This window comes from Temnothorax longispinosus, chromosome 3 (assembly GCF_030848805.1).
Source record: "Temnothorax longispinosus isolate EJ_2023e chromosome 3, Tlon_JGU_v1, whole genome shotgun sequence".
Taxonomy (NCBI): Eukaryota; Metazoa; Arthropoda; class Insecta; order Hymenoptera; family Formicidae; genus Temnothorax; species Temnothorax longispinosus.
Genome location: NC_092360.1, coordinates 19487871 through 19559959, shown reverse-complemented (window position 1 = coordinate 19559959; position 72089 = coordinate 19487871). Strand labels below are relative to the sequence as shown.

The window sequence follows — 72089 nt, the reverse complement described above, 5'->3', positions numbered from 1 at the left end:
ACTTGATAGATTCAATCGGATGAATCGGCTAATTGCATTCGATAAAATTCCTTTCCTTTCATTGTTCGTTTTGCCTTTATAGAAAGCTTCAAATTATTCATATACAAATTTCAATATTAAATAAAAAACGACAAATATGTTAAAAGATTCGGTCAATCCCGTGTCCATCCTACGCAAAATTGTTACTACTCTTAGACAAAAGAATAAAACATTCCGATGCCTGCAAAGCGATTCGACGTGTCGCGAAAGTTGATTATATATATACCAATGGAAACCGCAATGTCGTGGATGTCCGATCGATTTCGCGATCTTGCGTCGAAATTACGTGTTCTTTTTCTCCACTCGCGCCCACGCAATACACCCGACAACATTTCGCCAGGCGGCGACAATCTTTTTTGAAAGTGCACCCGCAGTTACGCGCAATCGGTCGATCGAACGAGCGAGCGAGCGCGCGAACGAGCGCGACGCGTTGCGAATCCGATCGAGCAGCTGACGTTGACGATTCCGCGTGGATTTCTCCACCGTACCGTTCTTGCACGCGGTTACCACGATTTCGTAAAAATTGTTGTTATTTTGTTTGGATCTATAAGCCTCATCGAGATGGTATGCCGAACGCGATTCTGACGTAAACAAAGGCCGAGAGCCGGACACTTTCATCCCGCATTTTCGCTAAACGATGACTCACGAGCTTGAAATTCGATTGAGCCGGCGACTATTTTGCGCTCGTATCCAAGGTGAATAAAATCGCGACACGGGTCTGCGATATCTCGCCGTTTAACGCGAAACGCGCTAAACTTCGCGGCGTCCGTTCAATTCTTATCTTCCATCTGTATCCATCTGAATACCGTCCTCGAGAAATGGGGGGGGGGGGGAAGAAATTCAGGATCTCTATTTCTCTTTCTTTTTCTCTCGATAAATTCTCGACGATAAATATACCTGGCGATAAATGTCTAGCAAAAACGCACGTCCTAGAAGCGGACGGTCGTTAGGCGAGAGTCAAACGGGCGAAATGCGAATCGAGATCTCACGGAATTAGAGAATCGCTATCGCCGAACGGGAATCACGTGTCGTCCTCGCACGTGTCTCTACTGATCAAGTCCGGTAACTTGCGCGCTACGCGGCTCGCTTTCCTCCCGGGTGATATCACCGTGCTAAAAATCTGCTCGCTAGCCCGGATCCATCCATCACGCGTGCCGCATAATCCGCATTCTCAGTGTCCGTCCCATCATTTCCTCCCTCTCTTCCTTTTTCGTGTCCTCGTCGCAAAGATCGCGCTTTAATTATCCCTATATGTCGCGCTAGAACCCCGCGAGAGGATCCTTCGAGCGTCACACGGTTGATTTATAGAAGAAAATTTCCTCGAATATATACTGAGACTCAGCTCTGAATTTTAAATGTCAACTCTTTAATTTCTTATTAAATGTCAACGGAGAAAGTCAACTTAATATTAAAATAGAGTTGATCAAGATGATCGTGACACATTTTATAATGACAGCTATAAGAATCGTCATTTTTCAACGAATTCGCCAGCATTTTCAATGACTTGTAATTATTATTTGCTAACGTTACACGAGTGGCTTATCGAGTACATTACGAAATTCTTTGTATCGCTAGAAATTCTATTCCTTCTTTCATTCTTTTAGTCTATATTTTTCATTTTATCTTCCATTGCAAAAAGCTAAATGTACCAAGAGTGTTTTATCATATTTTGCCATAGACTTTGATCTCTTCTAACAATCAGTTTGACCAAGATGATCGTGGCACATTTTATAATGACAGCTAAGAATCATCATTTTTCAACGAATTTACTAACATTTCCAATGACTAGTAATTGTTATTTGCCAACGTTACATGAGTGACTTATCGAGCACATTACGAAATTCTTTGTATCGCTAGGAACTGTATTCCTTCTTTTCTCTTTTATTCTATTTTCGTTTTATCTTCCACCGCAAAAGCTAAATGTATCAAGTGTGTTTCATCATATTTTGCCATAAACTCTGATCTCTTCTAACAATAAGTGATTTTTCTTGGAATACAATCAGTTTGACCAAGATGATCGTGACATATTTTATAATGACAGCTAAGAATCGTCACTTTTCAACGAATTCACCAACATTTCCAATGACTAGTAATTGTTATTTGCTAACATTACACGAGTGACTTATCGGATACATTACAAAATTCTTTGTATCGCCAAGAACTATATTCCTTCTTTTATTCTATTTTTGTTTCATCTTCCACTGCAAAAGCTAAATGTGCTAAGTGTGTTTTATCATATTTTGCCATAGACTTTGATCTCTTCTAAGTGATTTTTCTTGGGGTACAATCAGTTTCTTTCCGTCGGCCCGTCCATCAGCCCGTACATCGTGCCTCGAGAGGTATCCTCGAAGATCTCGTTCTCGGCGAGACGCGCGGATACCCCCCGGCGAACGCGACAAGCGATCTCTTACACTCACCTGCGAGAGTATTCCCTCGACGTCGGCGCGCTCGCGAGCGCGCGTACACTTGTCGCCGCGCGTTCGAACGTGCTCTTTCCTCTTTCTCACAGGCTCCTTCTCAACTGCCGTCTCGGCCGCGAGTCGCCGTCGTGACCGCGGAGCACAGCCGGCGACGTATCTCGCTGCGGAGTCGCGTAACGACGACGATGATGATGATGATGATGACGATGACGACAACACACCGCAACACTGTTCGCGACTGAGATGTAGGATGTAGCCGCGACAACCGGCAGCAGGAGCGTTTCCCTCGCGCGCGCACTCGCGGCGCGAGCTCATTTGCAGCGGCGGGTACGAGGACACGCGCGAATCTCTCGGCTGTCCCGCTCACGGAGGCTGCGGTCCAGAACCGTGCGTGTGCGTGTACGTACCGTGTGTGTCCACCGCGCGCACCGTCCAACCTGTAGTGTCGCGTACGCGGCGCGAGCTCTACTACAGATCTGAATGATTCCGCGTCAGCTGCTCGTCGCAGCTGCACTGAAGTTCCGTTGCGACTTCCACCACCGTGTGTCCGCGCGGAGTAACAAAGATCGCGCGCGGTCGCCGTGAGAGAAAGAGAGAGAGAGAGGAAACGAGTAAAGAGAAGGGAGGGAAGACGTAAAGTTGGCGGTGGTAGTAGCGGTGGTGGCAGGGGCCGCGGAGGAGGAGAAGGAGGACGTCGCGGCGCGGCGCGGCGGCGGAGAGTGGTCTTCCTCGCGAGAGAGGACGGCGGCGCGGAGGAATTGGGCGCGCTGAGGGAGGAGAGAACGCGGGAGAGCGCGTGCACGTGCGACGCGACGCGACGCGACGCGAGATCCGCGGAATATGAATAGAGACGATTGTCGCAGGTGGAATCCGGGGAGAGGGGGGAAAAATAGAGAGAAGATATTCGTTAAACGTTAGACGTGTATCTATACTATCTATTTGCTTTTCAGCCTCGTTGCGCGAAGCAGCGGAGTTCCGCAAAATTTCTCGTATAACTCCAGTCATCTTAATTTCTCAAAAAGATGTTTTCTTCGTATTCCAGAATTAATAAGTAATTAGAAATATGATGCATAAAAGATTAGTTTTTATCGGATGTTAATATACGTATATTATGTATCTATACTTTAATGATGAATTAACATAATTAAATATTTATTTAATATGAACAATATAAAAACGGAAATATTCGCATTAATTTAAGAACACGACATTAAGCTAGAAATTGCAAGTCTAATGCAAGCAAAACAGGCATACATCTTGTATGATGTATTGCCAAGTTTAGATTGACGCGATCAGAATGGCACGTGCGGGGCTGTACGCGTGGCTATGCAACTCGTAGTCGAATCCGTCCCGCGTGTGTGCCGGCACGGCGATGGAACGCAGCTACGCAGATGAAGAAGTCGGATGGGCTTTCACGGCCTCCGTGACGCGGAGGACAACGGAGATTGTTAGTGGATTATCCAGAAGGAGCTTGTAAACTTTTATCCGCTGAGAGTTTGGGTCGTGAGGGATGCTGGGCCGCCCTGGAGATAGAATGAAGACGAAAAAGGTAGCTATATGGAGTTAAATGAGCAGCGGGGGGAAGGCGGCGAGGAGAAAAGCTTTAGTTTTCATCCTTCGCGAGAGTGGAAGGAGGAAGATCTGGAAGATGGAGAGGACCTCTCGTGCATGTATATGTACGTCGAGAGCGGAGACACCGATGTGCACGTACACATCCGCATATTGACCGAGCGAATCGCTGGTAAATACCAGAGGCCCACAGCCGAGAGTGTATATAACTTGGTATGTGTGTGTGTGTGTTTATGTTTGTGTATGCTTAACGACACGCCGCGAGGAACAGACCTCCTCGAGACGCCGAGTGCTCGCTCGCTCGTTCCCCGAACTGAACGAGCCGCGTTCGGAATGCCCGCTTTCACGAGGAGCACCGACAGATAGCCCACCACCTGGACCGCAGCTCCCGCGGTGCCTCCGGACTCGACCCGCCGCGCCGCCGCGATTAGGTAAAAGCCGGTGACTCTTAGCTTTCTACACTTTCAGCTCTTGACACCACGTCGTGAAGCGAATTGACGGCTACAGCAAGAGATACAACGTTTTGTATGTGCATTTTTCTGAACATTGATGGAGTTAATTATATAAAAACATTTGATGCGTATGTGAAATATTTCCTCACGTTTTTAAACGCTTTACGAGTCCCATAAATAAAAGCCAAAAAGACTCTTTAAGCTTGAACCAAGTTAGAATTTTATCCCATAAAATTATTTCCTCATTGTGATCAAAAAATTTTTCAATTTATTCAACTCTTCCAAATCCGGTTTGCAAGCTTTTTTATCACGGCTAATATTTACCAATCTTGATTAGTCTTAATTTAAATTCTTACGTGAATTGAAACGAGAGGGGGAGATAAAGAATAGGATTAAATAGAATTTACCGTTGTTGATAGAATCGTCATTGCTCAAACTTTTTTATATTAATTAATACAACGCTACGATGAATTACAATTACACGAATAGATATTTCTAGTATCTTCCTTTATCTAATTAACATGAATATTTGAAAGATCTCCCCGGGCAAATCTCCACAGTCGGTCCTTGAGCGACGAGATGTGCAAATAAATCGTTTAATGATTGGGAGGTTGCAACAGACGTCTGACCATGCAAGGTCAAGTGGTTTCTTCACCGCGGCGATGTTTGAACCTTCTTGCGGTTCATTGATCTGAAGTATGACTGATGATCGATGAGATATTCCAGCAAGTGTACTGTCTCTCATCTAGGAAATTTGGCGGATGACAAACTCAATTGATCGCTACAAGATAGACCTAAGGCTGTTACTAGCGGGCATCTGCGCTCTCTCCATTACGCCTGTTAAGCCTAAACGTAAAAGCTTGTGAGCATATGAAAAAAATATTTATGTTTGTCATTTCGAGTTTATGATTGTCGATTTCGCAACGACGACAATCGTTTTCCGCAATTCTTAAGTCTTTCACGAGCACAGAAAAAACCACAGAAAAAAGAAGTGTCAAATCAACACTGACATATTTGTGTATGTATACGCAAGAATATATAATCTTATAAGAATTTCAACTTTTTTTCTTGGTTGAGCTATAAAACTTCATTTAACTATATAAATGACTTCGTTCAAGCAAGTTTTCTTCATTTAACGTAATATAATCTCATTTCAAGATTATAATTTCTTGCGTATATACAAGCATATCAGTGTTGACTTAACACTTCTTTTTTTTTTCGAGACATTGAAAGATGTAAATGCGAATACGTTATTTCTCTCTCTCTCTCCCTCTCTCTCTCTCTCTCTCTCTCTCTCTCTCTCTCTCTTTTTCTCTCTCTACGAATGTCAAAGTTATGAGACATTGGGCATTTGGTAGAGTATCTATAGAATTCTCTGTCCCCTCATAGATCACCATGTCAAGTCACATAGCCCGCGAAGGCTATTAAGTAACACGCAGCTCGAGCGGCGAAGCGTGGTCTCGCGCGATGAAAGATCGGGCTGCGGGGCAACTCGCTCGGTTATTGTACAACATATCGAAGACGCTTATCGAGGGACGGAATCCACCGTCTCCGCTATCTGTCTCTCCCGCCGAGTTTTACTCCCCGCGCGGCTGTTAGCGACCCGAGTATCTACCTGACCGGCCTCGTTAGCTCTCTTCGTGGAAGCGCGCCCTTGCTCTTTCGTAGTTTCGTAGTAAGAAATCGAGAAGAAGAGAGGACTCGCTCCTCGAGAGCTCTCGTCCTCTGTTGCGTCTCTTCCTTGTGGGGCCTATTAAGTGCGATCATTACTCATCAAATGCTAACGTTACGTCTTGTTACGTCTCGTCGCCTTTCTTTATCACTTTACTATTATATCATAATTGTATTATATCCTTCCGCGTCCGCCAAAACCAAACACTATTAAGACTCGAGTGACACTAATTGAATCACTTTGCTTGTTTAGGAAAATGTCATGCGAAAAGCGAATACAACGTCAATCTCTAACCATCTTCCAATCACCCGTCACGTACCATTTTACGTATGCTAATTTGTCCCCCTCGTCCCAAAAAAAACCTGTTTACTTTTCACTCACGACGCTGGCCGTTAGAGAGACAGATAAAAAAGGACTTTTATGTCATATTTTTTTTTAATTAATCACGCTTGACGTGTCAAGATTTCATTATTGCTCACGTTATATCAGCGATTTGTCCAGCAGCTCGAACGTCAAATTCTTCAGATCAGACTCGCGCGGACTCCTCATATACGGTCAGATGCGACGGCCGCGGAGCCGCGGTTGCGTTCGCCGGCTGCGGAAAATGTGTACAAGAGATCGGTGCCCATTGTTTGCTTTTGCTTTCTTTTCGCGTAACGGGCGCAAGGTTGCTCGGATTCCGCGCGTGTCCTCCGGGCTCTTTCGCGCGCGGCCGAAACGAGGAGAGGAATTTCACGAGCGTGTCTGTGCCACATTTGAAAGGCCCGCCTTTCTTTTTCTCGTCCCAGCACGAGATCACGGTTCCCTCTTTTTGTCTGCCTCTCCTCCCTCATCGATCTCTACTATCGATCTATCTTTTTCTCTTTTCGCCGCCCTTTCTCCATTTCTCTCGCTCCTTTTGACCGGAACAACGTTCACCCGCGCGCGCGCGTGTGGCCCGGATAATTAATCGCGATTTATTTGTCCCGCGACATTGTTAATTTTAACGAGCGGCGAAATATTTTTATTGGGTGCTTGAGCCACGCCGCTCGGCGATAATTTGTACGCAAATGCGCCTTTAATTTAATTTATTTACGATGCGGAACGCCGGGTGCCGGTATATCTGGCGCGCTTTTTTTTTCCCCGATCGAAAGAGCGGCGCGGCGCGTCGTAAACCGCGATTTGCCGCTTATCGTCGCCGCAGCTCGCGAGTTGCGCGTAAATGTGGCGACGAGTATCTTTCCTGTACAGTTTTACTGCGATCGTTCATCGCGAAGGAGCGATGAAGGCTGCCACTTTCTGTCTTAAAATTTAGTGTTTTATTAACGTTCTTTTTTATTTACGAACTGAGAAACAGCCTTGACTGAGAGACAGCTAATTTTGGGAAAAAAAATGAAAATAATTATATTTGTTTCTTTTACAGAGTGATACAATACTTTGATGAGAGTTCTTCTTCAATTGACCTGTGCGCATCATCGGTAGAGCGGTGAGTGATGATTGAGATTTCCTACTGCTTCTAGTTGAATCGATTTTTTTCGAAAGAGCGATTTAATATCACTGGAATGAACTTCGTCGATTGTGATGACAAATAATGTACTTAAAAATAAATTTTGAAGGAAGCAAAAGAAATTCGTTTGCCCCGAAAAAAATTTCAAAATCTTGATTACATAATTTTAATACATGCAATGTATTTTGGAAAACTTTGCGTTATTCCGCATGGAGGACAATTTTATCTTTATTTACTGCATCCGTCGTACCTCTTTTTCGAAATAACCAGTTTAATTTTTGCCACACTGTATCTTTCACGCTTTCACATTTTTCGCACGCATGATCTCATACACATGCAAATGATTCAGAACATATTCCACGAACGACTATCAGAATATATGTATATGCCCACGAAAGCGTAATCGTCTTACATCGTGGATGCGCTTTCCATTTGCGTTAACCACGCAATCTCCTAGAATGTGCGCGTGTCACGCGAATCGTTAGATTATTAAAAAGGAGTGATACGCACGACCGGAAGTGATTCACGGTGGTGTCGTCGTGTGAGTCGGCTTAAAAGGAAATCGCTAGTTCTAAACTTGTTGACAGCCTCGTAACGTCGCAATACATTTGCGACACGTTGATATGGTAACGACCACTGACAACAAATAATAGTGCGCGGTAGCATCTTAATAATGAATCATAAACTTATATTTTTTATTCTCTAATAATAATTACAGATAATTGAATCTATATTAATAAACTTTCTAACTAAATTACACTCTCGTCTCTCTTTTTATTTGTATATTTACTTTATAATTTATCAATTGATTACAAATCGTAAAACAAACGACAGAGTACAAAGTAGTGTAAAGTGGTGTTGAGATAAAATTATGTAATAATAGATAGCGCGCGCTATAGACAAGGAATTACGTACAAGGAAAATCACACATCACACTTGATTAGAGTCCTTTTCGAGCGCATTGTTAGATCGATCTATCTTTGAGAGATCCGCAATCTCAAAGTACATATACTGAACGAAGCGAACGCACACGGTTATGCATTCAATATCAATCTTCCAGCAAATCTGCTTCCCATATGCACACGCAAGCAATATACGTATATATACATATATATGTATATACATCGCGTACCTTGCTTATATGGCAAGGTCGTTTCGGGATATTTCGCACGCGCCAAACACCTTTCGCAGCCTCAAAAGGAGACCTCGTACTCGCGACGGTCGTTGGATCAATTTGCTTTCGATTCCTCGAACGCCTCTGCGCCATTAACCCTAAACTTGGCAGTCAAAGTACTTTAATAATTCGATGTGTATACTATTATCTCTGCTCTTTATGAAGCCAAATAATGAAGAAGAGAATGACATAATCTTTTAACTTGTCCAATAAATCCGGCTAGGTTTTTCTAATATTTTAATTTGATTTGATTCGATTTGATTTTTTGATTTGTTGAAATCATAATTCTTAATTTGTCAAGATCTAACAATTTCACTCTTCTTTAGGATAAAAAGATTTGGAAGTAATAATAATAACTTTATTTATACAAATAGTTTTTTTATTAAAAAATAAATATTATTTAAATAATAGATTTAATAATTTTTTGTAATTAATGGTAATCAATAAATCACTGAAATTATTAAAAGAATGAACTAAATAATTTGTATGTAATAGTTAAAGTTTGTTATATAATATACATGTGTATACATATAATACATATTAGGCGGCAATGTGATCTAGTGGTAGAGCGCCAGACTCGTAATCTGAGGAGAACCAGGTTAGAGCCATGGAAAGTTTTTTCCGAAAGCTGCGCCCTCCGTGCAAGATTGGGGCCCTTGTGCAGAGCAAACTGGGCTCCGTCTTTCGGAAAGAGATGTTAAGCCGTTGGTCCAAAGGGTTAAGTGAGAGGTGAAGGGTAGTAGTGGATGAGAATTGTAACCCTAATGGCCAGTCTACAATGAGTCGTTAGTCAGATGTCGGAAGAAATAGTTATAAGCGTATTGTAACCAATCGAAGGCCTGTAATCGGTGATCGTAAGAGATGGCATTTGGCCAATCGCTTATGATTGCCGATTACAGACTTCCGATCGCCTTATGACACGTTTATGACTTTTTTTGACTCTCTTCCGACATCTGACTAACGACTAACGACTCATTGTAGACTGGCCATAAGGGGATCAATTAAAACTACGCCTTAAAACTTCTTAACTATGTTAAGAAGAGGAATCTGAAAGAATCATATTACATTGGTTTAAAAATTGACCTTAGACGATTCTTCTTGCCGAATATTTTGATTTGGCTTACAGTGCAGTGCGTTTAAAGTTATATTACTTAAGTGATCCTTTAATTTGTATTACTTTATTGCATGTAATTTACTTCAATTTACAGTGAAATTTATTTCAAATCACTTAATACGTAAAACAGATGTTACATTTTTACGTTTCACATATGTTTTTACTCACTTTCATGACTTAAATTCTGAAATTTTATAGTATTTATTACCTGGTTGCATGATGTTGTCCGAATACCGTATCCGTACCGTGCAAGGATGGAGACAATAAGAATCCTTGTCTAATGTTTCTGTTCGTGAACAGTACGGATACGGTACGGGTACAGCACGGCTGTGTCTGAATCGACCTTTAATCTGCGTCAGTGCTGATTTTACTGTCGCGTACGAAAGTCGAAGATTTCCCTCTTTATTTATTTATTTTTTTTATAATACATATTATTTCAAAGAAAGGGAAAAGTAAATTCTCTTTTATCGAGATTAGAATAAAAAAATAATATATCCATTTCAAAACATTCCTCCATCGAACGGAATTAATCCATTGTCTTAAACGACGCTAAGTCCACAAAACGAAACGTAAAACGTGCAATAACTATGATTTAAAATAATGATTAAAATAATAATTTAAGTTATAAGGAATAGAATATTTGGCGTACACTTATGTCATAATAGTACATTAAACATTTCACAATCCATTCACATACAGAACTCCGCATTCGTGTTTGTTTTGAGTGTATGCCGTAAAGTTGTGTATATGCAAAGTCGTTGCGCTATCATTTGTACGATGGGACTCGAGTCGGCAGGCAGTCGTCGCGTTATCCTTCGAGAGACGATTGCGACAGGGATATAACGCGATCGTTTCTTGCGAATAAATGATTCTTATCAAGTCGCGCGGTTAATAAATTCCTACCGTCTGTAACGAGAAATGATTCGTAATTATTCATGATTATCGCGATTATTTTATGCGATTCATTCCTACAAATTTAAATTACGATACTTTGTTTTAATAAAGTATACGTTGGTAAAAAAAGGCGATGGAAATTATAAATCATTCCCTCTTAATTTTTACAGTCGATATAATTGTTTTTGTAATTAGCTTAGATTCTCGAATGTCTCCCGCGTCGCGCATTCTTCGTAGAGGGCCTCTAGATACGAGGGGCGCAATAGTTGATCTAAGTGCTGATTGGCTCGCGTGAATTGCATGCTTTATTATTCTTTTCATAAGCACATACTTGCATAACGTCAGCCCATAAAAAGATGACAGTATGACAGAATTACATATATACATATCTTATTTTTTTCAGCAAGCGACACAAATCGATACAAACATATTCTGTCTTCGTTATTCATTGGAGTTTAAAAACTTTTTAAAAAGTATATATCTATCCTATATCTCTATCCTCTAATCTTACATTCCGTAATCTAAATTTATTTTCTAATTTTAACATTTCCGTAATCTATTTCTATTCTCCTTGCCTATTAGTAATTCCTACTATTCCTGATCATGGCATTGTGTTGTGCATTAAACTGCTCAAATAGATCAGACAGTTATGTTATAAAAAGGTTTCCTTCTAACACTGAAACTCAAAAATTATGGATTTCGAACATCAATAGGTCAAACTACAAATTTTCTATTAATTCCTATCTCTGTTATCTATTAATTTTCTATTAATTCCTATCTCTGTATTTACATACATAAATATTGTATATAAATATTGAAATAAATATAATATTGTGTGTAAAATAATAAGTAATTAAATATAAATATATAATCTATATTTATATATAAATATATAATATATAGTATATATAATTAATATATTTAATGAATTTGCTATAATTTAAGTTAAGCAATAATTAAAGTAAGTAAAAAAAAGTTAACAAGGTAAGTGCAAATATATGGTATGTATAAGTAAATAAATATATGTATAAATAAATAAATATTATTATTATATATATTATATATATTTTATTTATTAAAATAAATTATATTATAAAATATATTGTATTATAAAATAATATAATTTTAATATAACTATTGATCGCCATGTTGCATGCTTTATTCTTTTCTTTTGTGCAGCAATTTCAAGTCAATCAGTTTGCGCCTCTCGTATCTAGAGGCCCTCTAATTCTTCGATGCGAGAGATTAAATGTAATTTGTTTATCGTTTTTTCATTGACTAACCGAATCAAACAGTATAACATCAGAAAGTCTATTTTTTGTCAATAATTCGAAATACAAGGAATACGCGTATGGTACGTGTCCTTGGGATTTGTTTTTGTGAAGTATAGCGCGTTATTGTTCACATTAAGTGAAGTGATTGCCATTCGCGCGGCGATACTCGAGCCGGCAGGTAGGCCCCTCGAGTGTATCGTCGCGTTATCTCTCGAAACACAATTATTTTCTATGAAAAATTAGAAGTTATCACTCGACGTAATCAGTTAACACTTACGATTAATAACAATTAAACATCAAAACATATTTCGCACGTATTATTAATTTGACGTAAGAATCGAAGCACTAAGCGATTACATTTGGTTGCGACATTTACGAGTGATAATTGTATCTTCAATGACATTTGGATTCGAATGTACTTATCTCGCGTTGTACTTAACACTTTTCGGTAGCTTAAACGTAATTTTTTCATCGTCATTTTTCCATTGCAATTGTTTGTTTATTTATTAATACATCGTTTGCTTATTAATAATTATATCATGTGTTGCGCGTAATGCACGGGACAGCCGTGCAAAGTGTCACGCGACTATCGTATTCTGATAATTAGTCGCGCGCGATTGTAATTAATTATATCTTCGGAATACATGTGAAAGAAGAAATTCTAGGAAGGAGGATTCAATATCGGAGCAACACAGCGGAGCAACCACAAGGCAAGTGTATAATCTATTTCTCATGTGATATATACTTTTCAAGAATTGTAATTATTTTATTATAAATATTTGCTCTCGCCCGATACGCTTTCTGATACGAGATTCATGTAACAACTGCAAATATGGTGTAACCACTGTAAACGCCTGCTTCACAGTATTTAATATTTCACAATGTTTGAACGTCAGAGAGTAAACTCCGTTTTATCCAAATACTGGAAGTTATCGATCACGATATCTATTTTTTAAAGAGCACAAAGGGTATCTAAACTCGAGTGTGCTATTCCAATAAGTTTATCTGTTAGGAATGAAATGTGTGACTCATGGCGATTTTATCACGCGGCGTGCTCACGCAACTTTGTCTCGTGAGGTGAAACAAAAGAGAAATATCGCGGCGTGATTTCGACGAAAAAGAGGCACGTGCACCGCGCGAGGAAGACGTGTTCCAGCTTCGCGCGCACGAGTCTGTGTAACCGCTAATTTGTTTGAACTGAGGGCAAATAAACGGCATCGCGGGTAACGTTGCGCAGATGCGCAGCACCGCGGCACGGGCATAATCGCTGCTGCCGTTGGTTTCTTTGAAAACTCCGTGTCGTCGGTTACGCGTTTCCTAATAGATATAAGCCGCTCGATGTTTCATACATCATGTAGCGCTCATCATTAACGATCTTCCGCGATGACTGGCACGACAGGATCGACGACGACGCGTTCTTCAGCTCTTCTTTATCGAATAAAAGTCTGTTATCGCTCAATCTCAGTCGGGAGACAGAATTTGCCGTGTAATTAATCGATACTAATAATTCTCCGCGCGCGCCTTCATCTATGAAATTAATTTTCCTCTTAAGCGTAGAGGAATATTCATATTGCGTGTAAAGTTTAATTTATTTAAATTTAATGAAGTAATTGAATAAAGAGAATTAAATTAATATGAGCTGATAACCAGTTGCCAGGACATAAAAGTAATTATAAATCCACAATAAATTATATTCCTTTCGTAAGAACTGATTGAATTTTTGTCTTACGGAAATAGAACGCTCTAAAATATCCTAAATTTTCAGAAAGAAGCAAATACGTATACCTATTTAACTTATGGAAGTGGAATTATTTGCTGTTATGATTGCGATTACGGTAATTTAGACTCCGACGAAGATATTAGCAGCAATTGTAAATTCTATTTTCGTGTATGTTGCTTAACGAAACAAAAAAAAATTTAAGGACGCCGTAACCCGTCTACGATTCTGGCAATTTGCCTTACGCGGAATCGCTAATTTCTCTACCGATTAACAGATACCCCTGGTGTACACGTGCCGGTGCCCTCGCCACTACGACCGACTTCCCCGAATAAGTTACTGCCGTCGGGATTTGTTTTCCCGGCCGAATCTCTCCGTTCGTCGGTGCGCAGCGAGCGGTCCACCGCGCCGTGCGTCGTAAGCGAAAACACATAATGCATCGCGCGCGCCGAGGTAACGTCTATTTTCGGTTTAATTGGTTACATTAAGCCCCCGGCAGGCCGGTTAATTTAACGCAACGGCGACGTTGGTCCGCCGCTCATTATCGCGCCGGTGATCGAGCGCGTAATTTCCCTCTCGCGTCCTCTCTAGCGTGCGTTGCACTCTCGCGCAATTTTTCTCCGATCGACGAAGGAGAGCAGAGCGTCCCCGTCGTGTCGCGTCGTCGCTCTTGTCGTCGCGTCTTTACGAGCGCTATCGGACGCTACGCGCCGCCGAGCTGGTGAATTTCACGAGGATCACATAAATGAGTCATTAGCACGTCTCTGTCTCCGGATCGGGTATCCTCGATCCCCCATCGTTCGTTCTTGGAGAATTTTCGTCAAGTCGCGTTTGGTACGAGCACACTGAACGAGACGCGGCACTCACGACGCCAGATTTACAGGCCATTAAAGCGAAAATAATCCTTTCCTTGGAATCAGTCGGCCAATAAATACGGATTTCCTTGCCGAATCGGCCTTGATAAGACGTGAATCTCTCGCGACACTTCGCGGATATATACTCGATTTAAATGCGAATTGGCGTGCTCGTACTCAGTTTAAAACTGCTTACTGACAGTAATAGGTAGCTAAGAGATAAATATATGTGACAGGGTAACGATCTGGAAGATCGAGAAAAATTTAAAAAATATGAAATAAAAAGTTCTCCCAGTTAATAAACTCATTACTTTTTTTATTGCGATTTAAGCGGTACGATTGAAAATTAGAGCAGAAAATTTAACAAAGCGAACAGAGATTTTATTTAGAAACCTTGAAACGTGCGTAGTTATATATCGGCAGGCGAAACTACCTGACTAACTCGTCATAATCCTGTGGAGCGGAAAAAAAGAATGATTATCGGAAAACCGATCTCCGCTGTAGTTTCCGCGATAAGTAAATAATTCGACGAACGCATTCTTAAGTCGTTTCTATTCATCGTCGTTCGGCTTTTTGCGTTCGACTGCACACGGCAAAGAGCGCAATACGATCGAGTTTTTTTCCCAGGTGATTCAGCAGATTCGGGCGATTAAGTAGGCGAACCTTTCAGAATCAATTTTGCGGTCGGCGCGCGATTGGCCGGCGGTGTCCGGCCGCGCTTCCAATTACGATTCCTAATCGAACATTATCTATGCGCATCGATGTTCCGCGTCCGTTCTTCATTATGCTCTTATTAATTATGCCGCTTCGTCTGTCGTCGCTTTGAAAGTGATTGCAAAAAACGCACGTTATATACTTATTTGTGGCTAAAAGCTTTCATATATTACACTATAAATTTTTATTTTCTATTTTTTTAAATTATTATATATAGAGAGCATTACTATAAATTTTATAAATATATATAAATATTTTTTTTTAAATAAGCAAATATGGAATTAATGATAGACATAGTTTTGTAATATTAATTAAGAAACTGCATCGCCTTTGAAAATTTCGAATTTTATTTATTCAAAGTACATATTGCCAAAGCAATACATTCTATTTTCGATACTTAAGATATTTATTTCAGTATCGTAAATAAATCTCAAATGTTTGACAAGATAGGAGATCTAACTAATAAGCGTGATAGACAAAAGGCAAAGGCTACGTGAAAATTTCCACCACCACGAAAAATGTCCTTTCTCGCTAAACAAACAGCTTGCCGAAAAGAAATTTCGGGCCAAGGTATCAATCTTAAGAACATCTCTTTCGGCTTCGTTTGACAGGGCAAGAGATGCTTATCGAAGAATCGAGGCGGGCTCGATTCCGGGTCATCTGTAGGTATAAGCCAACCGCGATAGGTATACGTTTAGAGTAGGAGCGAAAGAGCGCGGTAATTGGACGGAAGCCATCAATTATCGAAGGACGAGAGAGGAGTCCTGGGAGAGAGAGGAGCCCTCAGCCCCGGCGCGGCGCGGTTTTTGGTCACTCTCCCGTCCTCTTTCCCTGCCTCGTTATCCACTGATTACCGATCTCTCTCTTACTCTCACGGTGGCTTAACCCTCAAACATCGCTATTGGTGGTCCCGGAGTTGCGAGTTTAGCAAGGTGGTCCCAGTATTAAATCATAAAATGCCAGCAGGAGAATGGAGCGAGAGAGAGAGAGAGAGAGAGAGAGGGCGGGAGAAGAGAGCGCATCCTTCCGTCGAAATTTTATTGCGGCGGTAACTGACGTGCGCCGCTGAGGGTCTCTTGTGATTCGCCGCCCTGCGCTCGCCCGAACAATCGACACGATTATTCACGCGGAATGATATTTGATTAAAGTAGCATCTTAATTTCCAGCCGCTCGTAAATCATTGCCGCCTGCGGTATAATTTCCGCTGTCGAGGATACATTTCATCGTGTTTGCAAATAGACAGACGCGTCATTTAAATTGTACGTTACTTGAAGATGATCTCGCAGAAGGTACACGAATAAGAATCTATTTCTGCAATATATCAAATATTAAACCTTCGGGCTTAAATAAAACTTGAAATTAGAGGTTTTTAAATTTTTATTTTTAATAATAGATTTTGGGCATCAAATATTTTCTCATAACTTTATAAAATTCTAACTTCTATTAACTGTTTTTGGTTTCACTTTTAATAATATCGGCTTTTATTGATGCCAAATTATGAAGTGCAGTGTTTTTTTGGCGCATTTATAAAGGAATATGTAGCTCTCTTAACGCGTTAATAAATATCAAGTGCGATCGCGCTATAAAAGATGCTTGGAATTGGAGTCACATCTCCCAAGTTGCTGGGCAACGTTGGTTTTTTTCCATGTTTCTGGTTTTATCGCGCGACCTCTCGTTTGCGTAACAACACTGTCTTTGATACGATCTCGATTACAAAGAGGAAGAACATTGCGGCTTGTACGGCCTGCGTTCCTGTACAATCTTAATTCCGTTTCCGGTAATGGCGTATCTCCTGCGGTAGACGCAGTTACCGATTTAGAACGACACGAGAAATTCCTGTCGGCTCTCGCACATTCAATTAATTCGTACTGCGTAATCTGTTAATAATCACTGTAGTAATCGCGAGCATGCACAATGTGATTTATGTTCGTCGATTATAAATTGATACAGGGTGTCCCAGAACTGGTGGTCAGGTGCGCATGATTCTAAACATGCATTACCTACAAATATCAAAAGGATATTTCAGGGATATAGATAATAAGACAAGATGTGTTTACTTTTTCAAGAACTTTATTTTATTATCTTAAAAATTTTGTTGGATTTTACGCTTATCTGACGATTATTCCAAATTGTTTTTCTGGCAAACGGAGTTCCGTATAAAAAAGTATCATTCTACAATCATTTTCGACTTATTTTTTCATATAGAATTATTCATTCTCCCCGCTTATATCACCAGTTCTGGAGCACCTCGTATAACGTGTCAAATTTATCTATCATGACTGTACATTGATTCCTAGTTGTTATGTGTTGAGGAAATTGTTCATTCTTCAGGAATGTGTTGTAGTCAGGAATCTCTACAAAGTATGTAACGATTAAAGAAACAATTGTTGGTAGAAGTACAGTGTAGAAGTCAAAGATAACATTATCTCTTTTACCTGTGATAATATAAGAATATATTGCATAACTTAAATTTTTCCAAAGGTATGAGGACAAATCTTTCGTCTTTCATGGAAAGTACACAATTATTTACAGTTATAAATGTTATCTCTGACATCTGATAAGCAACGTTTTTTGTCCGGAAATGCTTTGTTTATCCTTTTCATGCTTCGCTAATGACTCATCATTAGCTGTAGAGATGAGCTGTAAAGAGCTGCGCTAAAGAGAGCCTCAACTTGAATATTTAAAAATTTGAAGTGATTTTATTAAAAAGATGCTCAATAATGAACTGACTTGTGAGACAGGTATGCTCCTTCAAGAATTTCGGGAAAAAACTGAATTCGTCAGCGAATGATTGGTAAATGTTTTTAGGGTATTAAGATTCAGTATATTTTAATATACTAAATATTTCAGATAATGATGGGCTTTATGAATAAACAAATACACGAAGAATGGATGATCTACTTAGACTATTTGTGTAACGAACTAAAAGTTAAGAAGATAATTAATTTCATAATTTGTTTCATCATATGTTTTATAGTACTTTCTTCGGACTCTGAAAGTCGATTTGAGGCTTCGCGTTTCCAAGTACCTCGGTGCAGCACTGTTTTTTTTCCGCCCGGTGTACCAATTAACTTCCCTATAGACTGTTCACGGGCGATCGCGTGTATTCGATTCCGCTTCTACGCCCCATACAATATGCATCTTCATTCGGGACCAGTTTTTCTGCGTGCGCGCATACGAGAAACGCGCGCATTTAAAAAGCCACCTATCTGGATCTGCGGCCGACGCGGTGGAGCGCATATCGCAGACGCATGTCGGGGCACAAAAGAATCCTATACATAATCGCGCGGCTCTCCTCGCTCGGGCCGCCGCGTTCTCATGCGGAGATCGTAGGAAGCCGTCCTGTCTGTCGGATCTCCTGCTAGAGGTTCTTCCGGGAAGGTCGATCGCGCAAAGCCGCAGGCGAGTTTCCACGTAATCCGGTGGGGTGACCGAAGGAAGACGAAAGGCCGTTCGCTCGCTCGCACGCTCTCGTTCGGAATTTAATAGCGTTTAAAGACCCCGATAGGCGAACAGACTCCCGTCCCGTCGTCGCGCGAGATGCGCCTTTTTGCGTCTGCAAAAATCGTTTATTTACGAGACCCCTCTTAAATTGCGCCACTTATCTCGCGAGAGAGCGTTGAATCGTAGTAATGCCTTATTGCGCGTCGGAAATTTAAAAGTTTCACTTAAACGATGACGACGTTATGAGAAACCGCGTGCGGCAGAAAATTACCAGAAAAATTGCTTCCTGCCACGACCATTCTCCTCGAAGGATTATTAATTCTCTATAATTTAAGCAGAATCAGCGACATATAAAATGTACCAGAAGAGAGTTAATCGTATGTTATCATACCACCTTTTTTCTTTTCGTTCGGGTACTGCTTCGAGTATGTTTTTCCGCCCCAGTTGCGACTGTAATTATTACGTGTCAATTGATGAATATGTAATATGCTCGTACTTGCGTGCCGTTCGGATTTTGGACACAGTGTTCATATACACACATTCGAAAGACGCGTGCGAATAATTAGGCTTTGCGAATTAAGATTCGATAAAACTTTATAATCTAAAATGTAGGACTGAATAATTACAATATATCATAATGAGTGTCAATATACAGTTGAGCTAAATCTTTTTGTGCTTTAATAATTTTTTGCAACTATTCTTTACAGTGGTTTTAAAGATACATATTAGTATCGGTATTATTAAATTAATTATCAATTTAAATATGATCGTGCTATTCTAGCTTTAGCTTGAGACTGCGTTTTAAGACTGACAGTAATCGGCGCGTAGTTTGCTAAGCGAAAAATGTATATAAATTTACGTAAAAATAGTATATTGTACAACTAGTGGGAAAAGTGGTCGATTCTGAATGAGTGTGAAAACTATTCCCACGAGTTGTTCATACTATTTTTCCTAACAAGAGTGTGAAACAGGCCGCTTTTCGCGCTTGTTTTACAATTTCATTTCTCCACTAGTTGAGAAATGGTTCCATTTCTCAGCTAGTGGAGAAATGGATCGTTTTGCTCACTCAAAACAAGCGCGAAAAGCGGCCCATTTCACGCTCGCGTTAGGGAAATATTATTATATAAACACAAAAAGATCTAGACCGTATATTGAACCATTTTCTATTTACTTAAATAAAATATGTAACAAATAAAAATGATGACTAATAAAAAATTATTTTTTTAGCAGGTTTTTAAAAATAAACTCAGCAAAGGGCAAAGGATGTTATTATGTGATTTTTTGTTAGTGAGTCATCTGTACTTTTTAGGTAAGATTTATCTTTTCTTTTGTCTTTCCATAATATATGTCTTAGCTTTTCGGTCTTCTTGCTGTCAGAGTAACACATTCTTGACTTGTCTTTTCAAGTCTTGTTCGAACAGAGGACATCTCACATCCCGTTGAGCAGGAATTCACTGAGGCAAGATTCCAGATAGTTCAGATGACTCTGCAGATTAGGCTTTTAATATTATTTTATAATAATTAATCTACTTAAGTTGAAAATGTCTTAGTCGAAAGTCTTAGTCTGAAATATGCTATCTTACAGGTTTTGCAGTTTTCCCAATATCCTACACTATGATTCGGATTTGCCTTTCAAAAATATCTCTATAATAATAATAATAATAAAAAATCGAGTAATAAATTATTTTTTAATTCTTGCATAATTGCTGATATTTTCTGGCAAAGAGGGATGAATGATAAGCGTTTTTCTTTTGTATCCAGCGGAGTCTTATTTTTCCCGAAGTCATTCATTGTGAGTATAATAATCTTTGTCGAAGTTAATTCGAGGAACGAATGGCGATTGTCGGAAGCGACGAGTTAGAGGAAAGGTCGCATCTCTCTCGTGGCGTCGAGTGACAAACACGTAACACGCGAAACCTTCTTCAGCACTTCCTCTCAGGTACGTTCCTCGGACTCTCTCACCCCCATTTGTCTCGTTTATCGTCCTTCTAACTCGTCCGCAGCATTCTTTTACGTGTCTACCGCAGTTTGTGCGAGCCATGCCGCCGCGCGTTTACACAAGCCAGCGGGAAGTCAAGTGGCTTTTTCAACGGATGGCAATAGAAAGATGTAAGCGAGTCGGTCACTCCAGGCCTCTCGGCCTATTAGCTTCGTATATTCGCGGCATAATGCAAAGGGCGATCGTGCTCGCGGCACGGCATCGAGTTCTGTTTTCAATAACAATTCGCACTTAAATCTTTTTTAAAAGCCAAGTACATATCAAGTAGTTATCGGTTGGAGTGTTTGAGATTTTTTAGGTACTTGTGAGAGTTTTAGGTTTTACGTTGAATTCTTCGAATAATTTTTAACTGTTTCTTCATAGCAAGGATGTCGGCTTTAGCTACCGAAATTGTATTCTTTGCCCAATTTTATGACAACTTTTAATAGAAATTTTATTTTAGATTTAAGCTAGATTTATTTATAGATAATCTAATATTAAATCAAGCAAATCAAAAGTGAAAAAGACGGTATTTTACTTTTTGCAGAAAAGTTGGTATCAAATTAATCGAGAAGGAAAGGAAATTGTATACAAAGTTTATAAAAACATTTGTACGCATTTTATGCGTAAAAGTTTCGGATCGCTTTCATAAATTCCAAAGCATTTCTGTCCAAACATCGTCTATCTTTGTACTTACGATCGATTGCATCGGTACGTAATCTATTATATTCACGAGAACATTAGATTCATGACGTTAGATTGGATAATAATAAGGAACGGACCGCGCGATTCATCATTTGTCCCATCACTTGGAAAACTGGAAACGCGGCAATACGATGTGTCGGACCCTGACCTTCTCGATGAACTCTCCGCCCTTTTCCCGAAGTGGCGATGACGGCGATGGTAAGATACGAGACAGCCGTCAGGGTTTTTTCTCAATTTCTTCCGGCAAAGCAGCGATAAAATGATATAGTAGTATACAGCCCGTAATTTTCTTTCCACACCTTCGGAGATGTCGCCGATTTATTCCGCATGTTTATCGATTTGCCATATTTTTTTTCCTCCGAGCCTGTAACGTGCCTCGGGCGATCGATTGATCAATCGTTTCGCCTGAGACACGGGAATATTCTGTTGAAAGCAGCATCTTTCTTCATCTACATATGTGTATCTTTTTGCGTTGCTGTGCCAAATAACACGGTGCGAGCTAAATTCGTGCGATCGCTTTCTTTGGATTTCCCAAGGAAATTACGAAGGCGATGCGTGTATTAGAGATCGTTCCGGTTGTATTTCTCTCGGAAAATCAACTCTTCGCCGTCAAGAATATCCTATGAATAGTAAAATATTCTAGAATGACTTTTATTCTTATAACAGATTTTTTAATTATACTTAACTGTGAACTTATGCGTTCTTAACTAATTTAGGTAATTATTTACCGTAATTACCGTAAATAATTACCCTGATTTATATTGGAGTATCAATAGTTTTCAGGTTTTTAATAGTATTATTTAAATTCAAATTTTTATTTTTACAAAGTCTAATTCAGACTGTATAAGTTATCGAGATTTAATGTTGAATATCGAAAAGCTGTAGTAAATAATAACTTCTCTCAATTCTCGAGATAAAAATTCCATTAATATTGAAAAATCCATTATTGAAAAGCTAAAAGCAGGATAAAGTCAGTTCTGGGAAACCTTGCGCTCGATTTGTATTGACAGTATGCCAATATAATTAAACATCACGTCTATGTAAAGGTTTACATCATTGCAACATTGTTGCATTGTTTACGCGTCGATACCCGGCGGTGTATATCCGCCAATGTTATCCGCGAGACGTTTATCCGAAGCCGCAAAGCTGCGGCCACAAATATTTCAATCTGTTACATCAGTGGCCGCAACGGAAAAGTGCTGCCGTCTAAATATTTGCCGAGCACTTCGGCAAAGGTTACTCGGGCCTCGTGATTATTTGTTTCTTCACGCTCGTGGGAAGCCGCGTACGGCGAGCGGAGCACGCATCTGCATGCGGCGCGGCGCGCGAGAGAGGTCTTTTACGTCGCGTATGAATCAGCGCGATGCACGCGTGCCTGACTCGAGTATCGAAAACCATTAAACTTTATTAATTTTTATTCAAACTTATAAACAATAAAAATTGATATTAATCGTCTTTATTAATCTTTAAATGGAAATAGCATTCGCACGCACGGCTCGGCGGCGTTTATAGCAAAAATTAATAAGAAACACATAATCTATCTTATATGTACATTTTTTAATAAAAAGATGGGAGATTATAAATTTTAATTCAACGTTCTATTACAGTGGAATCTGCTACAATTACGGTGATATATTTCAGACAGGATTTATTGATTTAATATTCTGGGAATTTATTGATTTTATTACAATCCTCGATAACGGAAGAATCAACAGAAGCGCAGCTGTTCTGCTAGTAACAACGCTAGTAATCGTTCGATAAGTTGCGCGTCTCTTTATTGTCGCGGCGGGATATCGAATAGCGTGTGCGCGCGCGCGCGCGCAGCTCGGGATGAAAAATTCTTACGATCCTTTCCATTCTACGCGGGGCAAGCACTTTGCATAACATTACACAGAGAACACTCTCGTAGGAAAATTATCGCGAACAAAGCGCGTGGCTGTTATTGGTCCCGTCGAGTTAAACACATATACCCTCCCGTCTCCGTACATTCTTCCCATTAATTAGCCTCGAAAAAGCGGAATTGTGGCGCCAGCTAGTGAATCACTCAAACTATACGTTACGCTGTTCGACTTCGCCTATTTCAATAATATGCCGCAGGCGGTGGAATAAAATTATCGCCGCAGCGCGCCGCGCGCCGGCGCGTGCGTATGGACTTACGTAAAACCGCGCCTGTCCGACTTGGCATATCCATGCATAAATACGCGTGTATTGCACCTGCGTAGCGTATCGATATATATATATATATATATATATATATATATATATGCACACGCAACGGCGCCAAGCTATGCCCAGTACGCACGGTAATATTCCTCGAGATCTTATTAAGGATGCTGAAACGATCGATCATCTGTCGACGAATCTTGGGAGCTCGCCTGACAGAATTCAGATTCTATTTTTTTTGCTCTCTTTCTTCCTTTGTCACGTTAAGAAATTTGCGCGACAAAAGAGTTAAGGGAACCTGTCACATTTTTACGATAAGTTTTTTAATTATCTCGATCGTAAATTCCGATAAAAAATTTAATTTTACATTTTAAATGACTTGTTCGCTGCTTTTGAAAGAATACGTTCGAAGATTTGCAAAAGATAGATTGTGACGATTTTTAAGAAGAAGCACCAGCTTCCAATTGTTCGTTCTCGACCATGTCGGCTTCTCGGCAGCTGTCGAGGCGTTCAATCGCGTGTACCAGACGTTTCTTCAACTTCGCGAATTCTTTAGCGGACGTCATTTTGCTTAACGTGGACGCGGGCTTTGCGTCCAGATAACTCGTGCCCTTTCTCGACGTGGACCGTAGAAAGGCGCTCAGGCTGACATCGGCGATCTCTTCCCAGTCCTGAGGAACCGATTGATTGAATGCTTATCGAAGAATGAAGTATAGAAGATAGTAGCAATTTGCGGCATTTGCGATAATTTACAAACGATGCAGCAACGAGATTTCTCTATGAATGACGGCGCAAATGATCAAGCTAATTCTTTCAGATGGTTAAATTTATATTTTCTATGAAAGGAATATCCTATTATAAAGCGTATATAACAATGAAGAAACCAATGTATCTAGAAGTTAATCATGAAGTTAATTATTAACCAGCTGAATATATATTAATGTGGATTTTGATTAAATCGAGACCACTACTTCTCTAGTAGTCGGATGTGAATATTTTAGCCACTTGGAGCGAAGAGATCGACCATTGCGCGTCGCGATAGTACTTACGAGCTCGTCGCGCAGCTGCGGCTCGAATCCGATCGCGGCTTCGAGCATCGCGTACTTATCGTCGTTTACATTGAGCCGCAACAGCAGGAGCAGTAACCTCACGACGCACCGCAGACCGTGGCCGGCGCGTTCCCGTTCCTGTAACAGCCCAATTACCGCGTTACATCACGCATCACGCCGCACTGGACGGGACTGCACGTCGCCAATCTGTCCGGATGATGCGAACCGAGATTTGGGTCAGGAATCGAAACCGGTATAATTTTCACGAGGTCAGACGCGCTTCTCCGTATATATAGTTCACTTCCCTTACATATTAATTACACGTTTGTGTTTTCCACTGAAGATTAAGTGCATTGAAACTGCAACGATTTTAATTGATTGTATAGTCGTCCTTAAAATAATCTCCGAAGAAAAATTAATCCCTAGAACGAAAATATGAATTAACTTACATTCATTTACTTCAATATACTCCCGCAATGTGGGAATGAGTGAAGATTACTCTCTCGCGTTCGTTACTTTCTATGAAATAGGTAACAAATTATTAATTTTAAATTAATTCTTTGATTACTCTCTGCAGCGCAGCGTGTCGGTTGTCACGGATTAGTTCTTGATGGCTTCTCGTAAGAATCCGCATATAGGCATAATAGAGAGAATAGAAAGAAGTTCAGCAATGATTTCGGAGATTATGAAATTGCTTCACAAAATTTCACAAAGCAAATTCGTATTGATTATTTTTTATTCGTCTGTTTTCTTGTGTTTTAAATTCAGCCGTTTAAGCGAAACGATCCTTCTCGCGTCCCGTTGTCTTTCCCTTTATTACCTAACTAAACATGGCTCTTTCGTATATCGCGCGGATCGGCGCTTACATCGAATTCCCTTCCCCGGAGTGCCATAAATCTCGCAAATAATAAGCCACTCGAGCGCGACGAGTGGGATCGAGTAACGATCACGGACACGGTTGATACGGTTTCGCGAAACCGCCATCGCTGCATCGGTGCGATTGCCATCTCCGCTTCCAGATTGGCGCGCGATAAAACGTGGCGTATCGGCCGCGATCGGCCGGCCAAGTGGCTCTCGCGTGTTTTATATACGGCTGAGATTATGGTCGCCGCTCGCCGTCGCTGTCAGCGTCGGGTGAATAAGCGAGGGCAACTACAGCGGGCAATTACAGCGTGCGCGACTCGCGAGCATTATCCCAGACAAGCAGATTCTGAGACTACGGTTGAGTTGCATGTAGCGCCGGTTCAGAGGGTGATCGTTGCAGTTTTCTCACGAGAATGCATAAAAATTATAAATTGAAATTCTTTGAATTAATTACGAATAACAGAAATGAGAATTTTTATATCTCAATTTCCATTTAACAAATAATTTAAATTAATTAAAGATCAAATTTCGTACCATCTTTGGCAGCAAGATTTCTTGCTGTTTTAATATTAAAAATAGTGCTAAGATAGCGCACAACTTTAATTTTTTTAAGGTAACAAATAGAGACTAGGCGCTACTAACTGCGCATAGGCATAAATGAAATAAATAAAAGTTTGTTTACGAAAATCAAGGAATTGTTTCGAACTATCTCAACAATTTTATGATAAGACTTGTGAAACCAGATTTGCGTTGGATTGCGCTTCAGTTCAACACAAGCCTGATTAAAGGCTAAGATCGATCTTGCAGCGAACGAGTACGTTGTAAAGAGAAGAGGACCAGTTGTTAGGAGGATGGGACATTGGTCAATTACCGTTCGTGCGATCGCGAGATCATCCAGAAGCGCGAAGATCGCGCAATAGGTCGACTCCAACAGGAACGGCAGTCCAGTCGCGGCCAGAGACCGGGTGTTCCGCTCCCTCACAACGCGCAGCATCCTCCTCTCGATGTTTCTCAACTGGGTCGACAACAGCCCGATCTCACTCTGTACTTGAGCAAAAAAAAAAAACATGCTGAGGAAGAGAGAAACGGGGGTAATTAATCGACGGCAACGGCGATGTTAATGAATCGGACGCCGCCAACGCTATCATCATCGTCGTTGTGCGACTGCGAGAAAAACTGATCTTAAATCTTACGAGGGCGACGAAAGCACGTGCTTGAGAGAGAAAGAGAGAAAGAGAGAACTAGAGTAGACATAAGAAAAATAAATTTTGAAAATTCTCATATATCTCTGTGCGAAATCTTTATGAAGGAATTTTTAGTTTATTAAAGCTCTATTTTTTTTTAAGATAAAAGGTAAAACTTGAAATTAAAGTCGAAAGATTAAAAAGTGAGGGAATGACAAGTATTTAGCATTTGGAAATAGAATTTTGAATTAGAGATAAAATAGTATTAGATATCTTGTCTAAAAGCAAATAAATAAATAATTACATTTAGTGACATAATACATTTATGTATATTAATATAAGCATGAATATTTCTTTAAGCTAGTAGTCGATTACATCAAAATTAGGTGTGGTTAATGTTTCATTTAAACAAATTACCGCGATTTTGTCCGCCTTCTGTCGACTATGATAGTGCGCCTCCATCTGAGACTGGACCAGCTGTATGTGGTTTTGCGCAATGGCGGTCGTAAAATTTCCGGTGGCCTTGTCTTTGAGCCTGTTCACCAGCTGCTGAACCACCAAGGCCATTGAAAGCCCATCGTTTGACTGCACTCGGTATCGATTGCTGGTTGCGCCGGAAACGATTGTCACCACGCTGCCAGTTTGCACGTGCTGCAAGCCAAGCACGTTCCAATTTTGCCTCTGTATGTCTCCTGTAAACTCTAGAATTAAGAAGAGAATTATCGTTAATTAAATCTTATCGTAAATTAAAATCTTCGCGCGAACTTCTGAACTTCTGGGGAGAAAACAAATAAGAAAATTCAACTATTCAGTTAAATTTAAACGATCTTTACTTTTCTATTATCTTTATTTAGCGATTTTGATGACCGAAATAATTAACATTTAACTTTATAAATATGCAACAAAAAATGTCTTTCGATATTTTTCTTAAAAAAGTTTAGATTTGTTAAAACATTTGTGACGAAAATTACGGTTGATAGTTTTGGGGCATTCTCTGTATTTCGTGTCAGACATATATTGAGACACAAGACATTGATATTTTTGATGAGCGCGGTCTCATGGGAGGGAAGGAATTCACTTAACGAGAATTTTACCGACTTTAAATTACGAATCTACCAGGTGTGCGAGGCTTAAAGTCGAAAGGCCGATAAAAGGAAGAAAATGCGCCGTGATTGAAGAGGTCCGGGTAAGGTTCCTGAGGCCCCGCGATGCCTGATTATCGTATTAGGTGGGCCGAGATCCCGCGCGTTTAAAACCACGAACGAAAGAGAGTGAGAAAGAGAGAGAGAGAGACTGGATTCCTTAATATCGCCGTTCGCAAACGAGACATCCTAATTCTCTATCCACAATTTCCTAGCCCGTAATTTCCGACGGGGAACAGCGGGGCAGTGGGAGTAAAAAAGATGTCCGTGAGTTTTTAGGGAATCCTTTACGGCGATGGGACCAACAGGGCGGCAACACAAAACTGCGGCCTATAATATCGCATCTGTAAACAAGCAATTTCTCCACGATTCATAAATCTATGACATTCATGAAAATTGATTTTTATGTTATACGCTAAACTTTAGATATTGCTTACATTTTTCTATCGCATTGAAGATATAATGGCGACTATATCAAACGACTTATGCATATATTATTTATAATTTTATTAAGAATGATACGCGTTATTTCCTTTGCGACAAAAAAGAGAAAAATTTACATAACTTTATTACGTCGCGATATTTTTTTAATGATAAATACGGAAACGAAATAAAATCCTGTTTCAATCCTATTTCAATCTTGATGCAATGCCATGTCCGTAATATACAATTTTTTAAATTTTGATTAAGTGAATCTTATTAAAGGAACTCTTGCGGAGTTTGCTGTAATTTAATCGTGCGAAACCGCAGAAAAATTTGTCGACGGTAGATTCGAGGGAATAGTTTTATCGCGGTTGCAGCCCTGGTCGCGCGAGTGGCGAGAGGGACGAGGGGCAGTTATAAACGACGGTGCCGATGGATTTACCGGGAAACAGCTGGCTAAAAGCCACGAGGGGCTCGCTGCACTTGATGGTCGCTGTGAAGGTGGACGTGTTCTCGGGTGGGCAGGCCCTCAGCATCATCTTCAGGGGCAGTTGGGCCGTCTTCTGAAGTACGCGCATCAGGCTCCCACGATCTGCCGTCTCGTAGCTCGCCGTGATTCTCACGTCCGACGACATCGCCGGCAGATCCGTCGTCGGGTAGATCATCGTGCGCAGAACGTGCCGGTCACCTTCGCATTTGCACGATTAAGTAATTGGCCAAGTGACATATCAACAAATTAGCCAATATCGATATTCTAACAATTCTGCCGTTTCTATTACGAGGAATAAAAAATGATACGCGGAGGGTATGCATTTTTTTGCAACAGTGTCGTCCTATTTCTCATCCGTCGCGTTTTAATTTTGTCCCGGATTGTTCCGGAGCCGCTATTCTCTTGTTCGAGACTTCGCGCCGTAAATATGTAACTTTACGTGACTCGCTTACAAAGATTGGTAATAATGTGGCAATCCTTCTCGGCGACGAACGGCTTGGAGACGTCCACGCACACTTGAACGTTGCGTAGCGTCGTGTACGTGGACAATTCTATGGTGATCCTGCACATTAAATTACGACCCTCCGAGTCGTCCTTCGAGTCGTCCTGGTTTCCGCGTGGACAGGGCTCGAGATCCGCGGACACAGTCACGGATATTATCAGCTCGGCGTCCATGGTAACGTCACTGAGTTGATTGCCTTATAATTTCAATCGTAAAATAATTAATTCTGTAATAAAAGCTTTGTAAAATTTAACTATGAAATGGATGATTTGCTCTTTGGAGAAATTCTCGATAGCTGATTCGTCGCTTGTGTCGCTAATGAGTGTTAAAAGTATATTGATTCATACCGGAAGCCTTATTTCTCTTCGCCAACTTGCGGAGCTCCATGAGCTCATCTTCGGCGGCTACGTAATCGTAACCGCGCCGATGCAGAGGAGGCGCGATGAATAACGACGGCTCCGAGCCCAAGTAGCAAACCTCTAGCTGGCCCTCTTCGGAGAGAGCGACGATCGCTCCGTCTAAGTGCTAAAAAAAGAAATATCAAACTCTAAATTACAGTCGCAACGCCGTAAAAGGAAAAATCAGCCCTAAATTGGTCAAAGAAACCGTAGATAAAAAGGAAGCAGAACCGCGGGAAACCTGGAATGGCCTGTAACATCATAGTTATTATCTCGCGGATGCACAAGAGCAATATGAGAGCTAAATTAAAGACTTGCCCGTAAAAGTGATCTGACCTTTAAAATTAAAAATTAAAGTGGTGTGAGTACGGCCATGTACTTTTGACCGTGGCAATATGCAATATATGCATACACCAACTTTCGTTTCTCTCCATTTCAAAGAAGAATGTGTCAGATCGGTTTTTTTTTTACGTGTAGGACTTCGGTTCGAACGGTTATAGCGGATTCTTTCTATAGCGGCAAACTGAAAGGCTGTTTCTGCTTTTGTCATTGTGCGAGATAAGATAAAAATAATCATATTCGTCGCTATTTTCATGGCATACTGACGTCCGGCTGATTTAGGCGATTTTCTAAGCGTTTTCTCGTATGTGGCGGCGCGTATGTATACGCGGAACAACTCCAGTTTGCCGCGACGATAGTTCGCTGATTAACGGAGCGGAGTTCTCGGTATTAAGCTAATTAGCCAGCAATTCGCGCGCTTTGTGTCCTCCGGAAAGACAACAATGGCAAACTTGCTGGCCGCGCGCGCTAGCTGCGGCAGGACGATAAGATAAAACCAGGGTGATAATTGCCGGACTCCTCGTCCTTCCCTGCACTCTCTTGCGGTTTTTTCCTTTCCCGGTCGGTCTTTCATTGCCGACGCCGATGCTAAAAGCCTTGAGAGCGTTTCTTTCGATCGTCATCGCCACGCGAGCTCTTCACCTTTATCTCCGCTTCTTTTTCTCTTCGGTTCTCTTGCGGTTTCAAAAATTCCTAAACGAACAATCCGTAAGATGGTCAAACACGTTCTCGAGCAATTTGATTATCATTTTACGTTGGTATTTGACGCGGCCTTCGCAGACAGCAAATAGAAATCAGCGAAACACGAGCGAAATTAATGTTGAATTTACAGCGAAAAATATATTTCCTGATAGATATTTTCAACATTTTTAGCAAAAACTTGCATTTATATTTTTACCAATTTTTCTCGAGATATATTTTTGTTTTATAATATCTGGGGAATCTTACAGAAAAAGAGTTGTAAAACAATTTGTATAAGATTTGTCGTTGTAAAAGCTCAAGGCCTCTATTCCTCATTCGCTTCTTTAAAATATGGCGTAGAAGTTACACCGAAGAGGCTTCTGATAGCAAGGACACAATAGATCCGTGCCTGAAATAATGTCGGAGAAACAATGACTGGTGGTGCCGATAGTGCGACACGGAAGAGGATACCCCGATATAGCGAAGGTCTCGGCTCGCTTCTTTGTCAAATGTCATCGGCTCTGATTGCGGGCTATCATGGTGAACATACAGATACGCGCTCCATCGAGGTCTTCTCTCTCTTTTTCTCTTTCTCTCTCTCTTCTAAAAAGAATTTTCCCATATTTTCTACGTCATTATTCAATATCGTTGTCTGGATAAGACAATCTTTTCGACAATCGATAATTTTTTTCTCCTAGTCTTTTCTTGTCGAAGATTAATAGTTGCCTCGTCGGATGCAACATATCGACCATCGTTATATTGCTGTATCGATGAGCTGTTTCGATGCTCTTAGCAGAGACAAAATAAAGTACGGCTGAATAGGTCATCGTTAATTTAATCGTCGCTACGAATTTAATCAAAGTTCTTTTTTGATAAAAATATACGTATGCATATGTATGTTGCAAGACGATTAATAATGATACAGTTCTTAATAAATTAATAGTGATACTGTTTTTTTATCTATTGTGAATGTATCGTAATGTATTACATCCTCCAAGAAAAACGTGTGAGAAATTTTTAATGCAACATTAATTAATGTTAATGTTACGTTACAAATTAATGAAACTTTAAGTAACCATTATTCACCCTAATACATAATAACAATAGGAAATTGTTATGACGGAATTTGCTCCTTTGAAAGGTTTACAAGAATCTAAAGAAAATCAATTATTTTTCTTAAACCTTTTTCTTAATTAAATATTTTTATTTTGTACTGTTACTTCTTTAATTCTTTGTGATTAAAATAATTCTTTGTAATATTAAAAATTTGTTAAGGAGAATTAAGAAGCTATTACCACTTGGGGAATATTCCAACCACCTGGTTGGAATAGGAAGACCCTTGAATAGGAATACAAAGATATTGGTTTTATTTTTTAAAAGTAGTTGCATAACAATTATTTTTAAAAGGAATTTACATATTTTCTTTGCAATTGGCGCAATTTAATATAAAGATTTTACATCTTTTTTTGAAATACATGTCACTTGAGTTGAGTTAGGTAACATAATTTTGTGAAGGTAACTTTAACGGCTGGACAGTGGCAGACTTTGAATGTCCCACTTTGGCTATACAAATAAACAATAAAACATCTTTTAATTTGAATAATTAAATAAAAAGTAGTTATTCTATTGATGCATCTGTTTTTGGTATAATAATTACATTCATGATCAAAAACTTGAAAAAAATTGTATTTTTCATGTTTAGAAAATTTTATTTCTTTAATTTTTTCTCAAACATATTATACATATTGTGATAAATATCACATTAACAGAGAACATTATATGTAATTATCATCTACATTAAAAAATTAATTTCAAATATATTAAATAATTTAAGTGACAAATTCAAAAATTACATACAAATGATTAAATAAAAAATAAAATTAACATATAAGTTAAATAAAGTTTACAAGAAAATAAATTTTAGAAATATTGGACACAAAATTATATTGACAAATATTATGACTTTATTATATGATTAAAAATATAAATAGAAATAAAAACAACAAATTAAATGATCAATAGGAACAAGAAAAATTAAATGATCAATAAAAATTCATAAAAATTTTTTATATTTAGATTTCGTAAAATAATGTGATAAACTTCACGGTATAAAAATTGGACAAAATTTTAATCACATTAATCAAATTACATATTTTAACAATATATTATTAAATATTTCAAATCCTTTATGCTAGTCTTACTTTTCGATTTCTTAGACAATTTCTGTGTATGCTTCTTTGAGCATTTTTTTTTTAATTCGTTTTTTGATGGGCTACTTAATCGCGTGTAGTCGGGTTTTTCAGTTTTTTGTCATTTGTAATGGTAGCTTTAATAAATAATTCTCATCTTTTTTTAATATCTGCTGCCTCATTATCACTTTTCTATAAAATACATTTATTAATTATACATTTTATAGGTAGATGTCAATTTCAAGCGAGATTTTAAGGTAACGATATACATAGTTACTTAAAATTGATTTAAAAAACAGTCATAATAATTTAAACAAGAAATCTGAATTATAAATACATAGAAAATGTTTCTTTATACTAGAATACGATTGGTATGGTAGTCAAATTGATTATAATAATATTGGAGAACGTTATTTTGACAAAATTGTCGAAGTAAAAAGTCCGTTTATAAATATAGTGACCAAACCGGCTGCTGGAAGAAGATAGGATTTTCGACACTACTTCAGCAATTGGTTTAGCTACGATTTTATCCGGTGAATTCAACGAGCTTATTATAGATGGAAAAAGGTGAGCTCTGTCATATATAAATTTGATACCCTTTCAACAGCTTTCTTTAAAATTTATTAATTCCGCGTAACGGCGCGTTTTATATATGTTTTGTGATCAGAAAGTGCTCACTTTCCTGTTTGTATTTAATAAAGTTGTGATTTGATATTGTAATATATTATAGTATTAGAATAATATTATTGAATAACATATAATTTTTTGTCAATAATTTAATTGTTTAGAAATGTAAAGATGTTCTCTATTCAAGCGTTTGAGGGGCCAGCACGAGGTTCCACTTGGATTATCCGTCTTGTTTTTAACAGACAAGTGATCTTGCCGAATACAGGTATTACTACCCTAGCGCGCACAAAAAATTATATGTTATTAAATAATATTATTGTAATATTATAATATATTACAATAGCAAATTACAACTTTATTAAATACATAGAGGAAAATGAACACTTTCTGATCACAAAACATGTATAAAACTCGTCGTTACGCGGAATTAATAAATTTTAAAGAAAGTTATTGAAAAGGTGGACGAGCGTGGCCTCTAGTACACAGCGCACTGGTCTATTGAGCCAAAGGTCTTGGGTTCGATTCCCGGTAGAAATAGAAAAATTATATTCGCTTGTTTTCCTCTCGGAAGGCGCAATGGCAAACCACAGAGAGTATGTCTTGCCAAGAGAACTTCTCTAAAAAATATAGCCGTTCGGAATCGGCGTCAAACTGCAGGTGCCATATAACATTGTGTATAATCCACGTGCGCAACACACATGTATATGAAGAGAAATGTAAAGATGTTCTTTATTCAATTAAGCGTTTGAGGGGCAAAAGACAAGTGATCCATCTTGCCGAATACAGGCCGGAATTATCACCCTAGCGCGCTATGTTTTATTATTTATTAGCAATATTTTTTATTATTGTGGATATTAATCAGAATAGCTCGCATAAAATTCTTGGTGGAACTTCTTGTCCCACAACTACCATGAGTTCAGGGTAAATTTTAAGAGAAAATTCTCAAAATTCTCTCCGTGTAGAATTGATAGTTGAGTGTATATGTACTTTTTAATCGTATAACACATATATTAAAGAATTAAAAATGATATACACAAAAAATGATTATAATTAGTTTTCCTTCATCAGCGTTTGTCTTAAAAAAAAAGCTAAAAGTGCGAGTTTCTACATGAGGTACTACTATGTATTTAAAAATTAAGATGCAAAATTAAAAGAAAAATCTATATTTTATTTGTAAATATGATTTTCATACTTGTGTCACGTAACTTTGCATATCAATTTTTTTATTTGGGAAGTAAATCATAGATGTTACAAGATTAAATCGATCGTGATGTTCAAGTTTTAAACAGGGAGGGATCTTCCTTTCTCAATGGCGTTTTCTACGATGTAACGCCGTGAAGTGTCGCGCCGAGCATCAAGAATACGAGTTATAGAATTATGCAATCGGTTACCTGAAAATGCGCTCGAGTTACGGCGACCGGAGTAAAAGGCAGCTGAGCTGACCACTTAAGAGTCGTGCCCTCGTAAATCATCAGGGTGTTCGTGTCAGCGATTACGAGCACCATCAGCTTGCCATCCGGTTCTACAAGCATCGCGCTCAATTAGCACACTTATTTTCTGTCCGTTAAAATAGTTAATTAGGCGTGTCGCATCGCACGCCAGCTACTAGCGCGAGAGGTTTCCCCCCCCACTTGTCTGTCTCACCCTTTTGTTTTTTTCCTTTTGAGAAAACAACAAAAGAAATGTTTTGAAGTGCTCAAAATTTAATTTGCCTTTTTGTCTTTTCTTTTCTTCTCTCTCTCTTTCTCCAAAAGCTCTTAAATCCACTGTCAATTACCTATCACGTAAGCATGAAAGCAGAGTGCCTTGTATTCGAGCCTTTTCGCGTATTTCAGAGTGACGCAATTGTCTTTCAGACAGTACAGATTTTTCTCGCCGAGTATGAGAATCCCGACCTCGAAGCTGCTCAAGGTAACGGCGTCGATATCGAGAACGGCTTCCCCGATATTGTAACTCCAGTCCGGTTCTAGTTTCCTCGGTTCCTCCGAGCGATCCTTGCTGCCAAATTCTGCCATGCTTTTATACCTGCGCGAAAAAGATATATAATTTGCGATAATCTTATTTCGTTAATGCTTACTAACGTCAATATATAAATCGCGCGTCGAAGTTTGAAAATACGAAAAAAGATATGTTTCCCAAACTTACAAATTTTCTAGTAGAGATATTTTCTTTCTTTTGGATTATTACTTTTTTAATTCAATTTAATTTAATTTACTTTTACATTATTATCGTTATACAACTTTGCTAGAATGTGCATCGAATCGACAATCTTGAGGATTTTGTACAAATAATTGGAAATGATTTTGAAGAATATGGCAAATTATATTCTTTTTATATATATATATCGAATTCTAAAGAGATCCTCAAATCTTTTGACAATGAAAAGGAATTTTCTCTCATCATTGTTGCGAGTCTAATGACAGTGAACCATATATGTATCTCTTCATTCGTCCTCTCGGCTCATAATCCTGAAAGACGAGGCTGCAATCCGATACATCGCGGCCGCGTTATCTGTACACCGGCAGGTGTTCATTGACGGGCTACTCGGAACGGCACAGTGGAATAACCTGCCTGTAGCATTCGAGGATCCACGCGGAGCTCGGCGTCACGAAGATGTCGTTCCGCGAAACGTAGACGATCGGCTCCGGCAGCAGCCGATTCCCGAGAACCAGGCTGAAGGTGGGAGTCTCTTGCTCGTAGAAGAGAAGCGTGCCGTCTAGGCACTGAACGCAGAGGAAGTCCCGGCCCCGCACGCCGCCGAACGGTCCCGTCGTCAGGGACGCCGGAAATCGCGGCAGCAAATGCTCGTAAGCGATTTCCAAGCCGCAGTGGTCCCCTGCAAGGGTGTAATAACAAATAGCGGTTAAATTAAATTAGTTTAGATAAAAACTTGAGATTGGAAATTTTAATCAGTGTAGACATCAGAAAAATTAGAATTTCTGAGAATTTTGAGTTAATGTGTTTATCTTGTTATTTTAATTTAACCAAGAAGAATTGTTGAATAAATTACCAGATTTTTTGTGTTCGAATTTTAGATTTTAATAACGCGTGATGGACAATGATTATATATTTATTAGATTTACCATCTTCCACTTTATTTATAATTTTTTTAACCAATTTGGAACCCCCTATAAAATATCTTCTTAACGAACATTTTGTTATTTATTGGTAACAATCTTTTTATTCTTTATACATATCTTTTTATTCTTTACATATTCTTCGCTTTTGCTTATTGGAATTATTAAATCTATCACAACGCGGCTTAAGAGCCCATCTATCACGCGTTACGCAATATTTATGAATCCATTTGACGGAATGCGTTCCTTGAATTTTTCAATCGCAAGGACGACATTTGTCAGAACTGGTAAAAAAAAATTGCCCCATACTTTTGCCAGAGAAGCGGTATTTACTTCGACATTAAATCAGGCCGATTATGTACTGCCTGTAGACATTACGTTGCACTTAATTGAAGAAATAAATATGCGAGACTGATGTGCGAGCTCAGGCGGCGCTAGACAAGCGGCTCGAGACAGCGAACAATCGCGATTCCTGTCCGTATATAGGTCAGACCGCAATTCATCGTGGTCGCGTTCGAGCGTCCGGAGAGCGATCACTGTTTTGCCGAGTACATATATCACAACGGCAGTGTTATAATGAGTGTCCCAGAAAAAGGTGAGCGCAAAGTACAAACAAACACGCTCTCTTTATTCAGATGAATGAAAAGGACGAGGACAAAAATTTTAAATACTAAGAATAGAAAATGATATGTAAGTAATAAAGAATAATTATATTTTTATCACATTAAAATTAGAGAGAGAGAGAGAGAGAGAGAGAGAGAGAGAGAGACCGAGTGAGAAGCAGAAAAGAGTTAAAGAGAGATAACTGAATTTTTTAATTTGAAAATAATGTGAGAGGAGGAAAAACGAAAGAAGAAATTAAAAGTATTAAAAATTTAATGAAGAAAATACAATTTTACTTTTAACAAAATGTTAAATTATCTTTGTTCGCGAATTTTCAATATATAAAATGCCTTAACTTGAAGTTTAAAAACATGATTTCTGGTGTTATTACGGAAAATACTTATTAAAGAAAATTAATCATCTTTGCTGTGAGAGAAGGATAATATGAAAATTGGTGGCGCCTGCTTGGCGTCGGGAAATATATAGACGCAACGATCGCGCGAAAGAGGAGTGAATCAGACAGTCGCAACTTGTGCATGTGAGAATAACTCGCGTGCAATTTGCGTTTTCCCGTGTGTGCGAGCACGCGATCGGAACGGAAATCGGCTGTGGACGGTTTTTCATCGAGGTAGATAATCGTTCTCACTTTCCGTTCCGCGTCCGCCCCGCGGGAGGAATCGCGCGCTCGAAAAAAGTGTATACGCGCTTGACGACGTAACGCGTTCGACGTCGTAACGGCGCTTGCGAATTATTACGAAACACTCGGTTGTTATTGCCGCGTCTAATATCGGCTGGATTTAACGAGATACTAGCTCGAGGCGCCTCTCTCGATCCCGGATCGTGCCGCGAAAGCAGTCTTTAACATTGGAACGGCCGAGCCGGTCATTTTGAGCCGGCGAGCACTTTTTTATCAGCCGCAAAGGCTATCTTTAAGCGGCGAACAAACTTAATTTTATTCCGATTTGATATATTTAATAGAATTTACAATGGGAATTGTAAAGGAAGGAGGGAGATTTTTTATGGATTGAATATCAAATGCATAAGGTACAGGTGAGGAATTTTTCTCGTGACAGAGTATACAGAATAAAGTATGCAATTTAATAATTTTTTTTTATAAGCTGACGAAGATTATTTTAGATTGTAACATTATTATATGTAACATGTTATCACAATAGTATCACATATTAGATGAGGATTGTGTAAGTTTCTGATAATGAAGACTATATTTCCAATCCATATATGTTTCCCCGCGGCGATTATGTAGTTTTCCGCATTATATAGTGTAGAATTGCGCAGAATGTAGATCATTAATATTCAGTAAGTAATGGATAAGTATTCTACATATGGCGTTCTAGGGTCTTAAAATTGTCTGATCCGATTCCTCCTTGATCTTTCAAAGACGTTTTAATTTCAAATCGCACAAATGCACGAGGAAAACGTGCACCATTCGAGGCGGTTGCGGGAAATTGGAAAAAAGTCTCCTGACGTTACGTAAATTGACGTAGACGGGGGAAATATCGAAAAGGAGAGACGCGTTGCGATGTCGTGCGTCGTGCGTACTTGAGTTTTTGATCGTTCGCAATTGTAATGAGCGAGACTGCGCGACGCGTTTCTATACTTTGATACGCGATATCGTACGATTGACCGATCGGCATAAACACACATTGGTCCATATCTGCTTTGCATTCATTGCTAAATACCAATTTGAATCTGAGAGTTATTCATCTCATATACAAAAAAATATCTGAACTCTGAGAAAGTCTGATAAACGAATGCTTGGAGAGGACAATTTGTTTAGTATTAGATGTGATACTTGAATGTTTTGGATTAAATGTGACATCACAGATGTCTGACACTTATTTCATGATGGCTTATTGCGGAACGATTTTCATGCGATGTCGACGCCAGGTCGTGTACAAGTCATGTAAAGACGATATCGTATATAACATGCTCTTGCGCGGCGAATCGTGTCAGAATTGAAGTGTCTGCCATCGAAATTTAAATCCTCAATCAAAATCCTACTATCGTCTATGAAAAAAAGAACTCAAGATTAATTTTTGCGTTAGACTGCGAATAATGCGTTTTTGCGTGCTTCTGTAATTTTTAATTGCCGTTTTATTGTAACTATGACTATGTGTACTACACTGAAGATGGTCCGAATACAAACCGAAACGTTTGTGAAATTTAATTTGTATTAAATACAATGACACGAATATCTATAGTTGTGTCTTTTTCTCTAATCCTTTTTATTTTTATTAATTTTTCATCTGTCGGGTTAGATATAGCTTTATCAGGATATCGTAACAACCGATATACAACTCGTAATAATTTAATGAACGTTCGTTCGTTGAAATGTCATATTACATTTTTATTAATCTTTGCGTACAATGATCGACAGCTTCGTAATTTTCTTGGTATATAATTCTATAAATTTCGACGGCGGCCACTTCGATTCTGACACGATTCGCCGCGTAAGTGCGTGTTACACGTTCTCATCATGCAAAAGAACGATACGTTATCAGCTTTACATGACTTGTACACGAGCTGCCGTCGATATCGCATGAAAATCGTTCCGTAATAAGCCATCGCGAGATATCGACGACGCGGCGCGCGCGTCTCCATCTCTCATCGCCGAGGATCTTTCCGCGCGGGAATAATTTAGCGTGCTCGTGGTGCTCGTTAGCGGCGCACTGCTCGCGGTCATTTTATCTATCCGCGGCCGAGACCGGCTTTCGGAAGACGGGTCTATGGGATTGCCGTCTTCAGGCCCTGAGGGCTTCTTCAAGAATGAAAAATAATTACACGTTCTTTCACTACCCAAATATATAAATTACACATCAAACTTAAGAATTATAATAACAGCGATAATAATACAACGATAATGAGGACAACAAAAATGATAGTGTCTGTAATAATGACAGCGGTATTAGTAGTCGTAACATACGTTTGTTTTACCCAATAACAAGAGATATTAATAAGGTGATTACGAGGTATGCAACGAAATGAAAATGTATGCAATGCTCGACATATCTGCAGACTTGTTTGCTGAGATTGCAAAATCTAATTAGCGGACCATTCTTAAGTCAGGTTTCTCGCGAGAATTCCAATCGGACCTGCGCACGCGGGCCCTCACGATCGCTCGATCTTATTAGCCGTTATGGCCGCGCTGCCCATCTCTCCCGAAGGCTCTGTTCCATCGCGCGATTAATGTTATTGTCACGACACTAAAATTAATATTCCGATAACACGCGGCGCATTGTGATTCTGGAGTCCAATTAAAAGAATAGAAAAATCGCCACGGCGATTTCCTACAGCGATACCGGTTGGTTTCTGCTTTCGTTAAATGTAATATGTAACGTGCGTATTTGTGTGTCTTCAAGTTAAAGCCGATAGAAGAACGGTTTGTTTATTAAGCACGTCGCGTTTTAAAACGTATAGTTTATTAATATCAACGAAAGGAAAATACTTATAAAATTAAATAAAGAAATTGAAGAACAAAAAAGTTAGAAAAGTTATAAAAATACAAATTATTTCAGGTACATTCTATGTTATTTTACAGTTTAGTATAATATATTGTAATACAAACCATGCTCAACGGAGCCCTGGCTCAAAATTATGCTGTAAATGACGAGTTTCTTTGATGTCAGTATCGCGAGTCGAGTATCTTGCGAGCCTCTGAAACAGATCATTGCTGATGTGATCGATATTGATAGAGATATATAACGTATTTAAGTAAGCGATGTTGCAAAGTGAATTTATTTAATTAAAGATGAATTTAGAAAGATAATTTTATTAATGACTTAAAATTTTTAATAACACTCCGCGAGGCATTAATAAGATAGAGATTTATTCATGTTTATTTGTCACGTCTACATTTTATTTAATTTATCTGATTTTATTCACAATTATATACAAAACAGTCACACATCATTCAAAGATATGTATATATTAAATTAGTAATTTTAGAATGCACATAAGACGAATCTTTGTTGAGTTCTGCGACAATTTATACTTCGTTATTCCCTTTCTTCGTTGTATTTTTCTTATTGACAATCAGTTTTTATTTCATTTTCGAGATAATTTCTGCAGTTTAAGCTAAAATTGATTTTCTTCCATCATAATTGGTTTTAACGCGTTGGAATTATTTTCCTGTTATTCCGTCTTTCGCAAATCTTCATTACGAGGCCACGCGTTCCAGAGTTAAAAACGTGCAATATTCTTCGCAACGTCAATAATCCTTTCACTTCGCAAACATCGCGGTTTCACTTACGAGACGAATTTTCCCGCCTTCGTGTCGACGATACAGTCGCCGATTTGCGCCTCGACGACCAGGTCTGAGGACTTGTAGCCGCTCGGCGACTTGGTCTCGTCTATCCACTGCGAGGACGGGCTATATATCCGGAGGTAGCCGCTGTGGCTGCCGACGACGACGACGTCCTTCCGGTCGGCACCGAAAAACGGCGTGACCAGCAAGCTCTGTCTGTCGAAAGACTCGTTCACTCCGCACTGCGTTCTCCACCATTCTTTTGTCTTGAACAGCGACATTTCCGGAACGCTTCAAGAATTCGGCGGCATTGCGACGCGGGCAAGGGTAAATTGCAACTGACGCCGGCGGCCGGGGGTTTACACGCCGGTGGTTGCTATGACATCGCGCGGCCACAACACAGTCGCCTTCTCGAAACTAAGGCTAATCAAAGATGCATAACGAAATCGCGGTGTAACGCCGCATTATCGCATAAGGGTCGATTCAGACACAGCCGTGCCGTATCCGTACCGTGCACGAAAGAGAACATCAGACAAGGATACCTATTGTCTCCATCCTTGTCTGATGTTTCTGTTTCGTGCACGGTACGGATACGGCACGGCTGTGTCTGAATCGACCCTATTTAAGTATCGCGGACATCGAAGAAATATTTGCGTATTACACGTTGCATCAGTGAATAACTGTAGAGATTCTTGTAGGTATTAAAATAGGTCTTTAATATAAAGAATTATAATTGCTTAAAAATATTCAATTCTCATAAATTCCGTTCTACAAAATTTTCTTGGCTTATCACTTTTAATATTTTCAATATTCCTGACATTTTGAAGATTTATATAAAAATATTCAAATTCAATGGCCTGCTAAATTGTTTTGACTTAAAATTTTTAATATTTTCAAAATCTTTAACGTTTTAAAGAATTATAACTGCTTAAAAATATTCAACTTGTGCAATTTCAGTGGCTTGCTTTAATACAGTCAAAATCTGTGACATTTTAAAGAATTATATATAACTGCTTAAATATTCAATTTCCGCAAATTCAGTGACCCTCTAAATTTGCTTGAAATTTTTAAGAGCTTTAAAATCTTAGAATTAAAAAAAATGTAATTGCTTAAGAATAGTTAATGCTTGCAATGTAAATGATTTGCTACCTACATTTGGGATTTATAATAGCTTTAAATATAAGAAATTTAATTGGTCTTTTTTGTCATAGATGTGTTAAATGTAATAATTTAATATAATATAATTTATATAATAATTACGTAATAATTATTTAATAATTTACATTATATATAATTTAGTTTGATAGGCTAACATTTGTTAGTCAAACACGTTACTATAAAGACTCACTTTTGAACGGGAAAAGGTTTTATGAAAATATATGTTCAAAACACAAAGTCCATCTTTGTAGTTTTTATTACACAAGACAAAACATATATACAATAATATAATGTATTATTTGATTGAAAGTGTCGTAACATGTGAAAATTATTGTTTCGCGATTATTATGTTTGTTACGTTTATCAGTATATTCAATATTGTATATAGGCTGTAAACTGTAGCTTCACATATTCGCGCATAATTGCATTTTCTTCATCGCGTAAATTGGTATGATATCTTGTTAGCAGATGTCACTACGGTATATATATTCGATTTTCAAATGACAACAGTCGGAATAATAGGTTTCCATCTGCTCTTTAGGGATTCAGAAATATTAACATGAATGTTTATACTGGAGTTATTTGTATATATAGTGTTTCAAATACACGACGCAATTGAAATAAAACTATTGAAGAATGTAGACGTAGGGATTTGTTACGCAAAGCAGAATAAGCAAAAAGGTAGCGCGTAATTAAACTTAAAATATGTTAATAAAACATTTTGTATTTTGTAATTTTCTTAAACATAATTACATTGTGTTTTAAATATGTCATTATAGTTTTTCATCACAAATAAACATGCTCTTTGATTAGGGTTTTTTCTTATAAAAAATTATGCATACGATATACAATTCCTATGTTTATTTAGAAAATAATTCCATAATATGTACTATATATGTAGTATATGTAATAATCTTTATTAAAAGTTAAATGATTACAAGTGCAATTATCTTTATTAATCGATTTCGGCGGATCGTATTGCGAGACAGGAGTTTTGTTCGAAGTTAAGATAGGACAGATAGACGATACGTTGCACGCGTTAAAAGAACTTTACGGGACCAACTTTCTTTCCAACAAGTAGAATTACGTACATGCCTCTTACTATCAATTTCTACTACTAATTACCATACGCTATTAACGTGTGTGCTAAATTAATATTGACTATAGACTTTCCTTCGTTAAGATCGCGGAAAAAATGCGCAGAGTGATCAAGCTAATTTGATTGACGCATCAGCAGGAATTTAGAAAGTTTTAGTTTTTTTTAATTCCGCTGAGTGAATTTTCGCAATAGTCTAGTCATGTATTTGGCGGTCCCAAGATCCGTTTCTTCTGCCACAGTTGGTACTGTTTCTTCTAGCATATTCGTACTCTGCCTGTAAAAAGAAATGATAGGATATTAATGACGCGTCGCGTGTATAGAAGAGAGTTTTTCTTGAATATTACCTTTTGTGCCACAACAACTCGAGTGCAAACACGATTACGCTAAGTAGCGTTCCGTAGCCCATTACGACTATCGCGAAGTAGCATTCCGTGAAACCGATGTTGATGAAGCTAGTCTGACTCGAGCACGTTGGCTTTCTTGTGTACAAACGATACTCGTCGCGATACATGAGTCCATATTCTCGCAGTTTCAAAGCTCTGAAAATATTTTCTTCGAGTACTATTATACATATGCCGCATTTATTTTAATATTTTATACATGCAATTTTCTTCAAACGTAAGTTTTAAATAAAATTACTCTCGAAGGCAATTGCTAAGTTATTAATATTAAAAAATCATAAATGTCATGTATGAGAACATCAATGCAAGTGCTTTTTGTAGATAATGTTTATTTTATGGAAAATATGTTCCTCGTGTATATATGGAGGGATTAAAGCCATAGTGGTGTAAGTCAATTTTTTTTACCACTTTTTCTTCTTCTTTTTTCAACATATCTGCATGTGTAGACTGCATCTATGAACTTAACTCGATAGGTTAAAAAAAGTGACTTACACCACTATGGCTTTAACTCCTCCATATATATATATTTTATTCTTAATAATTTCGTAAACAAAGTCTTTCTTTTCAACGAAAAGCGTAATTTTATGAATGTAACGTCTTAAATTGTCAACTTTTTAACGTCATATTCTCGATTATATGGCCTTGAGGTTGTACATAGGGGAACTGTGCCTAATATCGCACCCTATTTTTAAAAACCAAAATCTTGACTGAAAATTATAAGAATATAACTAAACCGCATCATTTTATTCTATGATTATCGTAACATGATCTCCATGGCATGAATGTGTTCAAAATTTACTTTAACTATCTTTTCTAAAGGAAAACAAAAAAGTAGCATTTGACGACATAAAAAAACAGTGTTTTTAATATTGCGCCCTTACATATTTTTATTAAAAATAAACAACTCAAAACAAGGCACATAAAGTTGGTAAAAATATGCTCTTTTAACGATTAAGAAAGCTTATGGGGTTCCACGAGCTATAAGGTGGGATGATGTAGTCTGGTCAGCATCCCGCCTGGATTTACTCTCGCAAAAAGATTTTGTTACTCATTGGACAGGAGGCTGAGGGAGCGTCAGAGGTATTCTAGAGGCAAACCAGTTAAGAAAAATGGACGGTATAATGAAAATTCCTGGAGGGAGGAATTAGGAACATTACAAGGAAGAAACGTAACCGATTAAAGCATCACAATAATGGTTAGCAACAATATCTCTAATTTAGGAATAAAATTAGACACAATATTACATGCTTTCATGACAGACATTCGTTCTTAGTACATATCTTTTTTGCTGTATTAATAACGAAAGATATACCTCCTGCGAAATTTCGAAACCGTTAAAACTATGAACTGTCATGCCCTTGGTCATGCCACTTTTTATATCATATAATTCTAATTAAAATAAAACAAAAGATCGTCCAAAACGGTGTTGTTTCAACAGCTTTCACTGCTCACTGACAGAATGCAACACAACACGTAATAGTCTCAATATCATAAGGTGCGGAATTAGGAACAAGGGCGATATTAGGCATAGTTCCCTTACTTGATACGAGGCACTACGCGTTTTCTGACAAAAGATTTTCACGTTAAACTTTAATTTGCTTAAATTCATATTTGAGGATGCGACAAGTTGATAACTTACCCATTTTTTATTATCTCCGAATAAGGCGATTGCTTTGCTATTGAAAGAAGCGGGTTTATTGCGATCACATAATCGATCTCAGTTAGACCACACTTCTTCTCTTCCTGATACGTGCTCTGTATAAGGCTGTATATCAAGTTTCGTGAACCATGAAACGCGAAAGACTCGCTTCCTATGCGGCGTACCCCTTCCTCCAGGCTCATCCAGTTCGATTTGCTTTCGATTTTCTGCAGAATCGCCTTTCTGACAGAACCTTGAAAATTCTATATTGCAACAGAAAGAAAATTATTTCTATCTATAATCTTTTGTCATTTAATTCTTTGTTTCAAGATTAATAAACTTTTATTTATTAACTTTTATCTACCTTCATAAGATATCGGTTGTATGTTACGTTCTGTCCTCCGAGAATTAACGGACTGTATAGGAGATCGGAAAGGGTTTTGATTGAGTCCGTGGTAGACTGCAAAAGAGCCACAATATTTGCCGTGTAAGCCGCATAAAGGCTCAGTGAGGTCAGCAATAACATAAGAGTGACGATGCGAGATGAGATTCTGTATGGCTCATACGAATACCCTACGAATATACCAGAAGCAATAAAATTCTCTCTATTTTGGGCTCATACATTCTGGAGATATACCTATTTTTCTTCTAAAATAATTCTCTTGCTGTAAATTTAAATATTTCTTTTGTCTGAATTTCTTTTTTTGTCCATATTTGCCACATAATTATGTAATTATCAATGAGAAAGAAGGTGGAAAACAGAAAGTACAAAAGTTTGATTTTGCGTATCGAAATAAGAGTGGACAGTGAGAAAAAATTCCAGAATAGAAGAGTAACTCGATTTCGACGATTCCAAAGTAGAAAACTTTTACTGTATTTTATGAGTTTACTTTTTGATATATTTTTATTTACAAGGTGAAAATTGCAGAGCTCTTAGGTTAGTAAATTGTACCTTGTTGCGCAAATGCGCCTAAAAGGAGGAGAAGACCATCGACAGCCGTTGGTTCGCTGACTTTTATTTGATTCCAGTAAGCTGCCGATCTTTTCGAAGTGCCTCGATAATGTTCCCATTTCATAGATATATATAACAAGCAGAAGACGAGAACAAGAAATATAGCAGTTGCAATCCAGACATTTCGTTGAAAGGGCAAGGTGAAGATATTTTTCACGGTCGACAGTAGCGGCCGTCGAAATACGAAACACACACTATTCAAAATTTTATGTATTATGACAAAAATTAGTAATAAATCTCTCTGACACAATATAGTAATAAGAAATATAAATGTGATAGAAAGGATAGAAGTTATAGATTTAAGAATAAATGGAGGTATACGATGGGAATGATATTAAACAATATGATGTTATTAATAAAATACATATTAATTTTGTATATAAAATCTAATGTTATAGACATCAAATAGCGTAATTAAGACTGTATGCTAATTAAATATCTGTACTTTAGAGGTGAAGGATTAATTATCTCTATTATTATCATCAATTCAGAGAAGACAATTTATTAAGATTATTTATTAATAATATCTTACGTTGCCGGTAATACCATCAGTTAACTTAAATTTCTGTGCGCTCGTTGCAAGATATTTTTTTTATATCTACATTTGCTTAATAAAAAAATCGATTATTTATATGGCTATATATTTATATGGCTATTATGGCTCCGTCATTATTGTTATCCACGTACGCAAATGTGTTTAAACAAAGCATTATTTTTAAATTATAAGAGTTTAAAAATATTTACAGTATAAATTATAAAATAAATTTTTTCAAATTGTTAACGAAAATTTTATTTAAAACAAAAATTGGAACGGAATTATTGTGCGAAAACACAGTCTTAAAAATGTCTTTTTTACATTCTTACTCGATAACTTTCGTTTTTTGCGTATGTCTGTAAAGAATTACCGAGACTGCTGTCATTGAAAATAAATAAAGTTATTCATATTTTGATGGACAATTTTATGGAAAGGGAGAAAGTATGGATGAGAACACAGTAACGGAAGAATTATATAAGAGATAAATTTGATGTCAAGGGGATTTCAATATTTTCAATTTTAGAAAAGATTTTTTTTACTTATTCATGATAATGCATGCATGTTGCGTATCGTAAAACGTAAAAGTAACTGAAGATTTGACTGACTGGATTTTATATGCAATTTTACCTAGAGCGTATGTACAGTTGAATGAATTGCACTATAGTCAAGCGATCGGGCAGCATAAACGCAGTGAAGCCAATATCGATCTCGCGTCGTTGTAGCATCCCGATCATCCCGTCCCAAGTTCCATTGTTGTTGTGTCCAAAGTGGTTTACAACATTGAACTTTACCCTACCGTATAAGAACATCAAATTGCAATATACACTGATTTCCAAGATTCATGTCTCGTTACTTTACATAAAGAATTACTTTACTTTATTTACTTTACATAAAGAATTATTCGATTCTCACGACGTAAATTATTTCATGTATTGGTCAAAAGTGTAGAAACGTTTTTAAAGAAGATAGTCGAACAATTGTGACGGTATTTTTTCGCGTTCGAGTTCGATAAGGTCGCATCATACGCTTTATTTTTGTTAATGAGACGCATGGCACATATGCTTATATAATTAAGTAATCAGCTTCATTTATACATCTAATTATGAAAACTGATTTTTGTCATCTATAGGTATAATTGTCTGATCACTAAGCTCGTCTAATAAATGATTTTATATTTCGTTTTACAGCTTTATCCTTTTAAGATTTGCATTTATGCGACCGTTTACACATCCTTTTTACGTCGATGTAGTAACCCTAAGCCTCTTCACCAAACGACTTTGAGTTACTATCATACATCGATGTAATAACTTCGTCGTAAAAGAGTGTTTACACTGCAGCATCTAACGTCAGTAGTTATAACATCGATGTTATAACTTTGGTGTAAATCGGTCCGTGTAAACGTAGTCTATGATTGTTAGATTTGCAATTAACAAACTCGGTTTTATTGTCGTTAAAGTTACTTCATAAAGATCTTAACAATATTGATATGTTTTACCGTCAGGAGAATAAGACTCACGTTGCGTTCATGCGGTTCACTAAATGGTGTACCCAGACATAATTAATCTTCGCCATAGGATCTACTAATTTATACATAAAATCAGTCAAGTGATTGATCGTGTCAGGATTTGTTATCTGCAAAGATGAAAAAAATGTACCTCTGCGCAGAGTTTCAAATATCTAAAGCCTGAAAGTAGGTATACTATGGGCGTTCTAAATCACTTGTGGAGGGGGAAGACGGCGTGGTGGAGGGTGACGTCACCGGAGTGGTAGGGTATGACGTCATCGGCTTGGAGGTGGATGACGGCATGTTTGCATCATTAATTAAATTTTTTTTTATTAAATAATTATATAAATTAAATTAGGTTATAATGAATCATAACCTAACTCAATTAATTTAATTATTTATAACCTATAAATTAATATAATTTTATATAACCTAATTTAATTAATATAATTATTTAATAAAAAAAATTTAATTAATGATGCAAACATGCCGTCATCCACCTCTACGCCGATGACGTCATATCCCACCATGCCGGTGACGTCACCCCCCACCACGCCGTCTTCCTCCTCCACAAGTGATTTAGAACGCCCATAGTATACTTACTCCTGAGTTACATTTGCGGCGTTTTTGTCTTTTCTACTTTCTTATTAGAATGAAATAATAGTAAATGTACAATTTAGGGTGTGTCATTTTAGAGCAACTTTTTTTTTCATTTCACGAATAGCATATACTTGCAGGAAGGTAAAATAAGATACCTGTTAAAATTTTAGCCTTTAATATTAATATTAACAGGTCGCTCATCGCAATTTTTTATTTTTTATTTAGTAAGATAGAAAAAATGTTATAACTATCTAACAAACAGTAATACAGCATTGCGCCACATAGATTTTCTGTAGTAAATTTACCGCTCTACAAAAAAGATTTCTTATCATTTTTTCATAAATTCAACCGTTCAAAAGATATTCAAAGTTAAAGTTTGATAAATTTTATAAAACTTGTTTTTGCTTCTTATGAATGATGTTTCATATCGACTATCAAAAATTATGAAATAAGAAATACATATTTTTGTAGAAAATTTAACGATCTACAAAAAAGGTCTCTTATATTTTTTTCATAAATATAACCATTTAGACGATATTAAGGTTTAAAGTTCAAAGTATAAACCTTAATATCGTCTAAATGGTTATATTTATGAAAAAAATATAAGAGACCTTTTTTGTAGATCGTTAAATTTTCTACAAAAATATATAATGATTATTTCATAATTTTTGATAGTCGATATGATACAAAATTCATAAGAAGCAAAAACAAGTTTTATAAAATTTATCAAACTTTAACTTTGAATATCTTTTGAACGGTTGAATTTATGAATAAATGATAAGAGATCTTTTTTGTAGAGCGGTAAATTTACTACAGAAAATCTATGTGGCGCAATGCTGTATTACTGTTTGTTAGATAGTTATAAAATTTTTTCTATCTTACTAAATAAAAAATAAAAAATCACGATGAGCAACCTGTTAATATTAATATTAAGGGCTAAAATTTTAACAGGTATCTTATTTTACCTTCCTGCAAGTATATATGCTATTCGTAAAATAAAAAAAAAAGTTGCTCCAAAATGATACACCCTAATGTACATGTATTAAATACTTGTAAAGAGAATATATCTTTGATTATGTATCACTGATACACTTAAAAAAAAATTGTTAATCCGAAAAAATATTTAGTCCGATACGTTCAACTACTATACATGTTAGTTAGTTGTTAGTTAGTTAATTAGTTAGTTAGTTTATTAGTTAACTGAATATTGGTTGTTTCAACAATTTATTAATCCTTTCAGTACGGAGAGTGACTACAGTTACTGTCCATTATACATTATACTGCTCGCTGCGGCCGAACAGTAACTATAGTCACTGTCCACATGCTAACTGCTGCGACCGAGCAGTAACTGTAGTCACTGTCCACATGGCAACTGCGTCCGAGCAACTTGAAATGTTACTTGAAATGTTTTTGTTAATAAACTTTTTAAATTGTTTTTGTTATTGAGTTTTATTTTATATAATAATTGAAGGCGTTGAACGTCAAGTACCTAGCTCTCTCGGCCGAATCGCGTATATCGGCAGATCAACGTTTCGTCCACTGGAGGGCCGTTCGCGTCTCGATCGTTCTGTACCGAAAGGGTTAAGCGAGGGGTTAAGTTAACTAACTAAAATGTTTAGTTGATCATATTGGACTAAATATAAATTTTTCGGATTAACAAATTTTTTTTTCAGTGTACAATAAATGCTATTCTTTGCACGGTGGACGAATACATGTTCAAAGTACCACGAGACAGGATTTAAGAGCCGTCTGTTGAAGATTTCTTCTCCGTGTCGGAGACGCGTCGAAAGTACTCATTTGTAAACCGTTCTTGACTGTCCAATTCCCGCGATTTTCCCATATCACTGCTCGTTGTGGACTCGGTCTGTACACGGACATCAGATGAAGAAAGTCACTGTCGAATCTTCGAGCGAGGACCACGTCACTGTCAGGATAGACAGCTAGATCCTTAAAGACGTCCAGTATCGAGTTGTCATACGTGGAAGTTATGTTGGTGTTATCGATTATCGTTCTTCGATCTTGAAGAAGTAGCCACTTTGTCGGGGCGATGAACATTCTCTTCGAATGCGCCTATTGCACAATGTCAGATACATACCTAATAATTAATTAGTTTAAACGGATGACGAAAGAACTCCCTGTAACTCTTATATACCATTAGTTTAGGAACGTTAAAGACATTTTTTAATTGACAATGGACTGTAATCTAAATTTATTAGGCAACCGCAAGTGAATATTGTAGGTCTCAGGCAAAATTTTTAACGTCGATAAACAGTGAGTGATGAGGTGGAGAGTCGCATTGCCTTTACTTTTTCGATCCTTTTAATCCGAGAGTCAACGTTTATTTGTGTGTCTGTGAAATTGGTGCCTTATTTTAAAAAATCACAAGTTTTATCATCAAGAGTTCTATTTGCATCCACAACAGTTTAATAGCTCTGGCTGGTTTTTTTAAAATAGTTCCGTTTTTTAGATGTTTTTTTAAACGATATATATCAATGGAATTATTTCTAAAAATCATCAGAAATTATAGGAATATTGTGGATGCAAATAGGACTGTTAATAAAATTTTTATTTTTTAAAGTGGTGTGCCACTTTCATAGGGATTGTATTTGTGCTCCCAGACAGACCTGTCAGTACCTGTCGTAAAATGTCGATGGCATAATCGCAGTGCAGGTCCAGCATGTAAAGATTTCGATGTTCTAAATTGTCGTAAATTCTCTCTTCGAGATCCTCGACGAAATTATGGATGCCATGAATCAAACGATAGTTTGACATTTCTCTCGATAATTTAATCGTGTCATCTGAAAAAAAAAAGAAGAAAGGAATCAATTAAAATTCTTTTAATATTTTTATTTGTTTTCTTGAATAAAATTATTATAATTTTATATCATGACATATTCTATTCCAGGATATAACGAAGTTCATGGTAATGTGATTAGTTTATGTGATGTTCTAAATTGAGATTTTAAAAAAGTCTCTGTTCCTCTCTTTCTCTTTCTTAAAGTTTACTTCATAATTTACATTTTATTTATTTATTTTTTTTAATTGTATTTTTTAAGAATCTCGAAATGTGAATTCGAAAATCTTGCCACAGCTGATGCATGTATGTAAAAATATCCTCGACGGCGAGAATAAAATGGGCGTCGCATCGGCGATAAATTGTAGGATCACGTTGTCTATGCGACGAGAGGATGCAGTGTCGAGCGATATTGCAAGGATGCACAGAACGATGAAGAACATTTCATTCGCTTTTTTATTCGCCGAACGATTGCAAATAGATCCCTTCGGCATTGTCGACAGTACCGATTATTATCTGCCGCGTACACCGTAATCTTTTTTGCGTATATAGCCGGATTCGATACTTCCATCTATGACAAAACCGCTTATAATCTGGAAAAATGAAGACGTAATGAAGGGGAAATCGGCGCAATGAATCGACTATTACCGCATATAAAATATTTATCATTCGTGACGGACGCTACATTGATGCGAAGTATACTGTCGGCTAAAAGTTTGAGACCATCAATTCTACTATAAAGTTCTACTATATGAAATGAAATCAAATTTATGCATTATAATTTAACACATTTGTATTATTTTATCCGTTGTTTTATAATGACATGAAAAATGATATAAAACATTTGACAGTTCTACAAGAAATATTTCTTACAAAATAAAAAGGTATTAAATACTAAAAAGCATTAGACTTTTTTCGTTGATGTAGTCACTCTTATATATATTTAATCACCTTTTTTTACTAATTTAGATCTTTTATAAAATATTCTAGAAATCTGGATACAAGTTTTCTTTTTCTGGCAGAAGATTTTTCTTTTAAAATAGTTTACAGCTCAGTTTTGGAAAAAATACTTTGCCGTAATTTTGACCATAATACATTTTCTTGAAATTAAACAATACCACAACTGTGCTATATATATAATAATTATTTACTTTCAAATTAAGAAAAAAATTGTTGAGTAAGAGCCGAATCGGATTTTTAAATAGTATTTTACCGGAATATATACTTTTACATTTTATATGCAATCTCAAACTTTTAGCCGAAAGTGTATAGCTCGCGAAAAAAACGGATTCAATGAAGAGGCAATCGGTCCAATGGTCGATTATTGCCGCACGTGAAATATTTAATATTCGTGACGAATGCTACGTTGACACGATGTATAGCTCGCAGATTGTCTCCTGTGATATAGCTTTGAAACGTATGGTTTTAGGATTTCGTCAGCTTTCATCGTTCTCACGGATCTCTTTCCCTATGTAATTATCGAAAGCACAATTGGAGACAATGATAGTGAATCAAGAAATTGCAAGATGTAAAAAAGTCAGAGTCTGTATTTTGCGTGTGAAAAAATGCAGCTGCGAGATTTTACGTATTCCACCATCGCACTTGCAATATAATTTTTATGACATTCTTCCTACCTTTTCGCGTGTTATCATAGCGCCGACGCGAATTTTTCTTGCGTTCTATAAAGTAAGCATTGCTTTTATTGCATCGTATTATACAAGCAATTTTGGTGTAGTAGAAGTACGTGGAAAGTGTTCAAATTGGCATTGAATATTGGCACATCGATTCTGTTTATAACACGCGTTTAAAAAATGGCAAGATTTGCATATGTCGCCTTCTTAAGCACACAAATTGTAACGCCTCGTGTGTGAGTCTGTGTATAATATTACAAATATCAATATCTTACTCTTTAATCATTCGTACACACGTGCTGTGTTATACGATCATATAGCCGTAAAGCTCGACAAGCTCAACTCGCATAAAATCGGCTTCGAACAACTTCCGCGTCGATTCCATCTGCCTCCAGCGTGTTGTCTGTTTATCGCTTCCAATCTTTGTGATATTAATTGTATAAGGTAACTAACTCGCAGCAATAATGTAATCAGTACAAAATGTCACCAAAAGGAAGTAGTTATTTTTCGAGTTTATATTTAAAAAGCACTCCGACTAAAACGTAATTGTTTATTGTTTCCGCGGCGCGGAAAAAGATTTCTTACGAAAAAAGATTCCTTTACGGAAAATAATTGTTTGATGAGTTTTGTTGATGATAAGTTGTAGTGATTGATACGTGAAACAAGCTTCTTCTCGTCCAATCAATGCTTGCACGAGTGATTTTCAAGTGATTTTAATGAATAAAGTCATGATGACGTCATCATGATGTCCTTATGAGTTTTATATTGTACTTGAGGAAACAATTATCCTCGTTTTTGTGTTTGAAAAAACTCGGATTCCGATCGGAATTATTTTTCTTAGAAAACACAATATAAATCTAGGAGATAACTGAACAATTTCCCGATCAAAATCCATTCCGAAAAGTTACGTGTCTTGTTGTCAGATTATATCGACAGGTTCTACCAGCAAAATACAAGTTTAATGCGTATACAGATGACATGGGATTTGTGTTGCAATATCTGAACAAATCTGCTACCAATCTGTTATTGTCACACCACGGGCAGTTTACTTACTGAGTAAATGATTACGATGCGATAGATTTTATTCAATTTCTGCAGTCCATCTGTCATTCTGCTTTTATCGACAAAATTCTATCGACAAAATTTGCAACAAACACTTTCAAAATCTGTTTTCGATAGATTTGGCTATCCGGATACTCGTAATATGATATATATATATATATATATATATATATACTAGCTTTTCGGCCCGCGCTTCGCGCGGGCCTCAAAGCTATTCCCCCGCCAATCAGCTTTTCGGCCCGCGCTTCGCGCGGGCCTCAAAGCTAATCCCCCCGCTGACTCACTATATTATTAACTCTCATACAATTTTTTATTTGTTTAATTTATAAAACTTCTTTGTATACGATATTTTTTATATAATATGATATTTTTTGTGTTCATGGATTAAACATTTAAGCTTACAATTAAAAATTATTTATATATAGATCTATTTATAGATATATATCTATTTGTATATTAATTATATATTATATAAGATATAATTCAAAAAATATAAAAATATCTATGTATCTTATATATAAACAATTTTTAATTTAAATCTGATTTAAAGCGCGGCATCAAAATCTATTCTCCTCTCCCTAAACTCACCCATTAATTACCGTTTTCCAAAAAGATCGATAACGATAAATTAACCACATTATAGCAATCCCCGGAAAATTCTCTCCTTATTTCATATACAATTCTTTCAGATTCGGTCCATTAATATTTTGCGGACAGACAGACAAACAGTTTGGTTTTACATTATTATATTAAAATGGTGGACTTCCACACCACCCTTGAGGTTCCACCTATTGGCGCGTTAGGTTTTTTTATAGTAGACCTTCGCCTTAAGCCCTATTATACTACTTCTCATATTATATGATTCTTACCTAGCGCAAGAAGTTGTTAATTATTTAAAATTAAAATTTATGTAAACATGACTATTAATAATTATATAATTTTTGTTTATGTATTATATTTAGAGTATATAGTTATAAATATATGGATTAACGAGATTCCCACTGTCCCTATCTACTATCTAGCGAAACCACTGCCAAGGGAACGGGCTTGGAAAAATTAGCGGGGAAAGAAGACCCTGTTGAGCTTGACTCTAGTCTGGCACTCGTTAATTTTAATTTTAAATAATTAACAACTTTTTGCGCTAACTTATTTCCGGTCATTTAATAAACCATTGACTTATCTTTTCAATATATTCAATGTGGGATTAACATCTGTTATTCTTATATAATTTTGTTAACAACTTTTTTTCCTACTTAAGGACCTCTTTATAGACCACATTAGTAGTTTTCCCCTCAGGTGCTAGAATCACCAGACTGCTAGGTGAGCTTACCCTTGAGCAGGCCACGTAAAACTGCCCATGTGAGAAACAGTCCTCACTTAAATCAATCCCTGCTACTTTCAACGACTGTCCCTGTGACTTATTAATGGTCATCGCAAAACAAACCTTGATAGGAAATTGCAGCCTTTTAAACTCGAAAGGGTACTCTGATGGTATGAGTGGTATGCGTGGTATAAACACTGTATCTCCCCGAGCACAGCCGGTGAACACTGTGGCCTCGATAACATTCCTATAGAGTGCCTTTACTCGCAACCTGGTTCCATTACAAAGTTTTGGTGGATTGAGGTTTCGCAGCAACATCACTGGAGCCCCCACTTTAAGTCGAAGCTTGTGAGTGGGTAAACCAGGAGGGTTCAAACTATTTATGAACTCCACGGGGTAATTGACAGCGTCATCTGTTTGTACCACCGAGTCTACAGATCTGTACTCCATTTCTATCTCGTCTAATGATTTAAGTAGAATGTCATTAATTACACCAGCTTTATCGTTCTTAGGAGTCAAAATTGCACGCTCACACAACCAGTCCATAGATTTCTTTTTGATATCAACAATATCAGGGTATATTTTGTCAATAAGGTTAGCTAAGGTTGTCACTACTAAGCCTAAATCTTTTGGAATAATCACCTTTCCCTCAGACTCGGGATATTTTCCATCTCCTATTTCAAGTAGAATTTTCGAGAATTTCCCCGCGGAGACATCACCTTTCAAATATACCCTCATATTCTTTTTGAGAGAGAGTTTACAGATAAGAGACCATAAATATGATGCCTTAATGCATGCTTTAACCTCATCAGCTCGAGTTCCCCTTTGCACTACAGGCAAAGTCTGTCGGAAGTCTCCAGCCAGCAACACAGTGACTCCCCCCATCACTCCATCGTTACCCCTAATATCTTTTAAGGTTGTACTCAATGCTTCAAAACCCCCTTTATGTGCCATGGTGCTCTCATCCCAAACAATGAGCTTACAGTCCCGCAACACTTGGGCCATGTTGCTTTGTTTTAAAATATTGCACAAGGGTGTTTCTACATAGTTTAGATTGAGGGGCAGCTTAAAAGCAGCGTGAGCAGTCTTGCCTCCCTCTAACAGCGTAGCAGCAATGCCAGAGGATGCAACAGCCAAGGCAATGCCACAATCACTTCTTACTTTTGCCAAAAGTAAATTAATGAGAAAAGTTTTTCCAGTACCACCTGGAGCATCTAGAAAAAAGACCTGACCAGCACTTAATTCAATACTGCTAAGGACCTGCCGATAGACAGCGAACTGTTCATCTGTTAGTAAACCCTCGTTATTCGACACCACTTGTGCTAAGATGTTTACATCATAATTTGTTTCTCTCAGATAATCCCGATTTCTCAAAACTTCTCCTAACCTTTTTGGCTGAGACAGACCATATTGTTGTAACTCCTGTCCTCCCAAAGCCAATACTGCGTCTTCAATCATCACCAAACATCTGTTATACACCTCGTCCATTATCTGCTGCGCACTGCTTTGCAACTCTCTTTCCACTTGTCGTGTAATATCTTCTGAAAAGCTGTCTTTATACTTTTCCCAAAGACTCATAGGCTCATTAAGTTGACAGAATACCAACATCACTGTAAAAAGCTCCCGCAGCTTGAAGGAAGAATCACACAAAGCAGCTTCCTCCAATGTATTGTCCCAGTGTTTGTCATCTTCCAGCAAACCTAATGCCTTGCATGCAGACTGGAATGTGGAACAGACAACACCATTTACAGTTTTCAATTCTAAAAAATGATGTTGGACCTCGAATCTCATACAGTAACATGCGAAGATAATAACACTCTGTGTTATTTGGATGGATGGTATACACTCTTCCCAGCACATTGTCCTTCTTTATTCCTGGCCAGCCATCGACATTCATTCCCCGCTTTCTTCTCTCAAACTTGTTATTTTTAAACACAAAATAAAAAGGAACCTCACAGTACAAAAGAGTTTTTGCAAAATCGTCGGTTTTGCACAGCTCGAAGAAAGCCAAGAGTGTTGTCTGAAGTGGATTACTAATCCTCTCAACTAAGTTTTTGGAATTAAAGTATACACGCTGACCATTCTCGAGGTGTACAGCTAGATGAAAGACAGCAGGATACCTCTCATGAATAGGAAACGCCAAGATTCTCCAAACTGCCTCTGAGCTGCTAATATACCGTCCACTCTCGTACAATTTTACCTCATCCCTCTTATTCTCTAAGGCAAAAGTCGCTTGATCACTGCCCTTATTCACGTACTTACAAATATACTTTATAGATTTAACTGAATTACATAATTCCACATTAATATGAGCATTGAAAGTACGTAACAAAACAGGATTATAGGGCACCACCCAACGATTGTCCAGCTCTATTTCATTGATTTTTACGGTAAATCCACCATCAGCTTGAGACCTTCTCCGATACTGCGGATATCCATCGTTTCCTGTCTGAGTGTCCTTTAGAAGTTGCCTGGGATACCTCTTGCTGCAATTGCCTCCTTTCATACATGGCGAATTACGGTTTAAGCCCCCGCAGGGCCCATGAATCATATTGGCCTTGACAATATTATAAAGAAGAGAGTCTTTCACGGGATCAGGTATTTCAGCACATATGACTTTGTCGATCATATTATTAAAGATGCGCTGCTCTAGCCACAGCAAGATGTGAATATGAGGCAAACCTCGTTTTTGCCATTCCACAGAGTACATGAAACACGTCACTTTTCCAAACAAATCACCCTTTTTTAAAAGAGCCATCATTTTCTTCACCTTGAGATGAAATACCCTAGCTATAATATCGTGTCGATCGTGAGATTTTTGGCCAGGAAGCAGTACATCTGTGATATCCTTCCACTTTGGATTACAAGTAAAAGTAATAAACAGATCAGGACGACCATAAAAACGGACGTATGTCATAGCGTCCTGAGTTCGCTCATGCATATAGCGTGGTCCTCCAGTGAATGATGACGGAAGCACCACCATTTGACCCATCTGAGCAACGTCAGCATCTTGCTTTCCCATGGCGTCTCTCAAATGAATGTAACTATCTGCCCTCACTGCACCTGGTTATTCCTAATATAATTCAACCTTTCAGTCTCTATTTTAGCATACATATCAACCAAAAATTGACTGAAAAGTGAACGGAAGTACACCAAGTGATTAACTTCCCCTTCCCTGACCATAATACGGTATGAGTAAAAGCTCGCTGCGGATACTGTATTCTTTAGGGGCAACTTGGTCTGAGGATCGCGCTGAGACAGGGCAATAGAGTACCCATCTTCGCCACGGCAGAACAAAAGCGGATACTGCAAGGCGTCGTATGATCGATGAATCTCGCTGATACGCTTTAGTGTGTTGTCATGGCTGTGCAACACAATATCTCGCTGCTCAAATTGCTGTCCCACAATCACCAAAGCTACCTCATTTGCTGTTGGTGCATTATACCGTCCTCCATGAGCATCAATGGGCTTCCTATCTGCATGAATAATAACTTCGAAATTTTTGCAAATTGTAGGTACTTTTTTCTATAGTAGTTTTTAGGTCTTTTATGTAACTATTGACTTCATGTAGCATCCTCTGCAATTCTTTAACTAATTTCTGTTTGACATCTGGAAAATTGTTGCATCTCAAGCGCACTTCCCTTTCGTCCTCACCCACGAAATAAATTTGTAGAAATTGGGCTTCTTGCTCAGATGCTGGCAGCAGGCTTCCTACCAAGTGATATACCTGCCCCTGAACTTTAAAGGTCGGTATGAAGCCGTCTTGTTGAACCTGCTTGGCTCCGAATGATGTCATGTTGAAGCAGCCATTATACTTCCGAACACGATTCATAAAGTGGACGTGCTCAGAGTGGCTACCCATTACCAAACTGTAGAGAGGCTCGGGCAGAGGTTGAAAAGGTGAAAGCTGCACCTGTCTCTCTCTCTTTCCCTTATTTGGAACAATTTCTTTTCTTTTCTTTAATTTTTATCTTTTTTCTTTACGAATATATTCTATAACCTCGTAATGTTAAACCATTCGCACTATAACGGTTTTGACAATTTTATAGTGAAGTTTGAAATCTTACATTTAAAAAAATATTAGTGTACTATGTTTAGTAGTCGATGGTGTACGTCGATTTAGTATGTTTTCTTTTCTTTTCTTTAATTTTTATCTTTTTCTTTACGAATATATTTGATAAAAATTATCTCATCAAGCCTAAAAGATATTAACGAATCCATGAAAACACATTTTAACCCTTTTCACCCCGGTTTCCAGACTCCCCTGAAAATTCTACCCCTATTTCATATATTTTGGAAAAAATTATTTTAAAAAATTTCGATACCGGCTTCCAAAGATCGGTAACGAAAAATTATACACTTCATAATACTCCTCGGAAAATTCTACCCCTATTTGATCTATAATTTGTTGAGATTTGATCAATTATTTTTCAAAAAATAAGAAAAATTAAAAAAATCGGTTTCCAGAAAATCGATAACAAAAAACTATACACATAGTGGCACTCCCCGGAAAATTCTACCCCTATTTCATATACTTTGGTGAAAACCCCTATTTCATATACTTTGGTGAAAATTCGGTTCAGAGGTTTGGGCTAGGCGTTGATGAGTCAGTCAGTCAGTCAGTGAAAAAAACACATTTTACCCCTTTTCACCCCCTTAGGGGTGGAATTTCTAAAAATCCTTTCTTAGTGGATGCTTACGTCATAAAAGGAATACACCCTCCAAATTTCAAGTCTCTAGGTTCAGGGGTTTGAGCTGGGCGTTGATGAGTGAGTCAGTCAGGACATCTACATTTATATATATAATATAAGATTATGATATTTGATACAAAGTTTGATATAAATAATATTTAACTTTCAGAAATTATAGGTAGGGGAGAAGGAGGCACTTTAGGACAGAGGCAGTTTAGGACATCTCGAATAAAGAACAAATTTGTCACTTTGTTTTTATGTTAAACGCATTTTTCGGTTGGCAACCGGTCAATAGATAAACTTCACATGAGACCGCGCTGGCTGCAGTTGTAATTATTTTGGCTCGCAAATGTAAGTATTTTTATATTAAACTATTGCTCAAAAGGAAATTCACTTGTATGTTCTGGTTATGATTATATATATGTTTTGCGTTGTAATAAACGAAATACAACAACATAATAAAAGAGTTGGTGTGAAATATTACGTTTTCTTTTTTCAAGTTAGGGTTGGGGTAGTATTGGACAAAGAGAAATTTGAGAGAAAAAGAGAGAAATTTGAAAGAGAAATTTGTGAGACTAATTCTTGCCTTAATTAAGGTTCCAATAGGTAAATACTTATGTTTATTTGATTGCCTACTACAAAATTACCTACTGTATGTTAAAGAAAAAATATATTATTAATTTTTAATAAATTTTTTTAATACATTATATTAAAAGAGGTTTGTAAGATGTTGCCTAGCAAGAGATTTATTACTTTTAATAAATAAAATAAGAAGACTAGAATTATCGTGTCTGTGAAGTTGGCATATTATTTTCCAGCAGATCAAAAATAAAAGGCAGTTCTTGTCGCATGCAGTCGAGTTCTATACTTAGTTCCTGATACTTTTTAGTAATAGTTCTGGTGATTTTACCCAAAAAACAGTCGATCGAAAAAATGATCTGCTAACTTCCCGTAGCAGATCATTTTCTAGCAAATCAAAAATAAAAAAAAGTTCTTGTCGCATGCAGTAGAGTTCTATAGTTCCTGATACTTTTTAAAAATAGTTCTGTTGATTTTGCCAAAAAAAGTCCATTGAAAAAATTATCTGCTAATTTTCCAAAATCTCGGAGTTCCGGTTTATTTAAAATATTTTTCGAATAGTTCTGAGCATACTGAAGCATTTTCTAAAAAGTTCTCGACATTAGCAATGTTGTACGATTGTTTAAAAAATTAATACCGCTCAAAAACCGAGTACTTAGAGAGAATAGTGTGATATGCTGTACGAAATGTCGCAGTTCCGGTTTATCTAAAATATTTCTCGAATAGTTCTGAACATACTAAAGCATTTTCCAAAGAGTTCCCGACCCTGGCAATGTCGTATGATTGTTTAAAAAATTAATACTGCTCGAAAACCGAGTATTTAGAGAGAATAGGGTGATATGCTGTACGAAATGTCGCAGTTCTGGTTTATCTAAAATATTCCTCGAATAGTTCTGAACATACTAAAGCATTTTCAAAGAGTTCCCGACCCTGGCAATGTCGTATGATTGTTTAAAAAATTAATACCGCTCGAAAACCGAGTATTTAGGGAGAATAGGGTGATATGCTGTACGAAATGTCGCAGTTCCGGTTTATCTAAAATATTTCTCGAATAGTTCTGAACATACTAAAGCATTTTCCAAAGAGTTCCCGACCCTGGCAATGTCGTATGATTGTTTAAAAAATTAATACCGCTCGAAAACCGAGTATTTAGAAAGAATAGGGTGATATGCTGTACGAAATGTCGCAGTTCCGGTTTATCTAAAATATTTCTTGAATAGTTCTGAACATACTAAAGCATTTTCTAAAAGTTCCCGACCCTGGCAATGTCGTATGATTGTTTAAAAAATTAATAACGCTTGAAAACAATCATTGCCAGGGTTTGGAACTTCTTAGAAAATGCTTTAGTATGTTCAGAACTATTCGAAAAATATTTTAGATAAACCGGAACTGCGACATTTGGTACAGCATATCACACTATTCTCTCTAAGTACTCGGTTTTTGGGCGGTATTAATTTTTTAAACAATCGTACAACATTGCTAATGTCGGGAACTCTTTAGAAAATGCTTTAGTATGTTCAGAACTATTCGGGAAATATTTTAGATAAACCGGAACTGCGACATTTCGTACAGCTTATCACCCTATTCTCTCTAAATACTCGGTTTTCGAGCGATATTAATTTTTTAAACAATTATACGACATTGCCAGTGTCGGGAACTCTTTGGAAAATGCTTTAGTATGTTCAGAACTATTCGAGAAATATTTTAGATAAACCGGAACTGCGACATTTCGTACAGCATATCACCCTATTCTCTCTAAATACTCGGTTTTCGAGCGGTATTAATTTTTTAAACAATCATACGACATTGCCAGGTTCGGGAACTCTTTGGAAAATGCTTTAGTATGTTCAGAACTATTCGAGAAATATTTTAGATAAACTGGAATTGCGACATTTCGTACAGCATATCACCCTATTCTCTCTAAATACTTGGTTTTCAAGCGGTATTAATTTTTTAAACAATCATACGACATTGCCAGGGTCGGGAACTCTTTGGAAAATGCTTTAGTATGTTTAGAATTATTCGAGAAATATTTTAGATAAACCGGAACTGCGACATTTTGTACAGCATATCACCCTCTTCTCTCTAAGTACTCGGTTTTTGGGCGGTATTAATTTTTTAAACAATCGTACAACATTGCTAATGTCGGGAACTCTTTAGAAAAAGCTTTAGTATGTTCAGAACTATTTGGGAAATATTTTAGATAAACCGGAACTGCGACATTTCGTACAGCATATCACCCTATTCTCTCTAAATACTCGGTTTTCAAGCGGTATTAATTTTTTAAACAATCATACGACATTGCCAGGGTCGGGAACTCTTTGAAAAATGCTTTAGTATGTTCAGAATTATTCGAGAAATATTTTAAATAAACCGGAACTGCGACATTTCGTACAGCATATCACCCTATTCTCTCTAAATACTCGGTTTTCGAGCGGTATTAATTTTTTAAACAATCATACGACATTGCCAGGGTCGGGAACTCTTTGGAAAATGCTTTAGTAGTTCAGAATTATTCGAGAAATATTTTAGATAAACCGGAACTGCGACATTTTGTACAGCATATCACACTATTCTCTCTAAGTACTCGGTTTTTGGGCGGTATTAATTTTTTAAACAATCATACGACATTGCCAGGGTCGGGAACTCTTTGGAAAATGCTTTAGTATGTTCAGAACTATTCGGGAAATATTTTAGATAAACCGGAACTGCGACATTTCGTACAGCATATCACCCTATTCTCTCTAAATACTCGGTTTTCAAGCGGTATTAATTTTTTAAACAATCGTACAACATTGCTAATGTTGAGAACTTTTTAGAAAATGCTTCAGTATGCTCAGAACTATTCGAAAAATATTTTAAATAAACCAGAACTCCGAGATTTTGGAAAATTAGCAGATAATTTTTTCAATGGACTTTTTTGGCAAAATCAACAGAACTATTATTAAAAAGTATCAGGAACTATAGAACTCGACTGCATGCGACAAGAACTCTTTTTTATTTTTGATTTGCTAGAAAATGATCTGCTACGGGAAGTTAGCAGATCATTTTTTCGATCGACTGTTTTTTGGGTAAAATCACCAGAACTATTACTAAAAAGTATCAGGAACTATAGAACTCGACTGCATGCGACAAGAACTGCCTTTTATTTTTGATCTGCTGGAAAATGATATGCCAACTTCACAGACACAGAATTATCTCGGTTTTTTATTATCAGTTCTGCTCCAGCGGCGTCCTAAACTTCCAGGGAGGCAGATTAGGACGGAAAGAACATTTTTTTAATAGGTAGAAACAACGGACTATACTCTTAAATGTATTTGTTTTACCACACGTTTTATATTGAGCATTATTAACTTATAATGGAGTCAAAGAACCAATTTCTTAAAAATTGAAAAAGATATAAACTCTCTTAAATAAATAGTGTCCTACAGTGCCCCCCTCTCCCCTATACATATTTATACATTTTGTTAATTTTTTTATGGAGTCTACATGACTTAATGACAATTAACAAATTGAGATATGAAAAAAAGTATAAGAAAAAATATAATTTTAACGATATTATTTTGTGTCTTTATGTTAAAAATGATTTTTTTAATAAGACTGATAGCAGCTATACGTGTAAAAATTAATAACTAAATAATGTTTAACTTTTAGTAAGATTGTTATAAATATTGTTTATATGCATGTCCAGAAAGTTTTATTAAAATTAAAGAAATTAGTTAGTGATTTCTTTCATTAATCTCTTATATCTTTCATTAATCTTTAATTATTTTTACTTATAAATTTGATATGCTTTCAAGGAAATATAATTTAAAAAAATCCACAGAAACTATTTAGGCGACCGGTTGCTTAAATTATACCTTTTGCAGCCGCTGTTACATTATATGCTAAAGCTTTCAAGTTATATATAATGCGATGTAACAATATATAGATATGATCCTAAAACCGATACGTGGACTATGGTTGCGTCAATGAGTGTGCCCCGGAGTAGAGTTGGTGTGTGCGTATTAGGTGACCGACTTATGGCCGTGGGAGGATGCAACGGCCAACAATATCTCACACTAGTGGAAGCCTACGATCCACATCTCAACGAATGGGAACCTGTGAGTGTATAAACTATTCCTGTAATTGAATATGGTAAATAGAAATAATTGTAAATGTATTTTGTAAACTTAAACATTTTTATGTTCGTAGGTTGCTCCTCTTAAGGGTGGCTTTGTGGGACGGTGTGTTGTTGTAAAAAATCAAACAATAACATGTAGATTATTTTTACTAAACGATCAGTAATTGGACTTGCTAATTATGCAATTTATATTTGTAATTACAAATGATTTAGGTGTTTCAGAAATATGACAGAATCTGCTCTCTTGTGATATTGCATGCATGTTAAATTAGTCACATTGTTATTTTCCTGAAACAATTTTAGATATATCTACATTTAAATAGGTATTATATTTTTTCTTAGCATGTAACAATTTTTATAGGACTTTGACATTTTCGTACTGTATTGAAAAAATTTCAACCATTCTAATTATCAAACATTATATTTGGCACTTGTTTGTACATGGTGATAATGATTAGTTCCTTTAAATCCCAAGTAGAACATAAAATCTCTTATAAGGTTTCAGTAATCGCTTTAAATTTAGATGTACGGGGTGATTAGCCGACAGTACCCTGGCATGGTGACAAATATATAAAACATTCTTAAAGTTTTAAGCTTTTAATTCTCTTTTTTATATTGACAAGTTGCTAATTTTCATCTCACTTTTTTAGCATTTCTGACAACTTACTCGCAACATTGTTGTGTTCATTAGCTATAGCAACTTTTGCAATAACGTATTTCCTTGATTATTATGAGCATTTGTTACAACTATATACTCATCCGGTTTTATCGCTTTTAATTTGCTGATTATTTCAACATTACCATTTTTTGCATCTCTAAATTGTTCTTCTTCAACTAGTTTCAGTAAATCATTAACGTTTTGGTCATTAGAAAGATCAAGAGATGTTTTACCTTCATTATTTTTAATGTTATAAATTGCACCACGTTTTAATAAGGACTTGGTAATATCCAAAAAATCATTTTTAGCTGCAACGTGAAGCGATGTAGCGCCACTAGCAGCGGTTTTAGTATTGAAAAAATTGTTTAATTTATCATGACTCTTACATGTTGTAATAAAACTTCAACAATTTTTTTAAAACCTTTAGAAGTAGCAGTGTGTAATAGTATATCACCTTTATTAGTAACTTGATTAACACAAGCTCCGTTTTTTAGTAAGACACATAATGTGTTCACAACACTTGCCTGTCCATTGCTAACAGTGTAGTGTAACGGTGTTCTTCCATCAATGTCTTTATTATTGGCATCAGCTCTTTAATCAAATCTTTATAAGCGCTGAACAGCCGTATTATGTCATCATTATTAACAGCAATGGACGCTGATGGTTTGCTCTCTATATAAGCTTATATATATATATATATATATATATATATATATATATATATACACATATATATAATTAATACGTTTTATCTTTTCTAAAATATTCAAAACAATAGGATACCGTGTTCCAAAAATAGCTTTGAATTGATCAAGACATTCTCTTAGGGCTTTAAGCGCACTGAATTTATTTTGAGAAAAAAGTACATTTTGCTATGCAGTATTGAGTTCTCAAGGTTTCAGGGTGATTTGCTCCCAAAGCATTTTTCTGGATATTTAAAATTTCTCGAAAAATTTTCAGAGCATCATGATATTTTTTTTTGTTTAACAGATATTTCAGCAATGCTATGTAACGTTCTCAAAGTACTAGCATGATTAATATCTAAAACCGCTTTCTTCCTCTCGAAAACCTCTTTATAAATTTTTAATGCCTCTTCAAACTTTTCTTGGTTAGCCAGTACCACCGCTATATTTTCTTGAATACACAAAACTCTTGGGCCATCTGCATTTAATTTTTTTTTACTTTCTTCAAAAACTGTTCTATTGATATTAAACGCTTCTTCGTGTTTGCCTAACCTCTAATACCATTGCCATGTTTACATTCTTCTTGAAGTAAGTTGCCTTATAGTTATAAGATTACCTTAACCCTTGTGTGCGCACCCGGTTACCCGGGTGCCCACCACTGCTCATTTTTGCATGTAAGTGGATTAAAAATGAAAATTTCGCTTTGTACGCCCGGATCGTCGTTATTTAACTCATTTTTAAGCAAATGGTGCATTTGGAGATTTTTAAGAATTTTTTTAAGCATAAATAATCTAGTTTAAAGTATACATATGCCGCGGACGCACCCGGTTACCTGGGTACCCACCATAAAAAAATTCAATTTTGAGTGAACTATTAGCTTATTTTATTAATTTATTTGATTTATGCATGTGAAATGAGTTTATTTACTGAGATAAACGTTAAGGAAACCATTTCAATTGCATAAATATTGAAAAAATTGAAAAAATGAGAGGTGGGCACCGGGGTACCCGGGTGCGTCCGAACGTTGGTAAAGTTGGGTGCGTACACAAGGTTAATTTCATATTAAATATTTTTTAGTAATATTTTTTAGTTATATAATGAGTTTATTTACTGAGATAAACGTTAAGGAAACCATTTCAATTGCATAAATATTGAAAAAATTGAAAAAAATGAGAGGTGGGCACCGGGGTACCCGGGTGCGTCCGAACGTTGGTAAAGTTAGGTGCGTACACAAGGGTTAAACAATAGTTTTAAAGTATTCAAATTTACCTTTAATTTTTTTTTAAGTTTTTCTTTAAAGTAAGTTTTAAGATTTTTTTAAAAGATTTCTAAGGTAAATTTTCCCAAGGGATATACAGTGATACATAACGTTAATTAATATATCTAATTTTGTACCTTATTTTCTTACCCGAGGATGGTATCCCATAATATTTTCCATTTATATTTACTACTCAAATTTATATATAGATAATATCAGGATTCTATAATATATAAGAAGTAACAATAAGAAAGTAACTTCTTGTTATTGAGTAACGGCAACGATGACTAGTTCTTTTTGTGAAACTACTTTTTCTACAATAATTTCAACTTAATTGAGATTTTAATAAAAAAAGAATACCCGTTAATGTAAACTAAGCCTTTCATCGAGGCAATACGCAAGGCGATGTTGTGTGCTTCTACCATATCGCAACCATAGACGAACACACATACACATATTAATTTCTTCATCTGTCGTTGTCAACGGTATCACAACAGTCACCGGTATTCCAAACTTCTTTCCAAAATGACAGAGAGAATAAGCGAACCTGCCCGTTGAAGCTGTTATCACGTCTTTACGTTTCTGCTCGTTCGATAGCTGTAGCAGAGTATAAACCATGCTTTGCAGTATAAACGTGCTTTGACGGTTTCCGAAAACTGATAAAGTTCTTCCTTCAGATAGATTTTGAAACCCTTATCGCCGAGAAATTGACTCTGAAGCAATATATTACATTCGGTTGACATCGTCCTTAAGCAATTTTACATAAATATTTTGTGTTACAAGGCGTGAATCAAAATCATTTCATGGATCAATTGTTATAATGCAATATACCTATTATTAAAGTATAAATAATGTATTGTAATTTGCTTTAAACGCGGGTAAATTGTTATACTTAAAATATGTCTTCAATTTGTATTAATTTATTACACGTAGTTTATTTTGGTTTACAGTTAAACTTATATTAAGTTACTTCTTAAGACATAAAATGGGAAATCAATTATATTTTTTATTATTGCATATTTGCGTGCACTTATACGTTACAGATCTATGAGTCTCCAGATTATTGGAGATTTCAGAATTAGATTTAAAGTATTTGTATATTTCGAAACATCAGTTCAAGAAGGTTTTGTGGTATTTCTTACTTTCTTACATGCTGTTTTCCAAATGTGCTTTCTTATCTGACACAGCGCCGATTTGATACTGTTGAACGAGATCTTGCATTTTTTCGTTGGGTCTGATTTTTCGGAGCCTTTTTCAATTACGCGCTACAATAAAAGCACTAAATTAGCGAAATTACATTTTTCATATTGTATCGAATGTATCTGATATATCGCATAGCGCGAATATTACTTTCAATATTTAATATTAGATTGATATTCAAATGCAGACGGAATATTGTTATATTTCTTCATACATTTCAGAAAACTATTTTCGATATACGGAAAGATCATTACAGGTACGTATCGATGTATATTCTGCACGAGTATATTGAGCTTTGAAACTAATATTAATCAAATTTGAAATACCCATTCTGTCGCGGCAAAATCACTGCTTCGAAGTAGTGGACAGACCAGATTATAAGAAAACTGTAAGTCATTCTTTTCTGTTGCAATTAATTCCATTCTTTTGGTTTTTCTTCAACGGAAGAGACGAAACGTTATTTATTCGATGGCAATAATCACTTGACACGCAGGTAATCAGTGACAAAGAATAATACACGTCAAACTTGATTTGGCATCTGTGGGAAAATAATCACTTTCTCGCCGAGAATAAATGTTATTTGTCATTAGCAACTCGTCTTTCGTCCTTTCAGAAAGCATTCGCTTTTGTTTCTTCTGTAACTATCTAATATTTATAAATTCCGCAATTAAACTGACTTTACTCGATAAATAATGAAAAGAATATTTATACATGTTATCTACTATTTAAGAAAGTAACGGTTATTATATCCCATATTTATATTTATTTCCGAATGTGTGTTCTACATCTTACATAATTTATATTTTAAAAATTTTTATACTGATTTTGTTTTCATATTTTTCTAGATGGTGATAAAATTTTACATCAATTAATATTTGTTTAGTTTTTTATAATTCTGCTTTATTAAAAAAAAATTTGAATTAATTTAATCTTAAATTATTTTAAACATTTACGAATTGCCTCAATAGATACGTATAATTATTGTTTGTAATAATAATTTTCATGTACATGTTTATATCCAAACGTTAAAAACGGACTCACAATCAAACGATTTACAAACAAAATACACTTAGGCCGGTATTCATAGTCGGTTTTTATTTCAAGACCGTCTTAAGTAATGTCTTAAGATGCTAATACGGCTCTGTAATTGGTTCATGACTTCGCAATGAAATCGCACCTTAAAAGAGTTCTTCTCGCAGTCGAGTTTTATAATTCCTAATCAAGAGACACGGTAGTGTCTCGCGCCAAGTACACGCGGAGCGAGACCGACCGTGACTCTTTTACGCGACGCGACGGGTTGCGAGTACCCGAGATGTTGAGATCTCGATAACGAGTGAACGGATCAAGTTCTAAGTAGGCTTGATCGATAGCTTGGGGTCCAATTAGGGGGGGGTTTCTCTCATAATATTCCGCTACGTGCCCTACGAGCGGAGATATTGCGACGCAAAGTCCAAATGGGAAAATTTATTTTTAAGATACTCCTCCTAACGCCGACGTCTCAATATTATTATGATTATCAGAGAAACGTCCCTTTCACTTTTTCGACGCTGGCGGCGCAGGTATCGCCAGTTTCGATATCGCGCGCGTATTTCGAAATTAGGTCGATAGACTTATCGGTCAGGAGGAAGATTTCTATTTAGGTAAATTAGGTAATATATAATATATATTGAGTCAACGGAAAAGAAGGTTCTCTACGCTTGGCAGAAAGTGCCGCTAGGGAATTTTTAAGTCGATTTTTATGAATCAAGCTTGATATAATATATATTAAGTCAACGGAAAAGAAGGTTCTCTACGCTTGGCAGAAAGTGCCGCTAGGGAATTTTTAAGTCGATTCTTATGAATCAAGCTTGAATTCGATGTCTAGGTATCCCAGGTTGCCGATGACGAGGTCCAGATAGTGCGCTTCGTAGTTTTCGGTGTCCAGGTGTAATAATACGTTGAATTCGATGTCTACGTGTCCCAGGTTGCCGATGACGTGGTCCACATAGTGCGCTCCGTAGTTTTCGGTGTCTACGTGTATTAATACCTTGAATTCGATGTCCACGTGTCCCAGGTTGCCGATGACGGGATTCAGATAGTGCGCTTCATAGTTTTCGGTGTCCATGTGTAATCGTACGCTGAATTCGATGTCTAGGTGTCCCAGGTTGCCGATGACGAAGTCCACATAGTGCGCTCCGTAGTTTTCGGTGTCTACGTGTATTAATATCTTGAATTCGATGTCCACGTGTCCCAGGTTGCCGATGACGGGATGTAGATAGTGCGCTTTATAGTTTTTGGTGTCCAGGTGTAATCGTACATTGAATTCGATGTCTAGGTGTCCCAGGTTGCCGATGACAAGGTCCACATAGTGCGCTCCGTAGTTTTCGGTGTCTATGTGTATTAATACTTTGAATTCGATGTCCACGTGTCCCAGGTTGCCGATGACGGGATCCAGATAGTGCGCTTCATAGTTTTCGGTGTCCAGGTGTAATCGTACGTTGAATTCGATGTCTACGTGTCCCAGGTTGCCGATGACGAGGTCCACATAGTGCGCTCCGTAGTTTTCGGTGTCTACGTGTATTAATACCTTGAATTCGATGTCCACGTGTCCCAGGTTGCCGATGACAAGATCCAAATAGTGCGCTTCATAGTTTTCGGTGT

General features: G+C 37.1%; 3 protein-coding genes and 1 long non-coding RNA gene across 14 annotated transcripts in view; 1 reads left to right on the top strand and 3 right to left on the bottom strand.

Moving 5' to 3' along the window:
* Positions 1–2978, bottom strand: part of Cv-2 (crossveinless 2) — a 46253-nt gene extending 43275 nt beyond the window's left edge. For all 3 annotated transcript variants that reach the window (XR_011731149.1, XR_011731151.1, XM_071772704.1), the window contains exon 1: positions 2457–2978. The gene's annotated coding sequence lies outside the window, so the exon portion shown is untranslated. The remainder of the gene's footprint in view (positions 1–2456) is intronic.
* A 16100-nt stretch (positions 2979–19078) lies between these two features.
* On the bottom strand, positions 19079–41889 carry LOC139809520 (protein PTHB1-like). Its single transcript, XM_071772463.1, has 12 exons — positions 41508–41889; positions 40824–40912; positions 36129–36393; positions 35335–35582; positions 34949–35079; positions 29671–29848; positions 29274–29519; positions 28774–29019; positions 27184–27467; positions 26454–26624; positions 24719–24856; positions 19079–24340 (listed from the first exon to the last, which is right to left on the bottom strand). Exons 1-12 carry the CDS (start codon positions 41780–41782, stop codon positions 24110–24112), a joined length of 2502 nt encoding a protein of 833 aa, XP_071628564.1. The 5' UTR covers positions 41783–41889; the 3' UTR covers positions 19079–24109.
* Positions 37140–65918, top strand: LOC139809523 (uncharacterized). 8 transcript variants are annotated; one of them, XR_011731129.1, is made up of 6 exons: positions 53944–54318; positions 61118–61299; positions 61449–61554; positions 64745–64812; positions 65459–65630; positions 65722–65918. It is a non-coding gene; the product is annotated as an uncharacterized lncRNA (long non-coding RNA). The 8 variants fall into 8 exon arrangements; XR_011731125.1 differs by lacking the exon at positions 53944–54318 and adding an exon at positions 37140–37324 and having other exon boundaries at positions 64745–65630; XR_011731124.1 differs by lacking the exon at positions 53944–54318 and adding an exon at positions 53794–53929 and having other exon boundaries at positions 64745–65630.
* Positions 42898–52819, bottom strand: LOC139810028 (probable glutamate receptor). 2 transcript variants are annotated; one of them, XM_071773369.1, is made up of 10 exons: positions 52536–52819; positions 52084–52247; positions 51175–51519; positions 48862–48977; positions 47973–48137; positions 46751–47004; positions 46163–46371; positions 45799–46061; positions 44103–44297; positions 42898–44032 (listed from the first exon to the last, which is right to left on the bottom strand). In XM_071773369.1, exons 1-10 carry the CDS (start codon positions 52735–52737, stop codon positions 43921–43923), a joined length of 2025 nt encoding a protein of 674 aa, XP_071629470.1. In that variant the 5' UTR covers positions 52738–52819; the 3' UTR covers positions 42898–43920. The 2 variants fall into 2 exon arrangements, with proteins under 2 accessions (XP_071629470.1, XP_071629471.1); XM_071773370.1 differs by lacking the exon at positions 52536–52819 and having other exon boundaries at positions 51175–51544; positions 52084–52213.
* Positions 65919–72089: the final 6171 nt, after the last annotated feature.

Coding starts and splice junctions, on each gene's coding strand:
- LOC139809520 (XM_071772463.1), bottom strand. CDS start 41,782: ATGTCGCTGTTCAAGACAAAAGAATGGTGGAGAACGCAGTGCGGAGTG. Junction 35,583..36,128: donor TGGATCCTCGAATGCTACAG/GCAGGTTATTCC, acceptor TTTTTCGCGCAG/GTATAAAAGCATGGCAGAAT. Junction 26,625..27,183: donor AGAAGGCGGACAAAATCGCG/GTAATTTGTTTA, acceptor GCTCAAGTACAG/AGTGAGATCGGGCTGTTGTC.
- LOC139810028 (XM_071773369.1), bottom strand. CDS start 52,737: ATGCCGAAGGGATCTATTTGCAATCGTTCGGCGAATAAAAAAGCGAAT. Junction 47,005..47,972: donor CAACTGTACATACGCTCTAG/GTAAAATTGCAT, acceptor AATTTTGAATAG/TGTGTGTTTCGTATTTCGAC. Junction 44,033..44,102: donor GAGTTGTTGTGGCACAAAAG/GTAATATTCAAG, acceptor TTCTTTTTACAG/GCAGAGTACGAATATGCTAG.